Source organism: Mesoplodon mirus (genome assembly GCF_964341445.2).
Source record: "Mesoplodon mirus genome assembly, chromosome: 2".
Taxonomy (NCBI): Eukaryota; Metazoa; Chordata; class Mammalia; order Artiodactyla; family Ziphiidae; genus Mesoplodon; species Mesoplodon mirus.
The window spans coordinates 35,435,545-35,497,023 of NC_138977.1; the positions used below are offsets into that span (position 1 = coordinate 35,435,545).

General features: G+C 37.8%; 1 protein-coding gene across 9 annotated transcripts; it reads left to right on the top strand.

Moving 5' to 3' along the window:
• The first annotated feature begins 8,188 nt into the window (after positions 1-8,188).
• On the top strand, positions 8,189-57,883 carry KLHL8 (kelch like family member 8). Of its 9 annotated transcripts, XM_082632283.1 has the most exons (14): positions 8,189-8,359; positions 9,537-9,639; positions 16,772-16,902; positions 19,370-19,481; positions 31,049-31,418; positions 40,850-40,996; positions 41,078-41,398; positions 41,802-41,988; positions 45,971-46,114; positions 47,267-47,378; positions 51,279-51,447; positions 51,671-51,830; positions 56,277-56,478; positions 56,694-57,883. In XM_082632283.1, exons 5-14 carry the CDS (start codon positions 31,206-31,208, stop codon positions 56,815-56,817), a joined length of 1,779 nt encoding a protein of 592 aa, XP_082488409.1. In that variant the 5' UTR covers positions 8,189-8,359; positions 9,537-9,639; positions 16,772-16,902; positions 19,370-19,481; positions 31,049-31,205; the 3' UTR covers positions 56,818-57,883. The 9 variants fall into 9 exon arrangements, with proteins under 9 accessions (XP_082488409.1, XP_082488403.1, XP_082488401.1 ...); XM_082632277.1 differs by having other exon boundaries at positions 19,370-19,495; positions 40,850-41,398; XM_082632275.1 differs by having other exon boundaries at positions 40,850-41,398.
• Positions 57,884-61,479: the final 3,596 nt, after the last annotated feature.

The window sequence follows — 61,479 nt, forward strand, 5'->3', positions numbered from 1 at the left end:
GCTAGTGAGGCAGATAGAAAAAGCTATCGGGTAAAGAGTTGCAGGTGTCTGCTGATGGAAGCCTAGCTTTGACCTGCATACTCCACTATCCAACTTCAGAAACACCCCTACAGACACATCTAGACTTCTTGTGCTTTCTAATGGTGATTTTATTTATTTATTTTTATTAAAAATTTTTTTTCTAGGGCTTCCCTGGTGGCCCAGTGGTTGAGAGTACGCCTGCCGATGCAGGGGACACGGGTTCGTGCCCCGGTCTGGGAAGATCCCACATGCCACGGAGCGGCTGGGCCCGTGAGCCATGGCCACTGAGCCTGCGCGTCCGGAGCCTGTGCTCCGCAACGGGAGAGGCCACAACAGTGAGAGGCCCGCGTACCGCAAAAAAAAAAAAATTTTTTTTTCTACATCTTTACTGGAGTATAATTGCTTTACAATGTTGTGCTAGTGTCTGCTGTATAACAAAGTGAATCAGCTATATGTATACATATATCCCCATATCTCCTCCCTATTGCGTCTCCCTCCCACCCTCCCTATCCCACCCCTCTAGGTGGTCATAATGCACCGAGCTGATCTCCCTGTGCTATGCAGCTGCTTCCCACTAGCTATCTATTTTACATTTGGTAGTGTATATATGTCACTGCTACTCTCTCACTTCATCCCAGCTTACCCTTCCCCCTCCCCATGTCCTCAAGTCCATTCTCTACATCTGCGTCTTTATTCCTGTCCTGTCCCTAGGTTCATCAGAACCATCTAATGGTGATTTTAGATGATTTTTTCACCTGAGTGTCCACAAAATAATATGAAGGTATAAGCATCCGCTGGGGCAGGTAGGGGGTGGGGATAAAATCAGGGAGGGAATTAAGAAGATTACAATTTGTTTCAAATGGTCTGTGCTGAGCACTGTGTTAGGTACTATGGAGATAGAACAGAAGCATAACTCGTAAATTCTGGTCCACAGAGCTTACAATATAACAGGATACTTACATACATTTAAAACATTTAAGTGACAATAAAGGCTGTATATGGTTAAGTGTCAGCATGAATGATGCAGCTAAAAATGCCAACTGAGGAGAGAAACATTTCTGTATTTAAAAGGGGGTCATACACTTGAATCGTAGACCAGACCAGTGGATTATATGACAGTTGAAAATGAGGGTAGGTGATAAGCCCAGCATGAGCAAAAACCTCAGAGCAGGTGACTGAATATCTTCCAGTTGTCTTTCTAGATCCCTCTCCACCCTTCTCTATACAGCTTTGTGCCAGAAAAGCTACGTTGATGGACAAAATTAAGAGACTTCCTTGTCCACTGGCTTCCAGAAGCTGCCTTTGGCAGGGGTTGTCACCTGAAGTCAAAGAGAAGAAGAGGGAGATTGGGGTAGTTCTATCCTAGCACCCTTCCTGCAGGGAGTCATCAAGGCTTTATTACAGTCAGCAGGCCTCTACACACAGCTTTCTCTCCCCTCCAGTTCTGGTAACTGCTCTCTTACTAGCTCAGGAGTACTGCATGCTCCTTTTAGCTTTTCCTAGAACCTGTCCACACCTTTATTAAATTTGCCTCAAATGGCTCATTAAATGTACCGTGAGGGCTTCCCTGGTGGCGCAGTGGTTGAGAGTCCGCCTGCCGATGCAGGGGACACGGGTTCGTGCCCCGGTCCGGGAAGATCCCACATGCCACGGAGCGGCTGGGCCCGCGAGCCATGGCCGCTGAGCCTGTGCATCCAGAGCCTGTGCTCCACAGCGGGAGAGGCCACAGCACTGAGAAGCCCACATACCACAAAAAAAAAAAAAAAAGTATTGTGAGTCTTCTGCCAGCAGCTTGCCTAAGAGGGTGAGAGCGGGCTTCTTGGGAGGAGAGAGGAGGGAAACTTTTGTTTTATATATACATTTATTTATTTATTTGGCTGCATAGGGTCTTTGTTGCTGCGCACGGGCTTTCTCTAGTTGCGGTGAGTTGGGGCTACTCTTCGTTGTGTTGTGTGGGCTTCTCATTGCGGTGGCTTCTCTTGTTGCAGAGCACCGGCTCTAGGTGAACAGGCTCAGTAGTTGTGGCACGTGGGCTCAGTAGTTGTGGCACGTGGGCTCAGTAGTTGTGGCTCGTGGGCTCTAGAGCGCAAGCTCAGTAGTTGTGGTGCACGGGCTTAGTTGCTCCGCGGCATGTGGGATCTTCCCAGACCAGGGCTGGAAACCATGTCTCCTGCATTGGCAGGCAGATTCTTAACCACTGTGCCACCAGGGAAGCTCGAGAGGAAGGAAACTTTTGGCAGACCTTGAGGAAAGGGTTCACATTGAGAAGTAGAGGCAGGTAAGATGGACACTGCTTTTAAGTTTTTTCAAAAGAAAAAGGGTAGTCCAGATTTAAGGACAGTAGCCTGAGTGAAGTTTAAAACTCCTTGACTGACATGTAAATGACTGCTTGCCAAGGCAGCACGTAGCAAAGGTGATCACATATCTTCTATCCTGAGCCCTCTTTGGCCTCATCTGTTTTCTATTCAACAGTTGTGAGCATAAAGCAAGAGTCTTTTTGTGGCACCTCCAACCAGGTAGGCACGGGCTTCTGACTCAAGGCTCAGCTGACGATAAAAGTAGCAACTGAAACTTCGCATATAGGCTGAACAACAGGCTACTCTATTCTAATAACCCAGTTTTGCCTCTGAGGAAATTTGACTGAAAGTTTTTCTTTGGTTCTGCTTCCTTGAAAATGAAATGCAATTATAATACTATCTCTTTTTCAACGTTGGCTTATAAACTTCCAAAGAGAATCATTTACAAAGAGGATCTGAAAATTTGAGCTTCTTTCTGCACCATCTCTGCAGGGATTATGAGTGCATGAGTCTGTGGTTACAGGACAGCCTGTAACCATTTAGGGGAAAATTACACCATCATCACAAGGTTGCAACATAACCTCAAAGTATTGTCTTAAGGTTTCTGTGCAAAATGGTCAAGGCCTAGTGAAGTAAATTCACACACCCTATCTGATTACTTAACCCTGGTTTATCTCTTTCAATCAATGGTTTTCACCTGCTGATCTATTCATGTCTCCCGACTATTGTTCTTCCTTCTCCACTGGCCCAGTGAAAGAACAGTCCTAAATTGCTAATTAATAAGGAAAGAAAGCCTGCAAGCCTGGGCAGTCCACTATGCGGGTTCTAAAATTTAGAAGCAGCCACATTTTGTTTATCACATACAAATATTATCCTTCTCACAGCTGGAACTTCTAACACTGGAAGGCTTGTAGCAGGACTATTTTCGTGGCTCAGTGGTCATGAGGGACCTAGGCTCTTTCTGTCATTCTTCCATCATCCTGTACATGACTTTCACCCACAAATAACCTCATAGTCCAAGGTGGCTGCTAAAACTCAAGCCATTATTTCCAGGAAGAAAGAAGGGTAAGAGAGGTACCTTCCAGCTGAATCAATTCCCTTTAAGCAGCCATCCCTAAAGTCCCATGCAACACTTGTACTTACACCTTATGAATAGAACTTAGTCTGTCAGGGAGCGTGACAAATAATTTGTTAGCTGGGTACCTAGTCATCCCTTCAGAAAAACTGGGGTTCTTTCATTAATGAAGAAGGCAGGAAGATACTGTTTAGGAACTAGCAGTATCTGCCATTCTGCATTGTAATTTAAAAAATTCAAAACAAAAAGAAACCTTTCAGGATAGAATTTCTTTGAGAATGTGAAGATGATATCAGAAAGCTAATGTAATATAGATCTACAGTAGTTTTCATAGAGATCATACATTTGGAATAGTATTGGAATTGAAACACAGTTACATTTGTATCACTGTACCACTTTCTACCATACATATGGATACAACTTTGCTCAGAAGTGTATTGCACACATTTCAAACGTTGGAAAACAAAGTTTCTCTAAATGGGTTTTTCTAATGATTAAAGTCAGGAGACTTCTGGAGTGTGGTAGGGATACAGGCAAAATGCTCTCATCCTGTTATGTCACGTATTGCTGGAGAGAAGATTCCACAGCTCCCACAAAGGCAGCTTGAAAGTTCAACCATGTCTAGGTTCATGGGAAATGGAAAGTGATTTAACTTGGGCAGGATGGAATAGCCAAAGTGAAATGTTAAAAGTGGAGGGGAAAAAAGCAAACCTGAATTAAATGATACATTTTAAAAAACTCACCAACACAGGTAATTTTCCAAAGAAATAATTTAGTGCACAACCTTAACTGGCAGTGGCTATACCAAGGATGCCTTCTGTTTTAGCTCCATCTACTGACCTGCCCCCAAACTACCCAAAATAAATAATCACTCTAAACAAGAACAGTGTACCTGCTACGTAAACATATCCTCATGGACTGTCCTCTGGCCAACGCTGCAGCCCCACTACTTCCATTCAAATCTTTAACTCAAATTCCCTGTTATATAGATACTCTGGAGGCACCAGTGAGAATTAGCCATCATGCTTTAAGAAGCAGAGTTGAATAGTTGCAACGGAGGCCTGAAGGTCCACAAGCCTAAAATATTTTCTTCACAGAAAATATTTGTTGGGTCCTTCTTTATTGCACAAAGTTGATATGCATTCATTTATTTCCCAAGTATTTGTTAATCAGCCACCTCGTATCAAGTACTGTGCTCCTACTTTCTATTTAAGAAGTTTTCAGACAAATGAAAGAATAGATATCTAACTAAAATGCTCACTGACATGTGCTACCTGAGGGACAAAAATAGGTTGTAATGTGAGCATGTACAGGAAGCATTAACCCAGAATAGAGAGGAGGGGAACTGTAACCGGGATAGACTTCCTGATGAAAACAGTAACTAGGTTGATGTTGGTTGGCGAATAGGAGTTAACCAGGGAAAGAGGGAGAAGGCATAGCAATTACAAAGGCCCAGAGAGAAATTAGGGAAATTTAAGTATTTCAGAGATGAGAGTGAAAAATGGTCAGCAAAGGCTTAGAGATACCTGTGTCAGATTAATGGCAAGGGTAATGGATGGAAGAACTATCATAAAGTAACTAAAATAGGTTAAGTCAGGCCACTAGGGTGAGGCCAGAAAATGCAGCCATCCAGTACATCTTGGGACAGAAGGCAGGAAGTGATTGTTAAGGGAAGCTGAAGCTGGCAGTTGGCTGAGGAGGAGGGTGATAAAATGGGAGTGGGAAGAAAGGTAACTGCAAACCAGTGACTCTGACCTGGACAGGAGGGGTGGTCTTGCTTGTTCAGACTCTTTAAGGAAATTTTCATAGGCAGGCAGCTGTCCAGGGGACTGCCCACTGACTGAAAGCTTTGCCTCCACTGCAAATGAAAATAAAATGGTCCCCTTCATTAATCTTTCCAAATCCCTTGGCAGGCCCCATTTGAAATTCTTTTGGAGATTGTATAAAGCCGTTTATTCCAGGATTAGAGATAAAGACTTAAAATGCAAATGTCAATTGAGGTTAAAACATTGCAATTTATTTGGACCAAAGTACAACAGACAGTGAGCCAACAGATATCAGATCTTTACCAATTTTAATTTGTGGAACTTTAGGGAAGGTAAGGAGTCTCTAATGAAAGGTCCTTACTTATTAAGGCTAGTCCTGTTTATTTTCAAATGGAGCTAGGGAAGAATGAATAAAAGCTAAGAAGATATCTTTGTCATATTTAGGAAATGTGTGTTCTTTTCTTTCACTGAGGTTGTAGTAGAGGAAGAAGTTTTCCTTGACTCTCCTAGGGTCTCTGTCTACCTCTGAAAATGAAGCAGACAAAGACAGATGAACAGGATAAAAGCATACACATTTTATTGAATTTTTGTTTTGTTTTTTTGCGGTACGCGGGTCTTTCACTGCCATGGCCTCTCCCGTTGCAGAGCACACGCTCCGGACGCGCAGGCTCAGCGGCCATGGCTCACGGGCCCAGCAGCTCCGCGGCATGTGGGATCCTCGCGAACCGGAACACGAACCCGTGTCTCCTGCATCGGCAGGCGGACTCCCAACCACTGCGCCACCAGGGAAGCCCCTACAATTTATTGAATTTTTACGGGTATGTGGGAGACTTCATGTACATTCAAGAGAATGAAGACCCAAAGAAGTGACCTGAGCAAGAAGCTTTTACACCTTTTTGACAAAAACAATGTGTGTGAAGAATTGACAAGACAGTGGTGTTTGGGCTAGGGTTAGTAAGTGGTGAAGAAGTAACTAGGAAGATAAGGGTTAGCTTATCTTATGTATGTTTATACAGATTTCCCGGCCCTAAATTCCATCTCTGGCAGTATAAATGTCTTCTTTACTCCCGGTATAGGGAGGGTCCTTTTTTTTTTTTTTTTTTTTTTTTTTTGCGGTATGCAGGCCTCTCACTGTTGTGGCCTCTCCTGTTGCGGAGCACAGGCTCCGGACGCGCAGGCTCAGCGGCCATGGCTCACGGGCCCAGCTGCTCCGTGGCATGTAGGATCTTCCCGGACTGGGACACAAACCCGTGTCCCCTGCATCGGCAGGTGGACTCTCAACCACTGCGCCACCAGGGAAGCCCGGGAGGGTACTTTTTATATGGGAGTTTGATGACCTGTTTTGGGGAAGAAGAGTGAGGCGGGAATGAAGAGTGACCTTCCTGCTTCTGTTTTCTCAAATTCTTTCAGTTTAAGATATTCAGAATGACAAGGTGCCATATTTTGGGGTAGTATGTTCTGAATCCCATCAAGATGTATCTTGTTTTGTAAGATTTTATTTTTAAAAATAATTATTTGAGAGCATTGTTGTGGATATATCACATTTTAGGGAAGGATTTCCCTCCCCTCCAGTTTATTGTTATTTGGTTTGAGAATTTCATTTAACTTTCAGAATTTTTGCCTGACTCCCCTCTCCCAATAAAAAGCTCTATATTGGTTTACCTTATATGCTCCCCACTCCCCTTGCCACCCTCTGCATACTTTTTTATTTCTCATTATCTGTTTACTCCGTCTCCTCCACTAGATCTTAAGTCTCCACAAGGGCTGGGGCTATTCGGTTTTGTTCACTGTGTATTTCCCAGTTCCTAACTCAGTGTCTGGCATATAGTAGCTGCTCACTAAATATTTTTGAAAAAATAAATGGTAACAATATTGAAATATTGTATATATTTCTTTGATGTTGTTAGTAACTACAAGTAGTTTGGTATATGTCCATTAGCAGAGGAAAAAAGAGCAGTTCTGCTCTATAAGCATTTTTTAGAAGATACTGCACATGCAATTAAAAAGTTCAGATTATAAAAAAATTCTATTAGAACATGGTCTTATTAAATATATAGTATTACATCATGCTTCCAGACAAATTTTACAATTTGTGTGTGTGTGTGTGTACACTAAAACTGGGCTTGCTCTATTTTTCAAAATGTATTTACATTAAATTTGCAAAATGTAATGTTCTGAAGAGAAATATTCTGAAGTATTAAGATTTATTTCTATTTCTGCTATTTAAAAAAATAAAAGTGATTTTTTCCCCTAGAAATGGAATTTCAAATTCAAAGTCATTTTGAGGTTTTTACATAAGATGTTAATGTTAAAAAAAAAAAACTCTTTTCTAGCAAAATCAATCCAAACATATGTGTTAATATTTATAAATGTACCTAGGATTGAATTTATTCCGAAACAGATTCCTAGGGTTGTGAAAGCTAGAGGTTGCTCTAACAAAAGACACATTTCGGGGAATATCCTTCTTCAAAGTTTTTTCTTTGCTCTCTCATTATCCCCCTCCTCCTACATTTCATTGACTTTATAGAAAAATCAGTTTATTTCAACATCATTTTTACTTGCAGTGGTTTTTAGCAGCGAGTGCTTAGGTCAATCAACTGCTTCCGTGGGCTTATAAACTGTGGTTATGTGCTTATAAACACCAGCTGTTTTATATATCCTTTGTAGAGCCTGTGGAGAAACTGACAGCAATAAAAGTAGAAGCCTTCCCCCCCCCCCTTTTTTTTTAGAGACATAAACCCTACGAACCCTCACCATTAGCAGGAGGGGACTTATAGTACTGCCACAGAAGTGAAGAAACGGGTAACTCCACAGGTATTTATGCCGTGGCCTATCTAAAAATGTGTTTTGGGGACGTCCGCTAGGCCCTGGCCAGTCAGCATCCGGCAGGAAAACGCTCCCAGTCGGGTGAAAACTCCCGCTACCCAAGCGGAGCTGGGCTCGGAGAGCACGTGGGGCGGGGGCGGACCCCCGGAGGAGGTAATTGGAAACCACAATTCCCAGAGTGCTGTGCGCAGGCGCGGGCGAGAGGACGCCAGGCACCGGCTGGGCTCGGCGAGGCCGCGCAAAAGGGCGCGCGTCCGTCGGGTTCTCGCGCGGGGCTGGTAAGGCGCCGCTCGGGGCTGTGGGAACCTGATATCGCGGCTGCATCCTTGGCGAGGCCGGGAGGAACCGAGCGGAGGGACAAGCCGAGGACTGAGGTAACCGGACGCTCGTTCCCCCTCACTCCCCTCTCCCTTTGTGCGGTGCTGTCCCCTCCTGCCAAGTCCTCCCTCACCCCAAATCGTAGCGCCGCCCGGGCTCGCGCCTGCGGCGCGGGGAAACTCCAGCCCTGCGCGCAGTAACCCAAACTCCACAGCTGAGAGGGTTTGGGCCCATTAAACCGCTGCACGGTTTCTGTGGCTCCCACGGGGTCGCGTTCCCCGAGGGAAACCCCAGCCTCTGGCTCTGTCAGCCTCGCCAGCGGGCCCCTGGCTCGCTCCTCTGGGTCTTTCGAAGAAGAGAGGGGCAAGCAGGTGCTTCGCGGGGGTCCCGGGCATGAGCGGAGCGGTGCGGTGCGGTGGGCGCGGGTTCGGGGTCCGGGGAGGGCGGCCCTACACCCCCGGTACCCGCGGCCTGTGGGGGTGGGGCAGGCAGGCTGACTCCGGGCCCTGCGGCGCCGGACGCGCGGCCCGCCGGGGGTTAACCGCGGTCCGGGATGCTCGCTCCGGGGGCTTGCTGCCCGCCCGGAGGGTTAGCCGCCCCTCCGGGACTGGCCCGCCTGAGGGGTTCGTGGCCCGTCGGGACTGGCCGGTCCGCGGGGCTCGCTGAGGGTCGGACTGGCCGGTGCTGGGGGCTTGCAGCCCGCGCCCGGTGGACCATCCGCGGGGGTGGAGACCGGATCGAAGAGTGCCTCCCGGTGTGACACCAGAAACTGCAGCCTCTTTCAAAACACGCAGCTGCTCAATGGAGTTGTTTTACAGTCGCGGATGCCTGCTCTCTCCTCCTTTCTCTCAGTTCTGGGCTTAGCTTGCTGGTTTCCTGCGGGAGGCGATTTATCTACTTCGCTCGAGTTTTCTAGCCCGGGGCTGGTCCTTTACTGAATTCACACAGTCCTAGCGTTTGGGTGCCTGAGTTTGGAAAGCTTTTTATATGTTTTCGCACTTGGCAGTGTTGGATCGGATGACTTTTTGTAGAAAATTGAACTTTTCTCAGTATTCCTTCTAATCTGCATTAATAGCATAACTACGTTTGGCCCTTTACCTTATGCTAATGTTACCACTTTGGGAGGATTCTTTGGGGAAAAAGTTCTTGAAAGAAACTGGTTCGATACAGGTATTTTATCTGCTCGTTGCACGTTTTTTTTTTCTTTGCATTTTTTTTTTTTCCCCTGTGTAGGTTGATACTTGCTCGACTCTTGGTGTTCTTCATTTTCGTTCTATGAGGAAATCCTTTTCCTCCACCTCCCTCGAGTGTTGATCCTGCCAGAGGGTAGACTTGGGTAAGCCGAGGATCTCTCTACTTGGCGGTGGCTTTTTTCATTGGCTGCTGCTTTTCCTCCTCCTTCCTAGGGGCACCCACTTTAGTTTGTCAGTCAACCCATGACCTACTTCAAACTTTCAGTCACTTTGTATATCGCGCTTAAGATACGAAGAGTATGAACATAAATATCAAAAATCTTAGGATACCATATTCTATTGCATTTAGCTTCATCATGTTAACAGTTAAAGCTGTTAATTCTTTCAGCATTTGATAAGATTACTATTATTTTCTAAGATGGTAATATATTCTGTAATAATTGCACATTCTGTATCCTGGCAGGAAATTTAATTCACAGCCAGTGAGGGCAATTTTAAAAAACACTATTTCCTCATTTGTTAAGAAGAAAGTGAGGTAGATAAATTAGACCCCCCCACCCTTTATCAAAATAGTTTATATTTAGAGCAGTTTTAGGTTCATAGCAAATTTAAGTGGGAGGTACAGATTTCATATACCCTCTGCTCTCATATGCCCCCTGCCTTGCCCCACGTATGCACAGTCTCCCCTAACAAAAGCCCCACACCAGAATGGTACATTTGTTACACTCGATGAACCTGCATTGATACATCATCACCCAAAGTCCAGAGTTTACATGAAGGTTCACTCTTGGTGTTGTACATTCTGTGGGATTAGACAAATGACCCTTTTTCAAAAAATCAAGAGCTGTTTTAAGAGTTGTAGAGAACTGAAAATGGGTTTGTCATTTTGAAAAGATCAAAGGGGCTATTTTGAACGTCCTAAAAATTAATTTCAAATAGCGTTTGTGTTTTAAAACATTGGATATTTAAACTGGTTTCTTATATTTGAATTTTCAGCAAAGAGTCATTTGTTTTTGTGTGTTAAGAACTAAAGTGTTGAGGGAGAAGAAATGCTTCGTAGAATAAGAAAATGTCATATTTTTCAGTCCTGAAACATTAGTTTGAGAGTTTCTTCACTTTTCTGAAAAACATGTATTATGTAAACCAGTGAAGCAAGAGGAAATGGAACATTTGAAATATACTTTTTAAAAAAAATTGATGTCAATATTCAAAATACAACTACACTAAAATGTGACCCATTAGGCTTTTTAAAAAAAAATCTATTTTCTTTGTGTGAGGGGCTCTTGTGGAAGCATCAGGATGTAATAACATATTGAGCTCAGTTCTGGAACTAGGCAACTCTGGATTACAATACCAGCTCTTCAGTTGTTGTCTCTGTGACTCTGTCAAGTTATTTTCTGAACCTCTATTTCCTTAGCTGTAAAAGAGGGTAAAAATATTCACTTTTATAATGTGAAGTCATTTTATAAACTGTAATGCACTATCATATTCATCAGTATCATTAGTCACATGCTATATTTCAAAATGTTGCCAGTGTAGTTTATTTTCTGTTGAATACTGCTTATGTAAGTACTGTCAAACTTCTTTTTTTAAGGGTTGGCTGTACAAGAGAGTTCATTGTCTGGTTATGAATAACTTAGTTGGTTCTTGTGAGTCAGAGGTAAAATTATGGAAGAGGGTCAAAGGGACCTTGAGAAAATTTCTACTTTGTCTGTGGTTCTTAACCTGGATCTACGGATGTGTCCATAAATGGTCTTCCAAGAGTCTGAATTCTGTGTAAATTTGTGTTTTTCTGGGGAGAAGACCCACAGCTTTCAATGTATGTTTAAAAGGAGTTCATGACCCTTTTTAAGGAGGTTTCTTTACTAGATATTTTGCAGATTATTTCTAAAATTATTTTTGTGATAAAGGAAAGTGAACAGAGTTTTGTGTTTGTGTATGTGTATACAGATAATTTTTGAAGCACCGTGAGTGCCTGTTTTTCTTCTAGAAATATAGGTTGATATTTTTGATATATTATGTTCATACCAATAAGAGTGCTGCTGCTTATACCTGGAGTGCATGCCACTGATTGATCCATTATTGTTAAGCAGATAATGTCCACTCCTCCTCCTACCCCTTCAGCCTTGATGGGCATTAAAATGCATGGCAAAGCATGTCACCCTGATACAATCCAGCATGTTAGAATATGATTTTGAAATGCTAAAAGATAATTTGGTTTGTTTATTCTAAAATTTGAACTTTTTTTCTTTTCTCAACAAAACACCAAATGCTAAAGAAAATTAAGTATTTTCTCTTCCAAACTAGATGATGATACTTACATAGTATATTTATGTTGTATTTCTTCTTATATAACACGGAATGTGAAGTTATATTAAATCCTAATTCATGATCATTTTAACATTCAGCATTGCTGGTTTGGAAAGAATGTGAAATTTACAGTCAGCTTATGTAGATTAAATTTTAATTTGTGATTTTAATTATGATTTAATTACATTTAAAATTAATCTTATTTGCATTTTTGGAATTTCAGAAGTAGGTTAGTGTTCTAAGTTTGAGTTCATTCCTGTAATAGAGTTTGGAAGTAAGCTATATCAAACTGCCCTATTTTCTTTGTTAGTGATAGATTGCTGGGCTATAAGGCTTTACAGTGTGAAGCCAACTTCTGTTTCTGGGTCAGTTACCAGTAGCAGTCACAAGGTCGGAAGAGTATGAGATGGATCAATTGATGGTATACAAACTTATGAATGAGTGTATCCAGTGGAGTAATGTCTTTTTTAAAAATTATTAATTAATTAATTAATTTGTTTATTTGGCTGCATCAGGTCTTAATTGAGGCATGCGGGATCTTTCGTTGAGGCGTGCGGGTTTTCTCTTCTGTAGTTGTGGTGCGCGGGCTCCAGGGCGCATGGGCTCTGTAGTTTGCGGCAGGTGGTCTCTCTCATTGAAGTGCATGAACTCAGCAGTTGTGGCCCGCGGGCTTAGTTGCCCCGTGGCATGTGGGATCTTAGTTCCCTGCCCAGGGATCGAACCCGCGTCCCTTGAATTGGAAGGTGGATTCTTTACCACTGGACCACCAGGGAAGTCCCTCTCTTTTTTGAGTTTTTCTTTTCTTTTCCCCTTTGATATTGGTATTTTCATTTGATATCTGAATGCTTTTCAAAGTTCAAGGTTCTAAATAAATACTTCGGGATTTATAAAGTAGCAGAACTATGTTTAGCTCTCTAGATTTGTACTTTATAAAAGTAGTCTGAGAGGTCTATATGGATCTTGAAGATCAGTTAGAGATGAATGTCAGCATTTGCATAGTGTGTGTATATCTGTATACACACACACATATATATAAAAGTCACTGTGTTGCATCTTTAGTTATTTTAATGCAGAGGATTGCGTATTTCTTTAAAAATGAAAGTTTGAGTTAAATTAATTGGATACAGAAAACAGGAATCATTTTAGCAAAAATTTTATCTATGGAAATACTGTCATGTTAAGAAGATCAGTGGTTTTATAAGGGAAAAGAATCTGAAAAAAGAAAAAAATATGTATAAGTGAATCACTTTGCTGTTCACCTGAAACAAACACAACATTGTAAATCAACTATACTTCAGTTTTTAAAAAATCAGTGATTTTATGTGTGTTCTCTTACTCTTGAACTTTAAAAAGAATTCAAAAACATTTTCTGTATGGGGAGAATATTATTAACATCCATATTTTAGTTCTTAAAATCTACACATACCATACAAAGATGTAGTTACACTCCCTGTACAAAGACAGTTAATGCCATCTTTGGCCTAGTGTTAAGAGTTTTGGCTGTATAGTCATGCAAGCCTGTGTTGAGTCTTGGGCATTGCCACTTAATAGCTGTGTGACCTTGGGTAGGTTTCTTAACTTCTGTAAGCCTTATTGTCTGCAACTGTAAATACAGGAATAATATCTCTTTGAGTTGTCCTGAGGAGTGGAATGAATAAACGTGAAATATCTAACTCAAATAATAGCAGTTACTTGTATAGCTTTTGTGCCGGACAATTTATTAATTCAGTCCTTATAACAATTTTATGAATTATGAAGTTTGTACTGTAACTTTCCTCATTTGTACAGGTAAAGAAACTGAGGCTGATAAAAGGTTATATAACTTAACCAAAGTCATACAGTCATACATACAAAGTAGATAGTAAGCACTCAACTAATGCTGACTGTTGTTTATTTTTTTAAAAAGAAAGACTTAGAATAATATAGCCAGTTCTCATCTTTTGCTATAGTGAAAAATGAATCTGAATGTAGATCATTATATAGCATATTTTATTTCTTTGCTGGAAAAAATGTTGATTGGAGGATCGTGTCCCTCACCAAGGGCTGAGGATCACATAATTTATAAAAGTAATAATGCCCATTTATTGAATGCTTGCTGTGAACTAGATACAGGGCTAAGTACTTATATACTACTTTATTTATCCTTCCCAACAGTCTTACAGAAAGCTGAGGCTCAGAGTGATTTTAAGTGACTTGCCCAAGGTTACACAACTAGTAGGGAATCTCAAAACTGGCTCTAAAGTCTGCTATTAACCACTAGTTTATGTGCCTTGTGTTAGATATGACTATAGATTTCTCTAAAAAGAAAGGCAACAGCTTAAATAATTTTAAATAGGAAAAAAGTACTCTCATAGTTTAGAACTAGAAGGACAGTAGGCCCTCTGTATCTGCAGATTCCATATATGCAGATTCAAGGAAACTCAGATCGAAAATATTCAAGAAAAAAAATTCCAGAAAGTTCCAAAAAGCAAAACTTGAATTAGCTGTGCACTGGCAACTATTTACATAGCATTTACATTGTATTAGGTATTATAATTAATCCAGAGAGGATTTAAAGTATATGAGAGGAGGATGTACATAGGTTATATGCAAATACCATGCCATTTTATATAAGGGACTTGAGCATCTTTGCATTTTGGTACAAAGGGCCGTGTCCTGGAACTAATCCCCCAGGATATCAAGGGAAGACTGTAAACAGCAATTTCCCAGATCTATGGTCTTGTAGGCCAAACCCAGCTTGCTTCTGGTTTTGTAAAGTTTTATTGGAACACAACCACACTCATTACTTTATCATCTATGGGTGCTTTCCTACCACAATGGCATAGTTGAGTAGTTGTGACAGTCTCAATGACACATAAAACCTGAAATATTTACTGTCTGGCCCTTTACAGAAAAAGATTGTTGACCCCTGACCTAGATCAATGCTGTTCTTTTATAAATGAAGAAACTGAGACATGAGAGATTAGGTAACTTCCCAATAATGCAGTTAGTTAAAATCCAATTCTCCTGATACCTAACTCACTGTTTTTTTCTCCTATACCATGCTACTTCTTAAGTCCTATAAAATCAACAAGTGTACCATATAATCATTATATATGGGACTTTATAATACTTTATAATACTTTATAATACTCAAGTATTATAAAATGTTTATAATATATAGGAATATTTAACCTAGTTAAAACAGAATGCTGGCTATAATAAGAGTAAACATTTAGTCATTTCTCTTTCTTAGAATTTGAAGAGCTTTGGGATTATACTTTGTATAGCCCATGTCTTAAAGTTCTGCAGCCAGCTTTAAACTTATATTTCCTTATTTTCCTTCACAAATTTCTCTGTAAAAAATAGAGGCTTTGGAATTGTTTCATTAATTGATTGTAAACAGCAGCTCAAGTTAGAAACCTATCACATATACATCTATAAAATACAGATCATACAGTTTGTACCTAGTTTTTTCTACTTACCGTTACATTATCCATGGAAGTTTTTAAGCATTGAGGTGATATGATCAGATTTGAATTTGGGAATGATAACTGGCAGCAGTAAGAAGGATGTATTGGGGAGAGAAGAGGCTGTGGGGAGGCTATAATAATAACGGTGAGATGATGGGGCCTGTGACTAAAGTGTGGCTGGAGAAGCAAGGCCAACAATATGAGAAAAATTTAGGGAGTAGAGTGTATGAAACTTGGTTATAGTTGGATAAAGTGGAATGGGAACTTTGAGTACGTGTGAGCTATTGCATTCAAATGGGAAGCCCTCTCGATCACGAAGGCTAGTTTAGGCTCTCCCATATTATCTGGCATATTTCTCTACTATTGCCTTTACCACATTATTATTATCACCTGTTTGTGTCCCGTCTAGATGATTCAAGCTCCTTAATGGTGGGAATTATGTCATGTCTTATTCATCTTTTGGGGGGACAGATTACTTTAAAAAATTAGATTATGCTTTTGCATACATTTTTTTTTTAAAAAAAGGAAAATACAAGAGATAGATTGGTTAAGGTATTCCTAAATTTCTTCACATTTAGGATCTGACTCTTGAAGCATTTTAATGAGTCACTTGTTTTTCCATTCATTATAATCTCATCCATCTAGAGGATTGATGATGCAGCCTTTCTTAAGTGTGCTGTGTCATCTTCTGAGGGATTTTCGTCGAGGCCACTAACAACACCATTCTTCAAATTTTGATGTGGGTACTTTCTTGGTGTGCGATACATGTGATTTTTGCATGTATCTTAGTAGCAAAACATAATACAGCTTCACCTGTTGTGGCTACCTGCCTTTCTTGAGTCCCATAAAGTAGTGCTTTTCAGATGCTGTAGTGAAAAACTAGTTTGTGAACTAATACTTTGGTAAAGACAACAAAAATAAATTAATTACTGGAAAAATGCCATGGAAAAAAGGGCACACAAAGTTCAAACTTCAATTTTTTATGACATTCAACAGACATAAAGTTACTTTCAAATATGACTTTGCTGTCAGAGTTTCTAGACACTCCATTTGTGTACTGCCTCACTGCAGACCTGTTTACAAGAAACGTTTGTGGACCAGATCCACTTGGAATAGTACTGCTGTAAAGCACTTTGTTGTTGCTTTTCCTATTCACCTTTGAATTTCCAGAACCTGCAACATAACAGCGGATGACTGATTGAATGATTAATGTAAGACAGATGGTGTTTATCCTTAACACTGACAGTGTTTGTTTTTTTATTGAAATTTCTTGAAGTGTTATAAAACCACATGAGTAGTATATATCCTTAGTATATATATGCATATGTTGGTTTATGTGCTTAGTTTGTAAACATAAAAGGAAGTTCCCAAACTCCAAAGAGAAGACTGATTCTTGTATAGCCATGGTAACAATTAGTCATCAGAACCATTTCAAATCTGCTTACTCAGTAAATGACAGTTCTTTAGCATTCATTTTAAGTCAGTGTAATAAATCAACAACAACTTCCCTTAGTGAGCAAGATTTTGCAAGCCTCTGCAAGTCCACCAGCCACTGAACGCCACACTTCCTCGCAAGCTCTATGTAAGATTAGCGATGTGCTCTACTCAGACGGACTATGCCTGACCAGCATGGCTCTCCCTGAAGTAAGTAAGAATTATTATTTAGCTTTGTGTTTTTTGCTTTATTTCATATATTGAGTGGGAAATATCTCATCTTTTGACACTTGGAAACAAATTATTGGTAAATTAATTTTTTAGTAGGCTTCATGTTTTTATTCAAGTAATTATCATCTGTTATCTGAGTACAACCCTGTGACTTCTATGACATTCTCAAGTAAAAATAATAATAGGGGTTCCTCTTAAGAGTTTGCAAATGCAATTCACATATTTAGGTAAACTTCAAGTCCTTTTTTTTTTTTTAACTGTTTTATACTAGACCTTTAAACTATTGTGACTGTAATAAATTAAGTGGTCCAGTTCAAACAAGGAAATGATTATTGGTAGTGAAGCATCAGTAGAATGCCTTCTCAAAAAACAGACTCTAAAATAGGAACATCTTACAAAATATACAGTGCAGTGAAAATGTTGTTTTTAGACCCGGGAAATGACAGTAGTATTTAACAAGCAGATTCTGATAACAAATAACAATTGTATCTAAACATGCTAATGCTAAGAAACACTTTTTTTTTGTAAGTCACAGTAGTAAATTCTTGGAAGTTGCATGTACCTTTAACTGAGTAGGAAATACTGAAGCTGTAATTCAGTTTGTCAAAGCAGCAGATTCTCCTTTAATTACTGGCATAATATATTTTTTTCTCGACCATTTGATTCAAAATTTAAAATCTCTATACTCTTTGCTTTTGTAAATCAAAAGGAAATAATGAGTATAGCTTAATTTTTTTCTGACTTAAAAGTAAAAAAATAAATTTTAAGAAACATTTACCTGTGAAATGAAGTAATTCAAAAATGTCTGCTAAGTGACATCCTTTATGATTTTGATTAAAATAATATATGCAGAATGCAGTGTTATTTTAGTTAAGATAATTTATGTGTTGATTTGGATAAAAGAAAAATAGTCTCCAGGGTTCATAATTAATCTGTTCATCCATTCCAAAAGTATTTTTAGTACCTCTATTTACCATGTGTTGTGCTCAACATGGGAACAGTAGGAGTGAGTAGAAAGTGCCTATATTTTGGGGACTTACATAGTGTTACGGGGAAGACTAATAGTGAATAGGCAATTATTACGAGTATTATAAATTTGACTAAAAAGTTGAGTATGGTATAATCCACTATATAAGTGCAATGAAAAAGATGTGATTAAATTGTTATAGGAGCACAGAGGAAGTACACCCAGTCCAGGCTAGGAATAAGGGAGATTTTCAGAGCTGGCCTTTTTGAGCAAATGAACCTCAGCTGAGTCTTAACAAATGAGTAAGAGTCAGTTGATAAGACTGGGAGTTGGTAAAGGGCATTTCAAAATGAGAAGATAGCCTGAACAGAGGCAGAGAGGTATGAAATAGCATGAAGTGTGTGGAGAAATACATGCAGTCATGTTTTCCTTTATACAGCATAAGGTGGGGTTTACCATCTTATTTCACAAATCCGCACAGGTTAAGTTTGGTAAATACACACACATTCTCTGTCAACTTTCAGATATAGCTCTAAAATTAATCAGAAACTGCTATAAAATATATTTCTAACTGAATTGTAAAGAGTACAAACTAAGGTTATTTTAAAGAAGAATGAGTCTAATAGCACTGTTGCTGCCTGTAGTAAGTACTGCATCAGTAACTATATAGCGTTGAGTTTATTTTAGAGATGCTTTCAATCAAAGTGCCATTTGGAATTCTTTCTACTTAGTACTCTTCTGATTAATATTTAGTATAAAAGTCACTCTTTGCCTGTAAAGACCTTTCTGAGAATAATACAGTATGAGTTAATACAGTATTCTGCATAATAGTATTTCATCTTGATAGTACATGCTAAAATGTCAGATTATAAATGCAAAGAAGTTTGAAAAAAGAGAATAAAGTGGGCTGACTTCACATAGTACCTTTATGCTTTTGCTGTAAGGCCTCTTTTCTGTGATTCATTGTAAATTGTTGTGTTTACGTGTAAAAGTACATTATTTTTGTTGTGTATTTCCTACAGTGAACGAGTAAAACCTATCTTCTTCTGTTTGAAGTATTTTTTTCTTCAGAACTTCCTATTTTGTTGGTTGATATGACTTTACTGGCTCTTAGAGGAACAATAAAAATGGCCTCAACTTCCTGTCTGCCTCAGTGCCATAATGTGCCAGGGTATGATAGAAACAAACTTCCGTGGACCATCTCTTTTTTTCCTGGTGTTTTTAATCTCTTAATATATTGGGGGAAGGAGGAGTATCATCTTTTTTTCTTCCTAGGAGTCAGAATCTTAGATACATTAAAAAAAATTCTGGGTTAGAGTTTAGGTGGAGTTACACTTGCACTCATTATTAATATGCAGTCTTCATAAGTCCCACAGTCAGTTCTTATTAGGATGTTGTCTTTTTTTTTTTTTTAACGTCTTTATTGAATTTGTTACAGTAATGCTTCTGTTTTTTATGTTTTGGTTTTTTGGTCACGAGGCATGTGGGATCATAACTTCCCAACCAAGGATCAAACCTGCACCACCTGCATTGGAAGGCAAAGTCTTAACCACTGGACCGCCAGGGAAGTCCCTCGGCTAAGTTCTATAGAGTGAGTGTCTTAGGGTAAATATTTTTTTCCTGCTCCTGTCTTCCTGGTCTACTTTATATAACAGACTTTTTAAAAAGTTGAAAACATTGCATTCTTTAAATAGACATTTTAAAAGAATTTAGTATAGGAAGTTTTTGAGCTGTTGTGTCTTGCCCAAATCTGATGTCAAATGTAAAAGTAATTTTATCAAAATGAATATTTGTTAATGCCCTTTTTATAGAGCAGTCCTCTGACAAAGGAAATAATTTTATGACCATAATAAAGCCTTTTACTAGGTAGAAGCTAGAGTAGTTTGATATAAGGTAAGATACATAGATGTTCTTGAGACATAATCTTTTCAAAGAGTTCACACTGTATTAAGCAGATATATCTAAAACACAAGGGAAAGAAAAGTGAATGAATTAGAGAAGTCAAACTACTATTTGTATTCATAGAAGGGAGATCACATCCCACTGGAAGAATTAGAGAAGACTTCATGAAAGAAGCATTACTTAATAAGCTAGGCTTTCACATCACTGCTCCATGAGGAACAGCTTGAGGACTTGTACATAAACTTGAGGAAAATGGAATAGTGAAGTCTGTGATATAGTGGAAGAAGAATGGGCTTAATCAGAACTGAATTGAAACCCTAGCTCCCACCATTTTTTAAAATAAATTTATTTTATTTACTTATTTTTGGCTTCATTGGGTCTTTGTTGCTGCACGTGGGCTTTCTCTAGTTGCGGAGAGCAGGGGCTACTCTTCGTTGCGGTGCACGTGCTTCTCATTGCAGTGGCCTCTCGTTGTGGAGCACGGGCTCTAGGTGTGCGGGCTTCAGTAATTATGGCACACGGGCTTAGTTGCTCCGCAGCATGTGGAATCTTCCTGGACCAGGGCTCAAACTCATGTTCCCTGCATTGGCAGGCAGATTCTTAACCACTGCACCACCAGGGAAGTCCCTTCCACCATTTTCTACCTGTGCGACAGCAAGTCAGGGATGTTTAGACCGTCTGTAATGTAGTTGTGATGCTTAAATGACAGAGTACAGTCTGCCCTCTGTATCTGCAGGTTCTGCATCTGTGGAAAGGGAGGGCCAACTGTATTATGCCATTTTGTATAAGAGACTTGAGCATCGTTGGGTTTTAGTATTTGAGGGGGGTCCTGGAACCAATCCCCCATGGATACTGAGGGACAACTGTATATGTAAGATTTCTGGAAAAATATGTGAGACATAGTGGTTTAGTAAATAGTCTTTCGCCTCCTTTTCCCTACTTTATGTCAAAAATAAATGGACGAAAAGATTGGGAGGTAGGCTGGAGTCAGAGCAAGGAGAGCCTTGAATGCCTGGATAAGCTGTTGAAATACGTAACATTAAGCAGTTTGGAAGTGACACTCATAGCTAGATAAATCTGACAGCCTTGCCCTTGATAGATGTTTAGGGATGGGACAAAGGGGCATGGTGATTGGTTAATGGAAGATATGAATTAGAGTACAGTGAAAGAGAGTAGAGTTCAATGAGAGTAGGAAGAAAGAGATGAATAGGAGAGAGATTTTTCCCAAGTAGAAATCAGGGGAATTAAAACTGATGGGTTATGTAAGTCGAAAAAGGAGTCAGATTGGCTCAGGATTTGAATTAGGACAACTGAAAAAATGGCGTTGCCACTTGCAAAAGCAGAGGAATTAGAAAAAATAGCTGGTTTTAGAAGGGAGAATTAGACTTTGATTTTTCATGTATCTTTGTTCTGTAATTCTGTTTCACTTGCAGTATGCTCTGAACAGTAGTGCAGGGGTTAACAGCACAGACACTTGGAGTCCTGCTGGCTAGGTTTGAGTCCTGACTCCACCACTTAAAATTATTATATCATCTTGGTGAATTGACCCTTTTATGTATGTAGTGTCTTTTTTTTTTATTGAGGTAAAAAACTCACAACATAAAATTTCCCATCTAAACCATTTTTAAGTGTACAGTACATTAGTGTTAACTGTGTTTACATAGTGCAAAACTGAAATGCTTATATCCATTGAACGACAACTCTTCTTTTTCCCCACCCCTCAGCCTCTAGTAACCACCATTTAATTTTTTTCTAAGAATATGACTACTTCAGATACCTCATATAAGTGGATTCATGCAATATTTGTCTTTTTTGTGACGGCCTTATTTTACTTAGCATAAATGTCCTCAAGGTCCATCTGTGTTGTGGCATATAACAATTTTCTTCTTTTTTTTTTTAAGACTGAATAATACTCATTCTATGAATAATAACTCATTCTATGTGTATACCACTTTTTCTTTATCCATTCATCCATTGATGGGCATTTAGGTTGCTTCTGCCTCTTGGCTATTGTGAATAATGCTGCAGTGAACATGGTTATGCAAATATATCTTCTAGGTCCTGTTTTCAGTTCTTTTGTATATATACACAGAAGTGGGATTGCTGCATGATGTGGTAATTCTATTTTAGATTTTTGCGGAACTGTCATACTGTTTATATTCTATCTGTACTGTTTTAATATTCCCAGCAACAGTGCGTAAGGATTCCAGTTTCTCCACATCTTGGCCAGCATTTGTTATTTTCTGTTTGTTTTGAAAGTGTGAGGTGCTATCTCGTGATTTTGATTTGCATTTCCCTAATGATTAGTGATGTTAAGCACATTTTCGTATGTTTATGGGCCATTTGTATTTCTTTGGAGAAATGTTTTTTCAAGTTCTTTGTCCATTTTTAATTGGGTTATCAGTTTTTTATTGTGAGTTATAGGAGTTTATTATGGATATTAACCCCCATCAGGCATATGGTTTGCAAATATTTTCTGCCATTCTGTGTGTTGCCTTTTTACCCTGTTGATTGTTTCCTTTGCTGCACAGAAGTTTTAAAGTTTGATATAGTCCCATTTGTCTATTTTTTTTCTTTTGTTGCTGGTGCTTTTGGTCATATATCCAAGAAATCATTGCCAAATCCAGTGTCATAAAGTGTTTTCCCCATGTTTTCTTCTAGGAGTTTTATAGTTTCAGGTCTTACATTTAGATCTTTAATATACTTTGGGTTAATTTTTGTGTATGGTGTAAGGTAAGAGTCAAACTTTATTCTTTTGCATGTGGATATCCATGTTTTATATAGTGTCTTTTTTTTACCACTAGTAATTTTCTTTACTCTGAAGTTTGTGTTTGATAATGCAGCCACTTCCATTTTCTTTACTATTACTATTAGCGTTACTATTAGCATGGTATATCTGTTTCTATCCTTTTAACTTATTTGTATCTCTATACTTGAAGTGGCTCTTTTCTTGTAGGCAACTTATAGTTGGGTCTCACTTTTTTTTTCCCCCCACTTTTTCTTATCCAGTCTGTCTTATTTTTTTTTTCAGTCTTTATTTGAGGTAATTGTAGATTCACATGCAGTCGTAAGAAATAATAGATCTTTTATATCCTTAACGCAGTTTCCCTCAATGCTAATGTCTTGCATAACTTTAGAACAATATCACAACCAAGGAATTGACATTAATATAGTCTGCTTACCTTATTCAGATTTCTCTTGTTTTACATGCACTAATTTATGAATGTATATGTTATCACATGTGTAAATTCATGTGACCACTACCACAGTCAAGATATAGTATAGTTCTATCACAAATATCTTTTGTGGTACCCATTTACAGCCCCAGCCACTCCTCTTCCTTCATCTTTCCCTGTCCCCTGGCAGCCACTGATCTTCTCTCCATCTCTATAATTTTGTCATTTCAAGATTGTTACATAAATGGAATCATATAGTATGTAACCTTTTGAGACCTTTTTTTTCATGCAGCATAATGTTATATGTTTCAATGGCTTATTCTTTTTTATTGCTGAGTAGTATTCCTGAGTCTCTGCCTTTTAGTTGGGGGTGTTTAGACCACTTATATTTAACATGATTATTGACATAGTTGGGTTTAAATCAGCCATCCTTCTCAGGTTCTGGCAAACTATGACCCAAGTGCCAAATGACACCAACTATTTTTATAAATTAAGTTTTACTGAAATACATCTATGCTCATTTATTTACTATTGTCTGTGGTTGCTTTTGTGCTACATTGGCAAAGTTGAGTAGTTGTGATAGAGGTTTACCATCTGCGAAGCCTGAAATGCTTGCTATCTGACTGTTTACTGAAGAGGTTTTCAACTACAAATTAGGGTATTTGTTTTCTATTTGTTCCATCTGTTCATTGTTTATTCGGCATCAGAAATGTGAGCTTAAAAGATACTAGCGTGGTTGCTGCCTATTAGAACATCTACACATGCTTTCCTCAGATAAAAGTTTAGACCTGACAGAAGGTGTCTGTATTAGTTCTCTACTCTGTTTAACAGACTACCGTTAACTTAGTGGCTTAAAACAACACACATTTATTATCTTTCGGTTTCTGTGAGTAAGGAGTCTGGCTTATCTGGGTCCTCTGCTCAGGATCTCACAAAAGCTGCAGTCAGGCTGTGGGCCAGTCTTTGTTATCCCATGGATGCTTAACTATGGAAAAAATCTACTTCCAAACTCATTTAGGTTGTTGGGAGAATTTCTTTGCAGTAGTGTGACTGAGGACCCTAACTTTTTACTGACAGTCAGGTGGAGGCCTCCCTCAGGTTCTGGGGATTGCCTATAGTTTCCTGCTACGTGGCTCTCTGCATAGCACTTAGCTGCTTCAAGGCTTGCAGGAGAGGCTCTCACACAACCTTATATAATGTAACATAATCAAGAGAGTGACAGTTCATCACCTTTCCATATTCCGTTGGTTAGAAGCAAGTCACAGGTTCTTCTCATACTCAAGGGGATTATATGAAGGCATGACTCATTGGGGGTCACCATCATGTGTCCACCACAGTAACTTTAAGAAGATATTAATAACTATTGGGATTTCCCTGGAGGTCCAGTGGTTAAGACTCTGCGCTCCCAATGCAGGGGGCATGGGTTCGATCCCTGGTTGGGGAACCTAAGATCTTGTATGCTGCGTAGCGCAGCCAAAAAAAAAAAAAAAAGGATATTAATAACTATAATCTGTAGTCTTACATTGACCATTTTGGTTCCTGTCAAAAGCTGGAAATAGTTGATGCAATTAACAATAAAGAGGTAATACAGGAAAAGACTAGTTAATGTATTTATCGTTTTCAAAAACTGCATAATAAGTGAAGCTTCCAAGCTAATAATACCAGTATTTGCAACGTGGGTCATACTTTCATAAGCTCTTGTAAATCCATTATTGCGTTTGATATAATTCTCAGAATAGTCTTATGAAGTAGATAGGTATACCTGATTACAGATAAAGATACTGAGGTTAGCAAAGACTTCAAAAAAAAAAAAGCCAGTAAGTGGTATAATCACGGATTTTAACTTAAAGTCTCTTTGTTTATGTCACTAAAATAGGATTGTAGCATAGAACTATTGGTGGTGTGAATAGTCATCAAATATGCTTTGATAATGAATAAGTTTGACTTTATGTAAGTACTAGTAAATTCGATGTGAAAATGCAAATAAAATGAGATTTTTATAATGCAAGTGTCCGTGTTTAGCAACACCGTATCTCTAATCCCCAGAATATTTCTGTAAGGCAAGTGGTTTCTCTGTTTCACAGAGGAGATAACTAAAGTTTAAGCAGATTGTAATTTACCCAAGGTTACTCAGTTGGTAAATGGTGAAACCATGATCTGACCTCAAAATCTAGGATGGGGCTTCCCTGGTGGCGCAGTTGTTGAGAGTCTGCCTGCCGATGCAGGGGACACGGGTTCGTGCCCCGGTCCGGGAGGATCCCACGTGCCGCAGAGCGGCTGGGCCCGTGAGCCATGGCCGCTGAGCCTGCGCGTCCGGAGCCTGTGCTCCGCGGCGGGAGAGGCCACAACAGTGAGAGGCCCGCATACAGCAAAAAAAAAAAAAAAAATCTAGGATGAACCTATTTCAGTCAAAATACCCTCTATGTTTTTTGTTTTTTGTTTTTTTGCCGTACACGGGCCTCTCACTGTTGTGACCTCTCCCGTTGCGGAGCACAGGCTCCGGACGCGCAGGCTCAGCGGCCATGGCTCACAGGCCTAGTTGCTCTGCTGCATGTGGGATCTTCCCGGAGTGGGACACGAACCCATGTCCCCTGCATCGGCAGGCGGACTCTCAACCACTGCGCCACCAGGGAAGCCCTACCCTCTATTTTTGCTTTGCATCATCAGATAGTCTTTAAACTTATAATTTTTAGCTCATAGCCTCTCTTTTTGGAGGTAGTGCATTCCACATCCTGAAAGTCATGTGCTGTTGAATTATTCTCAAATTAGATTTTTTTAAATGTGATAAAATACACATAGCATAAAATTTACCATCTTAGTTTTTTTTTTTTGCGGTACGCGGGCCTCTCACTGTTGTGGCCTCTCCCATTGGGGAGCATAGGCTCCGGACGCTCAGGTTCAGTGGCCATGGCTCATGGGCCTAGCCGCTCCGCAGCATGTGGGATCCTCCCGGACCGGGGCACGAACCCGTGTCCCGCATCGGCAGGCGGACTCTCAACCACTGCGCCACCAGGGAAGCCCAAACATCTTAATTATTTTTAAGTGCATGTTTCAGTGGTATTAAATACATTCACATTGCTATGCCATCATCACCACCATCCATTCCTATAACTCTTTTCATCTTGTAAAACTGAAACTCTGTACCCATTAAACGAGCCCCCCATTCTCCTCTCCCCACAGCCCTTGGCAACCATCATTATACTTTCTGTCTTTATGATTTTGACTACTTGTACCTCATATATTGAATCATACAGTTTATCTTTTTTTGACTGGCTTATTTCACTTAGCATAATATCTTTAATGTTCTCAAGGTCCTCCACATTATAGCATATTGCAGAATTTCCTTTTTAAGGCAGAATAATATTTCATTGTATGTATATACCACATTTTGTTTATCCATTTGTCTATGGACACTTGGGTTGCTTCCACGTTTTAGCTATCGTGATTAGAGCTGTTATGAACAAGGGAGTATAAATATCTCTTCAAGACCTTGCTTTCAGAGTCACAGACATAGAAAACAAACTTATCGTTACCAGAGGGGAAATGAGGGGGCGAGGGATAAATTAGGAGGTTGGGATTAACATATAGATAACCAAGGACCTACTGTATAGCACAGGGAACTATATTCAGTATTTTATAATAACCTGTAAGGGAAAATAATCTGAAAAATAATATATATTATATACATATGTATATATGTGACTGAATCACTGTGCTGTATTCCTGAAACTAACATGACATTGTAAATCAGCTGTACTTCAATTAAAAAAAAAAAGATCTTGCTTTCAATTCTTTTGGATATATATCCAGTGTGGAATTGCTGCATGATATGGTAATTCTATTTTAAATTTTTTGAGGAACTACCACACTGTTTTCCACAGTGGCTGTACCATTTTATATTCCCACCAGTAGTACACAAGGGTTCCAGTTTCTCCCCATCCTTGCCAACACTTGTTGGCTTTGGTATCAGGGTAATGCTGGCCTCATAAAATCAGTGAGGATGTGTTTCTTTCGCTTCAATTTTTTGGAAAAGTTTGAGAAGGAATGGTATTAGTTCTTTAAATGTTTGGTAAAATTTACCGGTGAAGTCATAAGGTCCAGGGCTTTTATTTATTGGGAGATTTTTGATTACTGATACAATCTCTTTATAAGTTACAGGTCTATTCAGATTTTCTGTTTCTTTGTGATTTAGTCTTAATAGGTTTTGTGTTTCTAGGAACTTGTCCTTTTCATCTAGGTTATCCAGTTTGTTGGTGTACAGTTCATAATTTTCTCTTATAGTTCTTTTTATTTCTTTAGAATCAGTAGTAATATCCCCATTTTCATTTCTGAATATAGTGATTTGAGGCTTATCTCCTTTTTCTTTTTTTTTTCAATTTTATTTATCTTTGGCTGTGTTGGGTCTTCGTTGCTGCGTGGGGCTTTCTCTAGTTGCAGCGAGCAGGGGCTACTCTTTGTTGCGGTGCATGGGCTCCTCATTGCAGTGGCTTCTCTTTTTGTGGAGCACGGGCTCTAGATGCACAGGCTTCAGTAGTTGCGGCACACGGGCTCAGTAGCTGTGTCCTGCAGGCTCTAGAACGCAGGCTCAGTAGTTGGCACATGGGCTTAGTTGCTCCATGGCATGTGGGATCTTCCCGGACCAGGGATTGAACTCATGTCCCCTTCTTTGGCAGGCATATTCTTAGCCACTGCACCACCAGGGAAGTCCCTCTCTTTTTTTCATAGTCTGTCTAGCTGAATTTTTGTCAATTTTGTTGATCTTTTCGGAGAACCAACTTTTGGCTTGATTGACTTTCCTCTATTGTTTTTCTGTTCTCTGTTTAATTTCTCTTTGCTCAAACCTTTATTATTTACTTCCTTCTGCTAGGTTTGGGTTTAGTTTATTCGTCTTTTTTCTAGTTCCTGAGGTTTTAAAGTTAGGTTGTTGATTTGATGTGGTTTTTTTTTTTTTTTTGATGTGTTTAAAACTGTATATTTCCCCCTTAGTGGGAAATTAGCTTAGCTTTCACTGTATCTCATGTTTTAGTATGTTGTGTTTTTGTTTTCATTTGTCTGTAAGTATTTTCTAATTTCTCTGTGATTTCTTCTTTGATCCATCACTTGTCTAAAATTGTGTTAATTTCCACAATTTTGTAAATTTTTCATTTTTCTTTTTATTGATTTCTAACTTCATTGTGTTGTGGTTAGAGAAGATACTTGGTATATCTATCTTTTAAAATCTATTGAGTCTTAATTTGTGGCCTAATATGTCGTCTCTCCTAGAAAATGTCCCATGTGCATGCACTTGAGAAGAATGTGTATTCTGCTGTTGTTAGGTAGTGTTCTGTATATGTCTGTTAGATCTAGTTGGTTTATTGTGTTAAGTCCTCTGTTTCCATACTTATGTCTGGTTGTTTTGTTCATTATTGTGAGTAGGTTATTGAAGTCTCCAACTATTAATGTAGAACTGTCTGTTTCTCCCTTCATTTCTTAGTTTTTGCTCCGTATGTTTTCATGACTTGTCATTATATATGTAAATGTTTATAATTGTATCTTCTTGCTGTATTGAACCTTTTATTAATATATACTGTCCTTTTTTGTTTCTTGTAACATTTTTTATTTAAAATCTTACTTTTGTCTGATACTAGTGTAGCCACTTTGGGTCTTTTTTTGGTTACTGTTTGCATGGAATATTTTTTTCAATACTTTTCATTTCAACGAACTGTTTGTGGTTTTGGATCTCAAATGAGTCTTGTGTAGACAGCATATAATTGGATCACGTGTTTTTATTCATTCTGCCAATCTCTGTTTTTTGATTGGAGTGTTTAATTCATTGATGTTTGTAGTAATTACTGATTAGGAAGGACTTATTTCTGGTATTGTGCTATTTGTTTCCTATGTGCCTTAGAGCTTTTTGAGCCTCATTTCCTGTATTACTGTCTTCTTTTGTGTTTAGTTGATTTTTTTTGTAGTGAAATGTTTAAGATCCTTTCTTATTTTCTTTTTTTTTTTTTTTTTTCTTTTTGCGGTATGCGGGCCTCTCACTGTTGTGGCCTCTCACGTTGCGGAGCACAGGCTCCGGATGCGCAGGCCCAGCGGCCATGGCTCATGGGCCCAGCCGCTCCGCGGCATATGGGATCCTCCCAGACCGGGGCACGAACCCGTATCCCCTGCATCGGCAGGCGGACTCTCAACCACTGCGCCACCAGGGAGGCCCCTTATTTTCTTATGTGTATACTCTATAGATATTTTCTTTGTGGTTATCATGAGGATTGCATTTAACATCCTAAAATTATAATACTCTAATTTGAATTTATACTAGCTTAGCTTCAGTAATAGACAAAAACTCTGCTTCTTTACAGTTTCATCTCTACCCTTTTCAGTTGTTGATGTCACAAAATTGCATTTTTATACATTGTGTGCCTAAAAACATGAACTAAAAATTCAAATTATTAAAATTGTTTAAATTTTATTTAAGTTCTGTTTTTTACTTATTATTTTAAGTATTCCCCTAAATTATGTAGGAAACATGATTTGGTGTAACAAAGCAAAATTACAGTAAAACTAGCTTTTTACTTTTTACTTTTTGGCAGGTGGATTCTTAACCACTGTGCCACCAGGGAAGCCCCCTTCTAATGAATTTTTAATTTCAGTTATTAATATTCCAGTTCCAGAATCTCTCTGTGGTTCATTTTTAGGTTTTCTGTTTCTCTATTGATAGTTCCATTTTGTTAACACAGATGACTTTGTTCACATCTTCCTTTAGTTCTTTGAGCATCTTCAAAACAGTTGTTTTAAAGTCTTTGAAAAAGAACTAATGACATTTTTACTAGGCAGAGACAGTTTCTGTTGATTTATTTTTCCCCTTGAATAAGGCCATACTTTTCTGTTTCTTTGTATGATAGATCATATCTGTTTCTTTGTATGCCTTGTGATTTTTTTGGTTGTTAAATACTAGACGTTTGAGTGTAATAATGTGGTAACTCTGAAAATCAGATTTTTCCCTATTCCTTAAGGCTTTTTTTTGTTGTTATTGTTTGGCTTTTTTTTTTTTTTTTTTAACTTTTCTGTCACTTTTAATTATTATTATTATTGTTATTATTTTGCTTTATAACAAATTTAATCAGTTATACATATACATATGTTTCCATATCCCCTCCCTTTTGCGTCTCCCTCCCACCCTCCCCATCCCACCCCTCCAGGCGGTCACAAAGCACCAAAGCACCGAGCTGATCTCCCTGCGCTATTGCTGTGGGCTGTCTTTATGCTGAAGATCAGCTTGAGGTTTAAACTTAAAGTCTTCTCAGGTCTTTTCTGAGCCTTTTCCTAGGCATGCATGGTCACTTTCTGATTTTCCTTGTATATGCAGTTGTTTTTTAATGTCTTAGTCTTTAGTGTCTTACTCCCAAAAGGGGAAATAGTGAAAAATGTAGCGGTAAAGGGCACCAGCATTTAAAATATCCTGGAAGTCACTTCAGATGAGAGGGAGGGGCTTGCAACAGTGGGAGGAGGTGCAATAACAGTGGCTGGCCACCTCTTTGTCTGCACCTCTGTGATCAGAAACAGTAGTGAGCAATCAGAGGAGAGATCCCTAATATTCAGAGGATAGAGTCCTTCTTGCCTACTGTGGCTCCTGCAAACTCTGTGCAAGCTGCTCCAGAAACACATGAACAGCTGCTTGCCACATGGCTGAGGGTGGGCAGCTGCTACTGTACACAGAGCTGAAATGGACCAAAGTCAACTGTAATTTACTGACTAAGTCTTCTGGAAGTTGTAATCCTTCAGCAGACTCCAGAGTTTCAAAATAGTTACATCAGACAGATTCTGTCAGTGCAGTTGTTGTCTATGTGGGGAAACAGGTTCCTTGTGCTTCTACTCCACCATCCTCCCACAATTTTCCAATTAGATTTTAAAGGAGTCCCTTCACTGATACAATTAGCTGAGGTGGCTTATGTGACATTTAGTGTAAAAATACAAAGTCACCTGTTCTTCTTTCAACAGTGATTTATATGGTCATTTTACATATATGGTATTGGTAAACTATAATTTCTAGTAATCATTTTTTGAGTGGTTTTATGTTTGTTTTGTTATTTTTTTTCAGCCTCAGCTAACTGGACAATGGCAGTTGAGTAGGTTTTGAAAAATGTCTGAAGTTTAGTGGACTGCATCTACCTTCTCCCCGTCTACCTTTTCCCCATCCTTTACAAAAGAATAAATGGGATGTTTGAGAAGAGAGCTGTATTAAAAGAGTGTTACAAATGGCTTCAGAATCTATGAATGCAAAACAAGCTAGAAATCGCTTCACGAAAGGGAAAAGGCAACAGCACCAGCAAATAAAGAACAGATCTTCACTTGGTGATGGTGATGGAGAAGACTCCTTTATCTTTGAAGCAAATGAAGCTTGGAAAGATTTTCATGGTTCTCTTCTTCAGTTTTATGAAAATGGAGAACTCTGTGATATCACATTGAAGGTGAGACTGTCTTTTTTTCTTTCCTCAACCTCTTCAGTGTATTATATAAAATAAAGGTTTCGGGCTTCCCTGGTGGTGCAGTGGTTGAGAGTCTGCCTGCCGATGCAGGGGACACGGGTTCGTGCCCCGGTCCGGGAAGATATCCCACATGCAGCAGAGCAGCTGGGTCCGTGAGCCATGGCCGCTGAGCCTGCGCGTCCGGAGCCTGTGCTCCGCAACGGGAGAGGCCACAACAGTGAGAGGCCCATGTACAGCAAAAAAAAATAATAATAAAATAAATAAATAAATAAATAAAAAATAAAGGTTTCTATAACCACACAAGGCACATTTTTGATGCTTTGCTTATTATAGTCAGAATGGTTTTAGTTTCAACCCTTTATTACATTGAAGGGGAAGGGACATAAGGGAGGGTAAGTAAAGGGAGTCTAGCATAAGATAAAATTATTTTACTAATTAAGTGTTGATATTCACTATTTCTTAGTTTCACTTCTGAAAGTTCTGGAGCCCTAAAACAACAAATAGTTATTATTTGTGAAATGGATAAATTGCTGTTGACCAGATAAGCTTTTTTTTTGGGGGGGGGCACTGTATGGCTTGCGGGATCTAAGTTCCCTGACCAGGGATCAGACCTGCGCCCTCCTCAGTGAAAGCGTGGAGTCCTAACCACTGGACCGCCAGGGAATTAGCTTTTAACTTGTGAATTAAAAAATCTTGATGTTGGGAATTCCCTAGTGGCCTGGTGGTTAGGACTCCATGCTTCCATTGCAGGGGACATGGATTTGATCCCTGGTCAGGGAACTAAGATCCTGCATGCTGCCTGGCACAGCCAAAAAGAAAAAGAAAAAAAAACCAACTTGATGTATTCACTTACTCTTGATGTTGGTTAGAAGTCAGAATTCTTGGTTGTATATGTAGCTGCACTAGTGTTTTACTGTGTGTTCCTATTCTGGTGTAAGCATATCTTGTTTTTCTGCACTTTTTTGCTTTATTGTGTTTCTCAGATAATGTGTTTTTTTGTTTGTTTGTTTGTTTTAAACAAATTGAAGGTTTGTGGCAGCCCTGACTTTTTTAGTCTAAACATAACTTTTATATGCACCGGGAAACCAAAAAATTCATGTGATCTGCTTTATTGAGATATTTGTTTTATTGCAGTGGTCTGGAACTGAACCTGCAGTATCTCCAAGATATGCCTGTAATTTAATCTCTATTTCAATATTACTGTCTTTAAGTGAGATTGTTTATTTTTACCTGATAGTAGAGTGTTTTTTAGACTGGGATGAAAAAGTCTTTAGTAAACTTTGTCTAAGGCCTATATGATCATGCTGCTCTGCTACAAAGAACAGTTTTAATAAAGTTGGAAAATTGATAAAGCAGTGTTGAAGAGCCTGTGTTCTAATTGTTTCTCATAGCTCATTTAAAGTACCTCTTACTATTCTTACCTCTCAGTGTAATATTAAATTCTTTTGAGGATTTATGTGTATACATGCAGCATTTTCCACATGAGATTTGCCACTTTGGGATCTTTTAGATTTTGCTTTCTGCTCCTGATCAGTCAGGTTCTTAGAGCTCAGAGTTGTGGGGATTGAGGACACCCTTAGAGAATCAGATCAGGGACACTCAGCAAAAGTCTGTAAACGGAATGCATAAATTCTGAGTTTTAGGCCCGGAATGTCCAGGAGTATAGTGTTATACTGTAAATAAATGACCTACATTCTCTTCACTTAAACTTTTAATTAGGACCTACAAATATGTAAGGACACTAAGATATTGAGAAAAAAACTGTTAAATAATTTTACTAGCTTTATGTGAAACTTAGCCATGTATAAATTTTAATGAAGGAAGACCTAAACTGTAGGTGTAGAACACCTGATCTGTATAGTATATTATGTTTAATCTAATGCCATTGTTCTAATTTTCAACGCAAGTGTGAAATTCAGTGACCCACACTGGATTTGGCAAAAATAAAAATGTAAAATAGATTATTTGAATTTAATAAATTATCAGTTCATCATATCAGTATATGTTGGAAAATAATTAAATAGAATATTATTGATTGTACACATTTTATAATTGGATCTTAGAATAATTTTTACTAGCTACTGCATGTAAACTTTCTTAAGTGAAAAGTAAGGACACAGCCATTTTAGGGCAAGTGATAACTAATCTCATAACTTTTCTTTGTTTATTGGGTACCTTCAGCAATAGGTTGAAGTGAAAACCTCAGAAGAATCTATGGTGGAAACCCAAAATTACTGTGTTTGAAGCAGTGGTAGAAGTCATTTAAGAATGAGAAACTTCACTAATTTAAAGGAGCTCTCATTTTTATTTTTTCAACTGTAAAATTATGACGATTAGGTTTTTGTGAGGAATAAGTGAATTGATAATATGTGAAGTCCTTATAACAGTGCTCAGTACATAATAATAAATATTCAGCTGTTAGGATCATTATGTGTACTATTCTTGTTGTTCCAAAAGTATTAGATAATGCTGCTACGGTATATTCTTATCATTAGAAAGAATTGTAGCTTAATCTTTTAGCAGGACTGTTACTGGATTTGTTTCTTAATTCTAATTCAACATTTCTTAAACTTTCAGAATTTAACTATCACAGAACAACTAAACCAAGTAGGATTATGGGTAGTTTATAATGCTCTGTTCAATACAAACTTCACTTTTTACATTCATATAACCTTGAGGATTATACTTTGATATATTCATCTCCTTTTTTTATTAGTATATTTCATTAGATAATTATTGCTTTTAGGACAAGAATTTTAGAAAGACAGTTATCAAAACTGGTTTTAGGGCCTCCCTGGTGGCGCAGTGGTTGAGAGTCCGCCTGCCGATGCAGGGGATACGGGTTCGTGCCCCGGTCTGGGAGGATCCCATATGCCGCGGAGCGGCTGGGCCCGTGAGCCATGGCCGCTGAGCCTGTGCGTCCGGAGCCTGTGCTCCGCAACGGGAGAGGCCACAACAGTGAGAGGCCCGCGTACAGCAAAAAAAAAAAAAACTGGTTTTATTGTTCATATGTAAGACCATTAGTGTGTTTTTAAATTCCAAAGTGAGCACTGATATTGGAAAAACAAACTCATTTAACAGATATTTACTAAGGTCTTACCCTAGTATATGGAGAGTATAAATAAATCTGAATAATATGCTGTACTTGCATTGAGGGAGTTTGAAATTTAGCTGGAGATAGGCACATACACAGCTAACTAAAATACAATTTAGTGATTGTCATTTTATGATATTTTTATGGAAGCATAGGAGAGGATCTGTTAACTATGTCTGAGAGGTGATTGGAAAGGCTTCACATAGGAGATTATATATAATCTTAAGGTCATTCCAGGGAAAGGTAAAACTTGTTTATATATTATTATGTATTTATTAGTGAAAATATTTTAAAACAATATATCTAGTGGCAGCTCTAAAGTTATGTATGAGGGAAGATTCTTAAGGGCAACAATTTGGTGGGGAAAAGGCAGAGGGAAATTGTCTTGAAAGGGGTATTGCATAGCTCTCATAATGCTTAAATTATACATCATAGATCAACAAGACTAGCATCTACAAAGATGCTTTTATTTATGCTTTATGTAGTTTGAGGAAATGTCATTATCCTTGTTAAAGATCATAGTTAATTTTACCTCAAGAAGTTGATAGAGATTATTAGAGGAGGACAATCCCTTATATCACCTCTTGATGCCGCCACTGATTATGTTTCAATCATGTTGTTTGGCTTTTTTTTTTTTTTTTGCAAGTGCATGTTTCTGTGATTTTTTTAAAAAAACAAGTATTTATAGGATTCTAATGAACACGTTCAAGACTCTAAGTGTTATAATTATTGGCTGTCAAAACTTTCAACTGATCAGGTAATAATGAGTGCTCTGAAAGACTGTAGAGAAACAAAGTGTTTGAACTGCATTATAGTAGTATACTTCCAAGAGGTAGAAATGATAAAATTGTTATCCTTATAAATGTAGCAGTTAACTCCTGACCGGAGAGCAGGCATAATCTAATAAAAGAGAAATGATAAAGGAGAAAGTGATTTTTTAAAAATATAAATTTGTTTATTTTATGTTTGGCTGTGTTGGGTCTTCGTTGCTGCACGCCGACTTTCTCTAGCTTTGGTGAGTGGAGGCTACTCTTCGTTGTAGCCCCCTGATCTTCCTGGACCACGGCTTGAACCCATGTCCCCTGATTGGCAGGCAGATTCTTAACCACTGCGCCACCAGGGAAGCCCGAGAAAGTGATTTTGTATTTAACACTTAAGTATTCTGTGTTTGCAAAAGAGTAGTTCACGGGATAGCCAGATTTTTTAAAGTACTAAAAATGTCAAAGAAGTAAAAATTAAATCAATTGAAAAATTGTTCAGTTATCAACATATTGAACATTATTTATTGCTTTGAAATTTTGATGAAGAGATTATTCTCAAACACTGCTGATGGATATGTAAATTCATTCCTTGTTTTTCATGGATGGTTTGGCAGTATGTATCAAGAACTGTAAAAAGCTTATATTTATTGACTCATTAATTCTGCTTTTCAGATTTTATCTCAAGGAAGTATTCTGAAATGCTGAAAAAACTGCCTGTTCTAAGATACTGTTTATATTTAAAATATGGAAAAGTTGTCTTAATGGCTGATAGCAGAATAAATAAACTGTGTTACATCCACTGTGTAGAATAAGCATGAAGAGTTGAAAGTTTTCAGAAACTTAGGAAAAGGTGACAAAGTTCAGGACAGTCTGTTATGTTTCAAAATGCATGGGAAAAAGTTAAAAGGAAATATGCCAACAGGTTGACAGTATTTGTTGAATTGTGAGTAAATTTTTTCCCTTATATTTTTCTGTACTTTCTTGATTTTACACTGTAAATATATATTGTAGTTGAGGGGAAAAAAGAAAACTTGAAAAGTAAGTGATCTTTAATGCAAGATAATAGATAGGTTCCTTTTGAAAGTCAGGACTGACAGTTAATGGAATTTTTTTTATATATATAAATTTATTTATTTATGGCTGCGTTGGGTCTTCGTTGCTGCACGCAGGCTTTCTCTAGTTGCGGTGAGCGGGGGCTACTCTTCGTTTTGGTGTGCGGGCTTCTCATTGCAGTGGCTTCTCTTGTTGCGGAGCATGGGCTCTAGGCGCGCAGGATTCAGTAGTTGTGGCTAGTGGGCTCTAGAGTATAGGCTCAGTAGTTGTGGCGCACGGGCTTAGTTGCTCTGCGGCATGTGGAATCTTCCCAGACTAGGGCTCGAACCCATGTCCCCTGCGTTGGCAGGTGGATTCTTAACCACTGCACCACCAGGGAAGTTCGTGTTTCATTGTATTTTGATCCCTATTGGCTAATCCATGGACAGTTACTCAAGGTTTGGATTAGCGGTTTGTATTTCAAGCTTTTGTTAAAAAATAAAGGATCATTATGTTAATGTTGATATTCTACATATTTCACTACTTGGGTTTAAGCTTGTCATGTTTTCTTTTCCCCGAGCATCTTGAAGTATTCATATGTTCACTTATCAAATAAAAATGTAAATTAGAAAATTCCCTAGTATCAAGGACATGCTGTAGTATTTATATGATTTTAAATGGTATAATAATGTCTAATATTTTGTAGTTTGTGTATTTTTCACCCAGTTTTTTTTTTTTTTTTTTTTTTTTTTGCGGTATGCGGGCCTCTCACTGTTGTGGCCTCTCCCATCGTGGAGCCCAGGCTCCGGACGCGCAGGCTCAGTGGCCATGGCTCACGGGCCCAGCCGCTCCGTGGCATGTGGGATCTTCCCGGACCAGGGCACGAACCTGTGTCCCCTGCATCGGCAGGCGGACTCTCAACCACTGCGCCACCAGGGAAGCCCTTTCACCCAGTTTTAAACATCTAGTCTTTAGACTTCGATTTCTTTCATTTTAAAATTTCTGATAAAATATTTTTGGTAATTGATATTTATGTACCAGAGAAGAAAAATTTAGAAATAAACTCTTAAGAACATGAGACTACATGGTGTCAAAGAAAAGTTAATGAATGCATAGAAGCCCAAATTTTTTGATGTTCCTATTTCATATATAAGGCTCAAAGATCTTTTTAAAGTTAAGATGGGTATTTATTTATTTTTACAAAAATGTTAGTTTGTATTAGCCCCACATTCACAAAACTTAGAAAACAATAGAAAATGTCCAGCCATTGTGGAACTCTAACATCCAAGTATTAATTCCTTTATTCCAATCAAAAACAATGTTCCCAGAATTCAGCACAAAACTGAAAACACTGCTGCTACCAGCCATAGTCCATAACAGTAACTTTAAATTGTCCAAGGGGATTAAGGAAGCATTTTAAATCACTGTCACTCCTACCAAAGGATTTTAGGCAACGAGAACTTATTCTCATACAAGAATAAATTTGCATTTTATCATTAAACAGTATGAGGGCCTTAACTGGGAATTACCAGTTTATAAACTTTCTCCCCAAAATTTGTGAATATATCTGAATGTTAAATTTTTCTTATTTAGAAGATGGGTATTTATTCTAAAAGGGTGCATAAGGGTATGATTTTGTGTGTATGTGTGTATATTAAATATACACGTTTTAGTTTATTTGAATCAAATGAGTTACAGAGGGACAGAGCCTTATAAACAACATGAAAATAGCTTGAGGGCCATTGATTTGTACAGCTTGGATGAGAAGGCATTGTAAAAATGATGTTTATCTGAAAATTGTAGTACTTTCTTTTCTTAAAAAAAAAAAAAAAATCCTTGTGTCGAGGGCTGACTTTCAGTAGATTGCAGCGAGGGAGCTCCTCTGCTGCCTATAAAACCCCGACCCAGAAGCAGTCATCTACGATGGTTTAGCACCAGTTTCCCAACGAACGTGCAGTGCGTGACAGGTGAGGGGGCAGCCACCTTTCTGGCCACACCTGTAGTACCTTATTTTATATTTCTATTATGTAAGAGAGTCTTTGTAAGTTGTTTAATTGAGCAGGTTTACATCATGTGAGTTTTACAGATATTTGCATAGAAACTAAATCTCAGTGGTGGCCAGTGCAGATGATCCAAAAAAAAAAAAAAAAGACATTTTGAGACTATTTTTTAAATGTTTAATATCAGATTTCAGATCCCGTTTTGGGCTAACGTGAATTTGAGAACATGCCAAGCTTTCTGCTGTAGTATAGTTTACAACTTGAATCTCAGTAGACTCTAAATCCGGCCTTCTAAATTATTTTAACAAAGTAAATATAGTATAACCAACAGAAACAGTCATCTTGTACTTGTTGAAATAAGTGATATTCATTCTTCCTCTACATTAGTGAAAAAAGCTGGGTATGGGGCACTTATAAGCAAAACCTTTTATACATTGTAACATTCCTCAGGCCTTTTTCCTTAGGAGTTCTTATTTTAAAATTAGTTCCCAAATAATGAAACACAACTATAAGTGTATTACATAATCAAAATGTTACATGGAAACAGGATAATTGCTAAAACACTACTATCCTATTACTTGTACTCATTGATTATTTTATATATATAAAGTGCTGGGAAAAACTGGATAACTACTGTGTTAAAAAGAAGATGAGTAAGAGATACAAACTATAAGTATAAAATAAGGTACAAGGATATATTGTACAACACAGGGAATATAGCCAATGTTTTATAATAACTGTAAATGGAGTATAACCTTTAAAAATTGTGAATCAGTATATTGTACAACTGTAACATAATATTGTACAGAAACTATACATCAATAAAAAAAGATATCTGTCTTCTCAGTATCAAAAACTTCCAGATGGAAATAGATTTGTGAAAAACATAAAACTAGAAAAAATACCTGTAAATATTTATGGACTGTTAGAATGATTCCCATTTCAAGCATAGCACCTAAGGCAGAAGTCATAAGGAAAAAGATTGATTGGATTATTTAAAAATCCATTGAGAGTGAATAAAATTTTGAAACATACTTACAAAAGAGAAGTTTTGAAATGTATATATGACAAATGACTAATATTCTAAATGTCTGAGGAGTTCTTACAAATGAGAAAAAAAGTCATAGAAAGAGTTCTTAGAAGAAATAAATGTAGTCCAAAATTTATGAATGATTCAATCATATTAGTAAAAAGTAAACTAAAACAATGAGATATTTCATACATTGAATTGGCAGATTTTTCTTAAGATAACATTCAGAATATGGCACATACTGTAAGGGGATCAGAAATGGACAATTTAGTAGTATGTATCCAAATTGTACTTATCCTTTGAAGCAGCATTTCTGTTTTTAGGAATTTATCTTTAGGAAATAATAGAGAATGTAAACAAAGATTCTCCTACAACAAAGTTCACTGCTGTGTTTGTAATGGCAGACTATTGGAAGCAATCTAATTTTTCAACAAAGTGGTGAGATTTCAGTGTTCTTTATTACATTTCTATAAAATATCATTTCAAAATGATTTAAATAGGAAATGAAAAAACTTCATTTAAGCTCATAGTAAATACTAACATTGATTTGTTTACTCTGCTTCAATTTTCTCACTGGTAAATTGTGGATAATAATAGTATCATAGGGGCATTGGGACAATCGAGTGAGTTAATATATGAAAAGCACTTAGAATAGAGCCTGACACGATAACTGTAGTTAACAATATTGTGTTGTATATTTGAAAGTTGCTAAGAGAGTAGATCTTAAAAGTTCTCATCAGGGCTTCCCTGGTGGCGCAGTGGTTGAGAGTCTGCCTGCCAATGCACGGGACACGGGTTCGTGCCCCGTTCTGGGAAGATCCCATATGCCGTGGAGCAGCTAGGCCCGTGAGCCATGGCCTCTGGGCCTGCGCGTCCGGAGCCTGTGCTCCTCAACGGGAGAGGCCACAACAGTGAGAGGCCCGCGTACCGCCAAAAAAAAAAACCCCAAAAAACAAAAAACAAAAACAAAGTTCTCATCAGAAAGAAAAAAATTTGTAATTATATGAGGTGATGGATAGCTTACTAAAACTGTGCTAATCGTTTCACAACATATACATATATCAAGTCATAATGCTGCATACCTTAAATTTATACAACATTGTATGTCAATAAAATTGGAAAAAAAGAAGGGACTCTTAGACCAAAAAAAAAGTATAGTGCCTGATACATAGTAAGTGCTAGGTGATGTTTGCTATTAGCCTCATTAATTCACAAAATGCTTCTGAAATGTGAGATAATACAGAAAAATCATAGTTTATGGTATAATACATTATAGATACATGTATAAAAGATTTGACTCTAACTTGGAAGAAGAAAATTGCCTGACCTTAAGAAATTGGCCTAGATCGAAAGTAAGTGGCAAAGGATTACATTGTTAAAACAAATACACTAAACTTGTCTGGAGTTTTTATCCCTGCTATACAGCATGTACTCGATGCGGATCTCAGGCTAATTTTGATATTAAACTGAGTCTCTCTTTGTTTTGTTTTGAACAGGTTGGCTCAAAGCTAATCTCTTGTCACAAACTGGTATTGGCTTGTGTTATTCCCTACTTCAGAGCTATGTTTCTCTCTGAAATGGCTGAAGCCAAGCAAACACTGATTGAGATCAGAGATTTTGATGGTGATGCAATAGAAGACTTGGTAAAGTTTGTCTATTCTTCACGACTCACTTTGACTGTTGACAACGTCCAGCCTCTATTATATGCAGCCTGTATTCTACAGGTTGAACTGGTGGCTAGAGCTTGTTGTGAATACATGAAGTTACATTTTCATCCCTCCAATTGTCTGGCAGTAAGAGCCTTTGCAGAAAGTCACAATCGAATAGACTTAATGGACATGGCGGATCAGTATGCCTGTGAGCATTTTCCTGAAGTGGTGGAGTGTGAAGACTTTGTAAGTGTGTCACCCCAGCATCTCCATAAGCTTTTGTCCTCCAGTGATCTAAATATTGAGAATGAAAAGCAGGTCTATAGTGCAGCCATCAAGTGGCTTCTTGCCAATCCTCAGCATCATTCCAAATGGTTGGATGAAACACTTGCACAGGTAGGGATGAATAAGATTGTGTATAGAAATAAAATGATATGGAAGCAAATCAGCATGTTCCATTTATCATAAAAAGTGTAGATTATCCATTGATGTAATATGATATGAAAATGGCTTTGACTCTTTCCTACTTACTATACCATTTAAGGATAAGTCTGAATGTGTTTTATTTGAATTAGAAAGATCATTACCTGCTTTTTAACCTGAATATTTTAAAAATCCCTTTGAGATATCATTAGTACAGACCAGTACTGGAAATTGCTTTAGAACTTGGCACATTGAGCTTCATTCAGATTTTAGAAGGTAAATGAGTTTTAAAAAGAGAACATGCTGCAGTGAAAGTAGAGAATGAACTGTCCAATTGCAACTTAAATTTTATATCTGCAACTATTCACAATCTTAGGTTCGTTTGCCGCTGTTGCCAGTTGATTTTCTTATGGGTGTTGTGGCAAAAGAACAGATTGTCAAACAAAATCTAAAATGTAGAGATTTATTGGATGAAGCAAGAAATTACCACCTTCACTTGAGTAGCAGAGCAGTACCTGACTTTGAATACTCCATTCGGACTACCCCAAGGAAACATACTGCTGGTAATTAAATTACTCATTTTATCAACTCTGCTCTAAGGAATTTTGTTGTATTTGAGGGTTGGTTATGTTTGTCGAAACCCAATTGTAAGATGATTAGTATCTGATTGTCTTAAAGTAATAATTGGCAAGTAAGGTTATATATGAATTCTTACTGTGCATGATTTCAGATAGTTTTACCAATAAGCCAATTTTTTAAAAAACCGTAACAAGACCTATACACTCTGAAGAGCCTGCTGAAATATCTTTTCTTTGGGAGTCTTTTTGATTCTTCTAGGCAGAATTAGATCCTCTGTCATTTTTGCTTAAATGACACTTGCTTTGCACATCTTACTATGTTGCATTGAAATTTATTTGACATGTTTTGAGCCCTTCAGAGACAGGTAGGTATCTTAATAACTTTGTATCCCTGGTACCAAACATGGAGCTTAACACATACTGCATATTTAAATGTTTCTTTTTGCATTTTATCACATCAAAAGAAAGGTACTTAATACATCTAATTTAATAGTATAACAGACCACATTAAACTCTTAGAATATAAAGCTCTTATACTTGAGGAGGCATGCAGTTTCACCTTTATTTGCCATAATTTACAGACTTTCATGTTTTCCTGAGAAAATAGTTTTATGTTCACTTACGTTACTCTTTATAAAGAATATATTTGTGGGATAAGGGAGAATAAATGTGGTCAGTGAATTCTGGAATCAGCACTCTGAACAGAGACTTCCTGTACATCTGCTGTGACCTAATGTGGTTAGTAAATAAAGAGATCCGTGGAATAGCCTAAAAATAACAAAAGGCAGTACATGGTAATGAATAGTGGGACTTTATCTAGATAGTATAAAGAAAATTTGAATGTTGTAGATCTGCCTATGAAGAAGTAGTTCTTCTAAATAGTTTAACGTGAAAAGGATATTTTTCCCTTTTTTTATAGGTTGATTTCAAGTATTAAATTTTTGAAGCGTAGATTTTTTTAGTTGTGAATCCTGTTTCAAGAAGTCAAGGTATTTAATTCTTCAGATTCAGACTTGAATTCAAAGATTTTGGCAGTCTAGGTTATATGCCAAATGTATTAGACCCTCATATACATGATCTCTTACATGATTGCAAGAACTTTATGAAGTAGGTTTTAGTGAAGGATTTGATCCTTATTGTGAGAAAGATGGTGTTATTCCATTTTATGGATGAGGAAACTAAGAATCAGAGAGAGTGAAAGGATGCCCAAGGCTACACAGACAGTGGAGAAAGGATTTGTGTCGTGATCTTTTTACTTCATTTTAATTTTTTTCCTTCCATGTCATGTTCCTAGGTGACCTATGTAGCTGAAATATTAGGGTCCACTTAAATAAAATCTAATCAATAATCGGGATTACATTCTGGGATTATAATTCCAGCTGTGCCATAAAGCATCTGTAATTTGGGGCAGATTTCTTAATCTCTGAAGGCATCAGTTTATAAATAATTTTGACTACAGGATCTTTAAAGTCTCTTTCAACTTTAAATTTCTCTGACTTGAAACACTGCATTGGTTGGAAAAGATAGCACAGGCAGTTCTGGTCATTCATGTATGTAGTCATTCAGCAAACATATATTAAGTGCCTACCATGTGCCGGGTTCTGGGTTAGGCATTAGAAATGTAAACACACAGGGCTTCCCTGGTGGCGCAGTGGTTGAGAGTCCACCTGCCGATGCAGGGGACACAGGTTCGTGCCCCGGTCCGGGAAGATCCCACATGCCGCGGAGCGGCTGGGCCCGTGAGCCATGGCCGCTGAGCCTGCGCGTCCGGAGCCTGTGCTCCGCAACAGGAGAGGCCACAACAGTGAAAGGCCCGCGTACCGCAAAAAAAAAAAGAAAAAAAGAAAGAAAGAAATGTAAACACACAAATAGACTATAGCCGTTCCTATTTTGAGTGAACTTTCAGTCTGATCTAGGGAAATAGCCATATGAATAAGTAAATGCAATAAAGTATTAAAGGTACTTTGATATAATCAAAAGTTATAGTGGGAAGCAAAAAGAGTGGTTATTTTTACTTTGGAAGGGACAGAAAAGGTTTTATAGGGAAAATAACCCCCAGTCTTAGTTTTGAATAATAAATAGATGTTTTTCTGGGTGCCAATTAGAGAAAAGAGTATTCAGTTTATTTTACATTTATTGAACGTTTAGTACACGCCAGGCACTGTGCTCATCTTTATTAGTGCATAAACGCTTAACACACTATCTTAATCTCGCTTAGACTCTGGTGACAGATATCAGCATAATAGATCATTTCGATACTGTATATTACATGAATGAGAGTTACCAAAAGTTGTTTTCAGAACATTGAGGAGGATCACTATATGGGTGATGCAGGAGCTTAAACATTAAGGGAAAGAGAGGGAGAAAATCGCATTGGACAGTGCAAGGCCTTTATGCTCTTCTAAGGCTTTATCTTGTAGAGCAGTGGTTCTCATAGTGTGAAGCAAGTGGTGTCCTCTTGACCAGCAGCATGAGCATTCACTTGGGAAGTTTTTAAAAATGCAAAATTTTGCACCTACCCCAAACCCACTGAATCAAACACTTGGTGGGGGAGGGGTCAGGCCCAGCAATCTGTGTTTTATTAAATAGCTCCTCTGGTGATTCTGAATCAGAATAAAGTTTTTTTTTTTTTTTTTTTTTTTTTAATTTGGCTGAGTCGGGTCTTAGTTGTAGCACACGGGATCTTTGTTGAGGCATGCAGGATCTTTTAGTTGAAGCATGTGCGATCTAGTTCCCTGACCAGGGTTCTAACCTGGGCCCCCTGCATTGGGAGCATGGAGTCTTAACCACTGTGCCACCAGGGAAGTCCCCAGAATAAAGTTTTGATATGTTAAGAAAAATTGTGGTAAAATACATATACCATAAAAATTGCCATTTTAACCATTTTTAAATGTACAATTCAGTGGCATTCAGTAAAAATTTTAAGAACTACTGATACAGGTAATGAAAAGCTGTTGAAAGAGCCTTTTAATTAGATTATTCAGTTGACAGTCTGAAAGCAAAAGAGTACTAAGTGATAAGAGAGAACAAGATTTTGCAGTAATAGCTGATGAGGGCCTGAACTAACAGTGGCTGTGGGAATAGCGAGGGAGAGAAAGGATACCTCAGGGAAGGACAAAGTTGTTTAGGTTGGTGAGGAAGGGGAGATCTTTTATGTTGGGTTTGAGGTGCCTCTGGGACATCAAGTGGAAATGTGGCTTAGAAATGCAGATTGGAAGGCATTATGATACAGATGGAATTTTAAGTAAAGGGATTGAACTTTTCCTGTGTAAGCATGAAGTATGTGAGAAGTAGGCTGAGAATGAAACAGAAAACATAGAAAAGACAGAAATAATAGAGAAAAGGAGACTTTGATATTATGGAAATCAAGAGTTAAGGAGTTTCCAAAGAAACTAGGGTGATCAGTATATCAAATGTTGTAATTGTATTCAGTCAGAAATTAACTTTATGAGTTTGTTGGATTTTGTCATGACCTTACTAGCAACAGCAGTTTTTCAGGGTGGGTGAGGATCTCAACTGTATTATAGTGAAATGTTAACAGGCTGAGATAACTGATGTATTCTATTCTTTGAAAAGTTCAAATGAGGGGGAAAAAAGAAAATTAGATTTTTAGTGGTATAATGACATTAAATGCTATCCAAATAACTTTTTTTCCCCATTAATCAAAATTTTGAGTTCGTAAGTTTTTTTCCACACTTATTTATCTTTTTTTTTTTTTTTTTTTTTTTTTTTTTTTTTTTTTTAGTTAGGGGGAATTTCCTGGCAGTCCAGTGGTTAGAACTCCATGCTCTCACTGCCATGGGCCTGGGTTCAATCCCTGGTCAGGGAACTAACATCCCACAAGCCGTGTGGTATGGCCAAAAAATAAAAAATAAAAATAAAATTAGCTGTAAAAAGAAAAAAGGGGAGCTGTGATTTCAACCTCTATTTTGTGACTTTACCCTCTATTTTGTGACTTTACCTTTAGGTGTGCTATTTTGTGTAGGTGGTCGAGGTGGATCAGGTGACCCCTTTCGCAGTATCGAATGCTATTCTATCAACAAAAACAGTTGGTTCTTTGGACCAGAAATGAACAGTCGAAGGCGACACGTGGGTGTAATCTCAGTGGAAGGTGGGTCTGCTTTTGTGTTAAATCACATCGTGTCACCACAATGATCTTTCAAATATTTGAACTTTGAGAATTTCTTTCTATAAGAAAATCCTATATTATAAAGTATGTTTCAATATATCAGATTATTTGATGAATGTTTACTTGTTTTATGCCCATAGATGCTCAGTGTACAATCTCTTGCATATAGATGCTTAACAGGAGATGAGTATTAAGGAAAAGGGAGTTAAACTATTCTGAGTTATATTCACAAAATAACCAAACTAAAAAAAAAATATTTATTGAACCCAAATAATAAATATATATTAACTTTTTTCTATACCTAATTATTATTATTGAAATGAGGATTTTTTACCTGGTTACTAAAAATGAATTAATTGCAGAACCATGGATAAATTGTTAGGAGAATTAAAAAGTCACTTTTCTTCCAATTATAAAAGTATAAATGCTTTGGGGGGAAATATGAAAACATATTTAATAAAAAACAAAAATCATCCGTAACCCAGACACCTAAATAGTTACAGTTACCATTTTGGTATGTTAATAGTTCCAATTTTTATTTGTTTCATTTAGAAAGGTTTGATATAGGGCTTCCCTGGTGGCGCAGTGGTTGAGAGTCCGCCTGCCGATGCAGGGGACACGGGTTCGTGCCCCGATCCCGGAAGATCCCACATGCCGCGGAGCGGCTGGGCCCGCGAGCCATGGCCGCGGAGCCTGTGTGTCCGGAGCCTGTGCTCCGCAACGGGAGAGGCCACAGCAGTGAGAGGCCCGTGTACAGCAAAAAAAAAAAAAAAAAGAAAGGTTTGATATATTAAGAGTTTTATATTTTCTTTATACAAGAGCATTTTTTCATTTTATTAAACATTCTTTGCAAGGATGATTAGTGATATCATCTACTAAGTAATAAAAAGTTGGGAAAACTAAGGGCAGGATAATGTTTGAACATTTAAATAACTTGTAAAACAGCATGTTTCAGGCATTTTATTAAGCAGAAGCTTACATTTATTTTCATTTGACTACTGAAGTGACTTGATCATAATGTTGAACAGAAGAAGATTTGTTGAAAGTTAATTTATTGTGCTATTTTAATTATATATTGATTATATATAAATTTATTTATTTGGAAACAAATGAAAATACTTCTCTACTTGACAGGTAAAGTGTATGCAGTGGGTGGACATGATGGAAATGAACATTTAGGTAGTATGGAGATGTTTGATCCTCTCACTAATAAATGGATGATGAAGGCATCAATGAACACAAAGAGGTAGATGAGCATGGACATTTATTTTGATTTGTTGGTGGAAAATAAAGAAAGCTTCCTATAACTGAAAGGGCTAATTTTTTACTCTGCATTTTTAGAAACTTTAAATACCTTCCTAAACACATTTTGTTAAAGCATCCAATGTGATGCTTCATTATAACTTTTAAAATTTTCCTGAAAATTAAGAACAGAATCATGTCTTTGAGTATGATAATGATTGTCATAGTTTTGACTCATACCTGAGCATTTACTTAGCTTTTTATTTTGAAATAATTTAAAATTTTCAGAAAAGTTTCAAAAAGAGTTGCGTTCCTATGTACTAGTGGTGCTCGACTGAAGATAATTTTGCAAATGGGCACACATTGACATCTAGTTTTCTATTCTTGATGAATTTAACACAGTATTTTTAACTTAGTTTTCTTGTGTGTTAGAAGTATGAAAAATTAGATGGAAATGTGAAGAGAGTTCGGCTGAAAAGAGATTTTTGGCCTTTTTTTCACTCATGAGGAGAAAGAATCTTAGTGGGAAAAACCTAGCCTTAAAATACACTACTTATCTATAAATGGCATTTTAATACTTTAGTAGGGCTTGATTTATGCTACATGGTAACCACAAACAGTTTAAATTCTAACACATGAATTAAAATGAGGGAGAAAATCCTTACGTACATTTTTAATCTTTATACTCTTGCCTCTTTATCATGCTAAGCTGGTTTTTAGCTGAGAATTGAGTGAAACTTGTCTAACAAAATAGCAGTTGAATTTCTTTGATCTTCTAAAATATACCCTGAGCACTACAGTAGCTTTCCAACTCTATAAAAAATAATAGAACTGCATTTATTTTCTCATGTTATTTGTTTTTATAATTTGTATCCTCCCAAATCATTGTTTCAGTGTGTATTCCAAAATAATATTCACATGTTAAATACCTGGTTTTCTGGTTTTCCCCCCTTTTCTTTTTCATCTTTTCACTAAAATGGATACTGATGTTTGTTCAAGGTATGGTTTTATTGAAACCCATCATCCTAACAGAGCATCTCTAGGGGTTGATTTATTTATTCAGCAAATACTGGTTAAATGCCCATTACAAGATATACCAAGTGCTGAAGATACAGCAATAAATAAGACAGTCAGGGTCCCTACCTCCATAGAGCTTACATTCTAAAGGCAAGATAGAAATAAAGACATAATGACAAGGGTAATAATGCTAGCACCAGCGAAAGTAAAGAATGCTCGAGAGTGGAGTCCCACTTAACCTAAGGTCTGAAGGAACAAAAGAATTTAGACTCATTAAGTGGTGGGTGGTGTAAGGTTGGTGGATGGAAAGAGATGAAGAGCCTTTGAAAATCTGTAGATGAATGAGAGCAGAGAGCTTGAAAGAAGTCCCATGTGGCTGACAGATCAAAGGGGATAGTGTCAACAGATACAGCTGAAATAGCAGGCAAAAAATAAGGGCCTTTCAAGTTTGCCAAGATTTTTTAATCTGGTGTGCTTTGAAATACACACACACATTTTTTTTTTTTGATAGCAGGGGAGTGTTAGAATCAGATTTCTCTTTCCAAAGATCCTCTGCTATGAAATGGAGAATGTATTTGAGGAAGACCAGAGTGAAAACAGTCTGGGAAACCAAAAGGGTTATTGTAATATTTTTAGTCAAAGAAATAACAGTGGCTTGGACTAAAGTGGTAGAAGTTGAGATAGAGGAAAGAGGACATATTTGAGAGAGAGTTCAGAAGTGTACAATCAACAAGATTTTATGATAATTAGATGTGGGAGGTAAAAAAAACAATAAGGTAAGGCTAAGATGATCCTTAAGTTTCTGGCTTAAACAACAGTGATTTGGATAGTGGTGTGACTTTCTGCATTAGGAAAAGCAAGATGGTGTACAGGATAAAGTTTTTGTTTGTCTTCTAATGGGTATATTAGTTTTCTCTTGCTGTATAACCAATTATGACAAACTTAGAAGCTTAGAACAACATCCATTAATTAGTTCACAGTTCCATAGGTCAGAAGTCAAGCAACTTTAACTGAGTTTTCCACTTAGGCTCCACAAGACCAAAATCAAGGTGTAGGCTGTAGGCTCTAATGGAGGCTCTGGGGAAGAAACTACTTCCAAGGTCATTTAGGTTATTGATAGAATACAGTTCTTTGTGATTGAAGGACCGAGTTTCTTGTTTTTACTGGCTGTAGGCCAGGGATCACTCTCAGCTCCTAGAAGCCATTCTGAGGTCCTTTCCAAATGCTCCCCTCAATCTTCAAACAAGCAGCGACTTGCAGAATCCACCACGTTCTTTGAGTTTCTGACCTGTCATCTGCTACCAGCTGGAGAAACCTCTCTGCTTTTATAGGGCTTACGTGGTTAGATTAAACTCATTCAGGTAATCTCCACTTTGCCATGTAATGTAGCATAATCATAGGAGTAAAACCAGAGGGTGAATGTTGTGGAGGAAGACATCTTAAAATCTGCCTAGCACAGGGAGGTAGACAGTAAGTTTCACTTCAGGTTAAAGTTAAGATTGAAGATCCAGACACACAGATTTGAAGTAGAAGCTGTATATATGTCTGGAAATACATATTAGAGTTATAAATCCATGGAAAGAATGAAATTGCCTACAGAGAGAGTATAGGGTGATAAGAGGCCTTAGGGAACTTCATAATTCAGTGACAGAATAGAGAAGAAGGCACTGGTAAAGGAAGCTGAAAAGTACCAGCCAGAGATGTAATGGAGGAGGAAACTCAAACATGTGATGTCACAAAAATCAAGAGAGTTTTGAGGAGTAAGAAATAATCAATAGTGTCTTATGGTCTTGTGGTTTAGGGGGTGGAGGGAGGGGGGAATTATATGGTATACTCACTTCTGCCATGATATAACACTCATATATTCTAGAGTGTACACACATGTGTTCACCCACACCTGAAAGTTTTTATAACCACAGTATTTTGTAAGTCATTGCTTTATACTCAAGGGAAAAGAAGTTAAGGACACAAAATGAATGACAACATTATCCTTAAGAATTCTTTCCTAGGATACTCTTTTGGTAAACTGAGAGTTAGAATCTCAGTAGAGCAGCAGCTCTCTCCAGAAATAATAATAGCTAATACACAGCACTGAATATGGGCTAGTCACTGTTCTTGGTGCATTACCTGTATTGACAAATTAATATCAGTTGTGTCTACTGCTTTCTCAGATGGGTGACAGATGAAGAAGCAAGGTAGTAAAGGTTTAAACAATACACATTATCCAAAGTATATACCAAGTCAGTGACAGATAAATTTTAGAATAGTTCAGCTTTTGATTGCTGCAGTGTGTTTTTTAAGAAATTGGTATAATTTTTTTTTCAGTCACCATTATGATGAATTAGCTTTTAACATGGGCTAAGTCTCTTCTGTTCCAAGATAAATAGATACACTTCAGAAGTTAAGCAATGTGATATAAAGCTTGTAATATAAAATTGATGTTCTTTTGTGTGATGTAATGAAACACTGCAACAAAATGTGCTCTGCAATTACGTGAATTTAGTAATGAGATTGACTTCTGACCTCTGTAGCAGACCATCTCTGTCAATTCATCAGTCTCTTAATTATGCAACTGAGTGTTTTACTAACTGAATGTTTTGGACTCCATTTATAGTATTTTGTTGGGTTTTCCTTTATTATTTCATTTAAGTTTAAAGTAACCTGTGTAGGCTATGCATTATAAAACTCCAGAGGGCACTGTTCACATAGACTTGCACAATTTGGCAACCCTGTAGCCATCTATTCAGAAGCTTTGATAAATCTAAAAATAACGGGAAAAAGCCACATTGACGTTTAATGTGATAAATGGGTACATTAGCACAATTATTTTGCTACCTTTTTTCTGGAAACAAATGGAATGCTGAAGTGTCTTTTATTGTTTTTGCAGGCGAGGAATTGCCTTGGCCTCCTTGGGAGGCCCAATTTATGCAATTGGAGGGTTAGATGACAACACTTGCTTCAACGATGTTGAGAGATATGACATAGAATCTGATCAGTGGAGTACAGTGGCACCAATGAATACTCCCCGTGGAGGAGTTGGCTCTGTGGCTCTTGTGGTAAGTTATGTGGCAGCTTGCTCACTGGATTGCATTGCATCACATCCCTAACCAAATAAGGAAAGGTCTGATGTATTCATATTTCCAGTATGCAGATATTGATTACACACCAGATTATTTCATGAAATACTGCTCTCTTGCACATTCTGGTCTACCATTAGGACGGCATGTAAATCAATTTAAAATCTAATGTCTTGTGTTTTTTTTTTCTTTATTTATTTAGAACCATGTTTATGCAGTAGGTGGCAATGATGGAGTAGCTTCTCTATCTAGTGTGGAGAGGTATGATCCACATCTCGATAAATGGATAGAAGTTAAAGAAATGGGTCAGCGAAGAGCAGGCAATGGAGTTAGTGAGCTCCATGGTTGCTTATATGTTGTTGGTGAGTGGATGATATTTCTCTAGTGTAATGTTTTACAGGACATACAATGATAGTGTCAGTAACACAAATTACATTGCATTTAGGCCCAAGTGGAATCAGTCCTAAGATTTGCTTTTGAATTCTTAAGATTCATATTCAAGCTTCTTTGTTTACATCTTCATCTTTCATGTTTAAAACTCTACCTCCGTATTTTTACTTTACTTTTCTTGTCTTCATTTCAAGGGAATTGTGTTGACTAAGCAAACCAATAGGTATTTCATATGCATGATGGCAGTTAGCGTCTCTGTATTGCTTTTTGACTTACTATATAATAGAGTTGGAGGGGAATAGCCAAAGCAATCTTGAGAAAGAAAAATGGAGGAAAAGCAGAGCTGGAGGAATCGGGTTCCCTGACTTCAGACTATACTACAAAGCTACAGTGATCGAGACAGTATGGTACTGGCACAAAAATAGAAATACAGATCAATGGAACAGAATAGAAAGCCCAGAGATAAACCCATGCACATATGGTCACCTTATCTTTGATAAAGGAGGCAAGAATATACAGTGGAGAAAAGACAGCCTCTTCAATAAGTGGTGCTGGGAAAACTGGACAGCTACATGTAAAAGAATGAAATTAGAACACTCCATAACACCATACACAAAAATAAATTCAAAATGGATTAAAGACCTAAATGTAAGGCCAAATGCTATTAAACTCTTAGAGGAAAACATAGAACACTCCATGACATAAATCACAGCAAAATCCTTTTTGGGGCTTCCCTGGTGGCGCAGTGGTTGAGAGTCCGCTTGCTGATGCAGGGGACACGGGTTTGTGCCCCAGTCCGGGAAGATCCCACATGCCGCAGAGCGGCTGGGCCCATGAGCCATGGCCGCTGAGCCTGTGCGTCCGGAGCCTGTGCTCCGCAATGGGAGAGGCCACAACAGTGAGAGGCCTGCGTACCGCAAAAAAAAAAAAAAGAAAAAAAAAAAGAAAAAAAATCCTTTTTGACCCACCTCCTAGAGAAATGGAAATAAAAGCAAAAATAAACAAATGAGACCTAATGAAACTTAAAAGGTTTTGCACAGCAAAGGAAACCATAAACAAGACCAAAAGACAACCCTCAGAATGGGAGAAAATATTTGCAAATGAAGCAACTGACAAAGGATTAATCTCCAAAATTTACAAGCAGCTCATGCAGCTCAGTATCAAAAAAGCAAACAACCCAATCTAAAAATGGGCAGAAGACCTAAATAGACATTTCTCCAAAGATATACAGATTGCCAACAAACACATGAAAGAATGCTCAATATCATTACTCATTAGAGAGATGCAAATCAAAACTACAATGAGATATCATCTCACACTGGTCAGAATGGCCATCATCAAAACATCTACAAACAAAATAAATGCTGGAGAGGTTGTGGAGAAAAGGGAACTCTCATACACTGTTGGTGGGAATGTAAATTGATACAGCCACTATGGAGAACAGTATGGAGGTTCCTTAAAAAACTAAAAATAGAACTACCATATGACCCAGCAATCCCACTACTGGGCGTATACCCTGAGAAAACCATAGTTGAGAAAACCATAGTTCAAAAAGAATCATGTACCACAGTGTTCATTGCAGCTGTATTTAAAATAGCCAGGACGTGGAAGCAACCTAAGTGTCCATCAACAGATGAATGGATAAAGAAGATGTGGCACATATATACGATGGAATATTACCCAGCCATAAAAAGAAATGAAATTGAGTTATTTGTAGTGAGGTGGATGGACCTAGAGTCAGTTATACAGAGTGAAGTAAGTCAGAAGGAGGAAAAGAAATACCGTATGCTAACACATATATATGGAATATAAGGGAAAAAAATGTCATGAAGAACCTAGGGGTAAGACAGGAATAAAGACACAGACCTACTAGAGAATGGACTTGATACGGGGAGGGGGAAGGGTAAGCTGTGACAGAGAGTGGCATGGACATATATACACTACCAAACGTAAAATAGATAGCTAGTGGGAAGCAGCCGCATAGCACAGAGAGATCAGCTCGGTGCTTTGTGACCACCCAGAGGGGTGGGATAGGGAGGGTGGGAGGGAGGGAGACGCAAGAGGGAAGAGATACGGGAACATATGTATATGTATAACTGATTCACTTTGTTATAAAGCAGAAACTAACACACCATTGTAAAGCAATTATACTCCAATAAAGATGTTAAAAAAAAAAACTTAGAGTTCTTGATAAGAGAGTGGGATATTGTTAGCACTTAAACATCTACAAGTAATAGAAGTAACACTATTTCAGTGCTTATGTGTATTAAAGAAGAGAAATAACATAATTTTTTACCTTTTCAGTCTAGCCTGATCATCACAGCAGCTCTTTGAGGTAGTGAGAGACTGAGAGAGTGAATAATATTGTCACAGGCCTAAATAAGTTGTCAAGGCTGGAATTTGAAGCAGGGTCTGTGAGAACCCAGTGTTCTTACACTACATCATTGCTACCTCTCTCAGCTCCCTATCTAGCAAGGGCATTGACATATGTTATATCTCAACAGGAGTATCATTGTTGCTGTTACTTGTTAAATCTTCTGGGCACTTATAGTAGAACAGACATGGTAAAAATAAGACTGACTCAGGTTGAACCTTAAAATAAAAACCCTCTTGGTCATTCAAGTCCTACTTAAAACAGGTACAACTGATTTGAATAAGAAAACTTTGAAGGTAACTATGTACAGGAAGCTAATCGCATCCTCCCTTTTCTGTTCCTCTGCTTTGAGTTCTTTGTTCAAAATTTATATGCATTAGCTAGGGAAATGATAGGGAGCCCATGAAAAAGAGGACCATGAAAAATATAACTACCCTGTATTAAAAACTTAATCCCGGGCTTCCCTGGTGGTGCAGTGGTTGAGAGTCCGCCTGCCGATGCAGGGGACACGGGTTCGTGCCCCGGTCTGGGAAGATCCCACATGCCGCGGAGAGGCTGGGCCCGTGAGCCATGGCCGCTGAGCCTGCGCGTCCGGAGCCTGTGCTCCGCGACGGGAGAGGCCACAACAGTGAGAGGCCCGCGTAACGCAAACAAACAAAACAAAAAACAAAAAACAAAAAAAAACTTAATCTCTTCTACCTTAGCATTAGCAATAATTAAAAGTAGAGCCTTTGTTATAGTGAAAAATGTTTTTTTTATCATGGTTGTGGTGGTGATAACACTATTACATTTGTTAAAAGTCACTGAATTATGAACTAAGATCAGTGAATTTTATTTTTTAATTAATTAATTAATTAAGTCTTGGCTGTGTTGATTCTTTGTTGCTGTGCGCGGGCTTCCGCTAGTTGTGTCTAGCGGGGGCTACTCTTTGTTGTGGTGCGCGGGCTTCTCATTGCTGTGGCTTCTTTTCTTGTGGAGCACAGGCTCTAGGCACGTGGGCTTCAGTAGTTGTGGCGCACGGGCTCAGTAGTTGTGGCTCGCGGGCTCTAGAGTGCAGGCTCAGTAGTTGTGACTCATGGGCTTAGTTGCTCCACGGCATGTGGGATCTTCCCGGACCAGGGCTCGAACCTGTGTCCCCTGCATTGGCAGGCAGATTCTTAACCACTGCACCACTGGGGAAGTCCCGATCAGTGAATTTTTACCTCAGTTGATTTAATAAAATTAAACCCACTAGAGAAGTTAACTTTGTTGATTTTTTTTTTTAACCTGACCTTGTTTCTAAATAGACCGTCATAATATCAACACTTCTGTCCTCAGGAAAATAGGCTTAGTCATCAGGGAGACCTATTACTCATGTAGACTGAGATGGAGCCTAAAAAGACACACATATATTTTTAAAGGAAAGAGCACTGTTAAAATAGCAGTCTCTGTGTTTAACAATCAGGAACATAATAAGTAACATTGTTAAGATGATTTATAGAGAGGACTGTCGGCATCTAGAATAGGTAGCATGAAGATGTAGTTTTGGCAAAAATTGGTAACAATTCAGTCATAGTCCACCATCTCTGTAATTATGATTACGATTATAATACTAAGGGAAACAGTTGGAAAACTGACTTATATCTAAGTGAGTCAAGTGACTTAGTGTAGTTTATTGTCTTCTCAAGCCTTCTTACTGTTTAAAAATCTAATATATACATGTACACACAGAGAGAAGGAATCTCAGTACTTTCTTCCTTGTCTCTAGGAAGCTAAGGGAAAATTATATGAATGTCCGTGGGGTTTTTTTTCTCCTAAATTATCTGCTTAAATATAGGGACTTTAGTTTCTCTCACTTTAAGATTTTTAATCCTAATATTGAGGAAAATACTATTTAAATTATCTTGAATTGTAGTAAATGTATAATAGGAGTTGGTAGTAGTGATAGATGTTGGGGTTTTCTAAAATGTTTTGAAAAGATTGATTTGTAGAAGCTATTGAATTGAAATTTAATGGTTAATTTCTATGAAACATAATGCTATTTTAAAAATCTTTCTTTATATAGGTGGTTTTGATGATAATTCTCCTCTGAGTTCAGTTGAGCGGTATGATCCTCGAAACAACAAGTGGGATTATGTAGCAGCCCTTACCACTCCCAGAGGTGGAGTGGGGATCGCGACAGTGATGGGCAAAATCTTTGCAGTTGGTGGTCATAATGGCAATGCATACTTAAATACAGTAGAAGCATTTGATCCAGTGCTGAATAGGTAATTTTTATTTCCTTTACACCTTAATGGGATCTTCTGGTAACAGACTATCCCAGAGTGCTAAAATACTGCTACATGTAGTTAATAGAAAACTTTGGGGATAGCTTACTATCTTTCAAAACCAGTCCCATAATAGGGATTTTTTGTTTTGTCTTTTGAGTAAAGTAAATCATGATTTGTTTTAAAGTAACATCCTTTCTCCTCTATCTTTTCAGGTGGGAACTTGTTGGATCTGTGTCTCACTGCAGAGCTGGAGCAGGTGTAGCTGTGTGTGCCTGTTTAACTAGCCAAATTCGAGATGTAGGTCATGGATCCAGTAATGTGGTTGACTGTATGTGACTTGAGTTCCAGCCACCAACAATTTAATAACATCTCATAGGCAAGAAAGACTACCAGTATTTTGTAATGGCCACCTTTGAACAGTTTTAACTACGACTAGAGTCTCATTTAAATGTAAACTGTTGTATTGTGACTAAGTGCAACTTTTGAAATGGTAGCTGAAACTACTAGTAATAAAGTTGATACTTCCCACTTTAACAAATAATGAAGTAGGGAAGGAAGACACTCTAACCTGAAACCATATCTCCTCCAAAAAAAATGTGTTTAAAGGAGTGCCAAAACCTTGAAATTCCTTTTTTTTTTTAAAGTGTGGATGAATCAAAATGTAAAATGAAGTTATAAAATGAAGGCAGTGGATTTTTCCTAGAGGGGAGATTGGAACGTATTCATCAACACAAGGATATCAGGACACATAACAGACCTGCTCCATTTGAAGATCTTTTCTACTTGGTGCTGATGAATTTATGCCTTGCTTTTTTCTAGGTGTTGAGTTTTCAATTCCTTGGATATTTACAGAAATAGGAAAAATGTTTCATCTTTCTGAGTGCCCTTTGGTTGTGTTTTCAGAAGCTTATAGGAATGCTGTAGGAAGCCCTTAATTTCAGTTTGAATTGTTAGGACACCAAAAGATCTAACTGAACTAATTCCTTCTGAACGAACCTGCAGTTTTATTTTTTCATTGCATGCCAAAAGGATTTTTTTCATAATCAAAAATTGGACCAGAGGGGATATTAGAGGAGAAGGCTTTAAAGTCGACATTATTCTAGTGCCCATTCGAGAGCCTTGAGAGGGAATGGTGTCCATTACACAACTCCCTAATGAGGAGACTGCAAAAATATGTTTAACACTCTTCTTTGATTTAGTCATTTCATTTTGAACCCAAGATTTATTATCTTTCTATTTTGCTGTTTGCCACCATCATAGTTTTTCTAAACTGCACAGAGTCTGGATTTATTTATTTTCAGAAAATGAATGCATTTTTACAAAAACCCTTTATAGACTGTAGTTGAACTGTTGATTACTTCAAGTCCATCATTACCAATAAAAGATATTGTAAAAACAGAAAGATTGAAACTGTTTTTCCTGTTATATTTAATTCTCTCCAGTATATTTATTGAACTTTAATTGAAAATATTTCTTTACATTACTTTAAAGCCCAGGATATTGATACATCTACTGATCTAACAGCTCTTCATGGTTTTACCAGCATTATAAAGTGGCTTGTTTGTTATATGTATATATTTTTATAAATATTTATGAAGAATATTAAAATATTATATTTTGTATTTGCAGTGCAAGTTTGGTACCTCTCTTTTAGGCCTTCCTAAATTTTCCTTTAGTCATGCCTTAGAGTTTAGTATAGTTTACTGCTGTCGGTCATCTTGTTCACAAGGAAGCTGGGGCAGTGAAGAACACTACTCCATCTGTCCAGCCCTGAAGCTCATTGCCTAGTAGCTGTGATGGTCCTTATTAAATGGCAGCCTAGGCTTGTCAGTACAGTAAGGCAGAAGGCCACATTACAAAAGCCAGTGCCTTGGGTATATTAGATCAAAAAATAAGAAAAAATTGTAAGTGGTCTCAGCTAGCAGATAAAGGTCTGTCGTGAAGCAGATTTAAATGTTCCCAATTTTTTGCTGTCAGCCTGTGGGCAAGTCCATAAGTCATTGCTGGATCTGAACCAGTGTTCTCTTGTACAATTGTAACCATATTTCAGTCAATCCCAAAAGCATTTAACTCCGTAGCACTCAGTGGACTGGCTACAACTGGCTGGATGTGGAGAATAAGGCTCAAAACCTGGCTTCAGCTATTTCTTGTGTCTAATGGAGTTCTTGTATTATAATGCTTGTCTAGGTATGGTTACTAGTGTGTTAAATGTATTTTTGTGGGGGAAGGGATCTTTTATTTTTTCTAAGATTATTTAAAATGTTTTTTTCTTTAACATATTTCTGCCTTTGTCATGTGTATAGCATTTAGGAACATGAAGGTGTTACATTTCCATTACTGGTTTTATCTATACAGTAGTCATCTAACATTACTAAGTTGGTACCCTAGCTACCCATAAAATATGAACTACTCATAAGGGAAGTAAAGTGAAGTAAATGGAACATGTGGCTGGCTGTTACATCATGTGTGGGTAGTCAGAAGCACAGCCTTGAAGGACCTGACAATGGTATGAAAAGATTAATAGTAGAGTCAATATGCACAGTCTCTTTATTAAAAACATATTCTTTGAGATATGAAATGTGAATCAGGCTGAAGGAATCATGCAACTGAAAGGTGATTATATTCATAGGAACAGAAGGATGAAATATTCAAAGAAGACAGCTACTTAATTGTGAGTCCTGTCCCTTTAACCTCAGATGTTAATGTCACCTACCAAAAAGACATAAAGTAGAGCTAAAATTCTAAATTCTAAATGGAAAAAAGAAAAAGTAAAAATTTGCATATTTCTTTGAAAAGTATTTCTAGTTGCTTCTGTGTGATTCTTCCGAATAGTTATTAAAGCCACTGTTTTTACTGTGTTGTGCTGCCACTTTAAAAACAAATTACTTGGGCCTCCCTGGTGGCGCAGTGGTTGAGAGTCCGCCTGCCGATGCAGGGGATACGGGTTCGTGCCCCGGTCTGGGAGGATCCCATATGCCGCGGAGCGGCTGGGCCCGTGAGCCACGGCCGCTGGGCCTGCGCGTCCGGAGCCTGTGCTCCGCAACGGGGGAGGCCACAACAGTGAGAGGCCCGCATACCGCAAAAAAAAAAAAAAAACAAAAAAAAACAAATTACTTGATACTGTTTTTGACTAATTTCATTATATTCTGTGTAACTAATTTATTTTTAAATGTTTGAATAAACTGTGTACTCTAAGGAGTATTATTCATTCTCTTAATTCCTAAATGCATTTTAAACTTACAGTGCTGTTAAATGCCTAGATAAGAGATTGTTGAAATTGCATAAACTGCTCTTGCAAATGGTACACTTGAGAGTTTTGTTCCTTTTTTCTCCATGTCTTATATCATAGAAAATGCATTTAGGGGCTTCCCTGGTGACGCAGTGGTTGAGAGTCCGCCTGCCGATGCAGGGGACACGGGTTCGTGTCCCGGTCCGGGAAGATCCCACGTGCCGTGGAGCGGCTGGGCCCGTGAGCCATGGCCGATGAGCCTGCGCGTCTGGAGCCTGTGCTCTACAGCGGTAGAGGCCACGGCAGTGAGAGGCCCGCGTACCGCAAAAAAAAAAAAAAAAAAGTTTTCTGTGGTTTCTCGTATCAGACTTCTAAAGAAATTATGTTGGGATGTCATTGACTCTGTCTCTTTTTCTCCTTTATGTGGAGTAAACAAGTGGCAATAAAACTTCTCTATAATATTTTCTTAAAACCATGTATTAGTGTAGTAGTATTCCAGCAAATCAAAATAATAAATTATCATATATACTACCAAGTACTGAGATCAGAAGGTTGCTATTTATTGATTCAAAATATGTTGCATGTACCTATTATGAATAGGAACTTCTTCCTATATAGTGTTCATAACTTTGCTTTTCATTGTTTGATTGCTTTTATAGAATCTTTTCAAAACTATGTAATTGTTTATTCTTGATCCTTCAAATACAAAATTGATTTAGTAGTTGCTGGAATACTTTTCTCCTCAAAGAAAAGATCTTTATGTTTAACTGAAAATAGGAAGATTTTTGTTAACCTGTACAAAAATTAAAGGTTAAAGGCAACTGATTTGAGCAATTGTTTCTTCAGCAATTGTAGACTTGTACTATATAGAAATAAGATTCTTTATGCATTAAGATGTTGTCCTTCCAATTAGTAACCTCATGAAGCTATAATTATGTTTTTCTACTTGCCATTGCTAAAAACTTTTCTGAAACTTCTCTTTGAAAACAACCTGAAGATCCATTTGTAAGTCATCCAAGAGAATTAGTCTTATCATAGTTACATGTTAATTTGGACCAGAATCTTAATAATGGCCCTATGTACTTTATTCATCAGACTTGATTCAAAATATTTTATGGCTATCACAGGTTAAATCTATCCTCAAAGAATTAGGTTTTCCTCTACTGGAAAAAAAAATTTTCCAAAGTAAACAGTTCCAATAGAAGATTTCTAAAATTACCCTGAGCAATAGTAACTTCAGTGAAAGAAGTCTATATCATCTTTAGAAAGTCAAATACTGTATGATTTCAGTTATATGTGGAATCTAAAAAAAAATGCATGAACATAACAGAAACAGAGTTATAGATACAGAAAATAAACAGGTGGTTGCCAGAGAGGAGGATGGAGAGAGGGGAGAGAAATAGGTGAGGGAGATTATGAGGTACAGACTTCTAGTTGCAAAATACATGAGTCATAGGTATGAAAAAAAGGGGGGGGTTCTTTGAAAGGAAACTCTTTTAATGCAAAAATTCTGGTGGTTTTTGTTGTTTTAACAAGTCATTTTTCCATTGTCTTATTGGTTGGCTAAATTTAGTCCATCTGAACCATAAGGAGTTTCTTAAATTTGGGTAGTAGTCATGGGGAATATTAATAACTACAATTTGTTTAATGTATAGTCTTCACCAGTCGATTGATTGATTGATTGATGGCTGTGTTGGGTCTTTGTTGCTATGCGCGGGCTTTCTCTAGTTCCGGCGAGCAGCGGCTTCTCATTGCAGTGGCTGCTCTTG

Bases quoted from the DNA above. Each gene is read 5' to 3' on its own strand.
- KLHL8 (XM_082632277.1), top strand. From the start codon at position 31,206: ATGGCTTCAGAATCTATGAATGCAAAACAAGCTAGAAATCGCTTCACG. The intron at 46,115-47,266 runs GTGGGTCTGCTT...TCTACTTGACAG, and splicing joins GGGTGTAATCTCAGTGGAAG to GTAAAGTGTATGCAGTGGGT. The intron at 56,479-56,693 runs GTAATTTTTATT...CTATCTTTTCAG, and splicing joins TTTGATCCAGTGCTGAATAG to GTGGGAACTTGTTGGATCTG.